Genomic DNA, 67,409 nt, shown 5'->3' with positions numbered 1-67,409 from the left:
TGGGTATCACCGTTTGAGAGGCGGCGGGGATCGAAAGAAAAAGGCAAGTGACCAAATTTGAGGTGCCAAAAAAAACTCCAAGAAAAGAAAGTTTTATAGTACATAGAGGATGACATGCGGGTCCCATTTAGCAGCAGCGGTATCACCGTTTGAGAGGCGGCAGGAGATCGAAAGAAAAAGGTAAGTGACCAAATATGAGGTGCCAAAAATAATTCAAGAAAAGAAAGTTTTATAGTACATAGAGGATGACATGCGGGTCCCAGTTAGCAGCAGCGGTATCACCGTTTGAGAGGCGGCAGGGGATCGAAAGAAAAAGGCAAGTGACCAAATTTGAGGTGCCAAAAAAAACTCCAAGAAAAGAAAGTTTTATAGTACATAGAGGATGACATGCGGGTCCCATTTAGCAGCAGGTGTATCACCGTTTGAGAGGCGGCAGGGGATCGAAAGAAAAAGGTAAGTGACCAAATATGAGGTGCCAAAAATAATTCAAGAAAAGAAAGTTTTATAGTGCATAGAGGATGACATGCGGGTCCCGAGTTAGCGAGCAGCGGTATCACCGTTTGAGAGGCGGCAGGGGATCGAAAGAAAAAGGCAAGTGACCAAATTTGAGGTGCCAAAAAAAACTCCAAGAAAAGAAAGTTGATTGCACATAGAGGATGACATGCGGGTCCCATTTAGCGACGGCGGTCTCAACGTTTCCAAGGCGGCAAGGGATCAAAAGAAAAAGGAAGTAGCCGGAAATCGGGGGTCAAAAAAATCCAAGAATAGAAAGAATTTTGGTTCATAGAGGATGACATGCGGGACCCATGATCCTGCATCGTAAACGGCTCGATCGGAGAACGTTGAACGAGATGGCGCGATCGAGAAAAAAAACAATGCCAGAGAGGCTGCCATCTGGGCCCTACATCCCTCGGCGGTGCGGATTTGCGTTGACTCGGCCGGCGAACCCGAGATTTCGAGATGCACCACGTCCCGGGCCACCATACGCGACGTTTTGGCCGCTTTCGTCGGGCTAGGTGGCCTCAAAAACGAGAAAAAAAACTTTTGACATGCACCACGGAGGGACCAAAAATCGTCGGCCATGGTACACCAGCAACCACGGCGCGACTTCAACTTCGTCGGCCATGGCAACTTTTCTTGTAGTGACAGCTTGCCTGAACCCACATGCGAGAAACTTGATCGCGTGTTGATGGATACCGAATGGGAAAATAAATACCCTATGGTGCCAGTCCATGCACTAGAACGTATTGAAAAACTGTCTGACCATGCTCCCATCATCCTAACTACTGGGAATCCCCGTCCTGTTTGTAAACGGCCGTTCAAATTTGAACTTGGCTGGCTACATCGAGAGGGATTTCATGATATGGTTAAGAAGGTTTGGGAGAGACCGGTCGGGGGCAGCACTCCAATTTTGAGATGGAATAATAAGATGCGGACAATGCGCAAACATCTCTCTGGTTGGGCTGCCCATACGGCCGGTATCCTTAAAAAAGAGAAGGCTCGCTTATCAAATGTAATTGATGAGCTTGAGGCTGCTGCGGAGGTTAGACCGTTGTCTACGCAAGAGATTGAAATTAAAAATCAATCAAATGCGCAGATGGCGAGTCTTCTTCGCGAGGAGGAACTCAAATGGTATCAACGTTCCAAAGCTCAATTCATATTGGAAGGAGATTCAAATACGAGATATTTCCATGGCTTAGCCAATGGGAGACATCGGAAAAAACGTATTCATTCTCTTATTCAAGATGAAGGGTTGATTGAAGGTCATGAGCAACTCAAATCTTACATTACTAATTATTATAAAGGTCTGTTTGGTCCTCCGGAGGAAAGCACCTTCTCTCTTAATGAGGACTTAACGGACGATATACCCCAAGTTTCTATGGAAGAAAATGGTCTACTAACCGTACCTTATACTGAGGAAGAGGTTCAGAAGGCAATTTTCCAAATGGAATGCAACAAAGCACCGGGTCCTGATGGTTTTCCAGCGGAGTTTTATCAAACTTTCTGGAATACGATTAAATCGGACCTTCTAGATTTGTTCAGTGACCTACACATTGGACAACTAGAATTATTTCCTCTAAATTTTGGTGAAGTAATCTTGTTACCGAAAGTTAATGAGGCAGAAAGGATTCAACAATATAGACCTATTTGCCTCTTAAATGTAAGTTTCAAGATTTTCACGAAAGTGGCCACCATTAGACTTAATACGGTTGCGGATCATGTTGTCCAGCCATCACGAGACAGCCTTTATGCAAGGAAGGAACATCCTTGATGGAGTGGCGGTCTTGCATGAGACGGTACATGAGATGCATTCTAAGAAATTACATGGGGTTATTTTAAAACTAGATTTTGAAAAGGCGTATGATAAAGTTAAGTGGTCTTTCCTACAACAGACACTCATGATGAAAGGTTTTTCTCCAGAGTGGCGCGCTCTAATAAATGATTTTGTGTATGGAGGTAGTGTCTCAATTCGGGTTAATGATGACACCGGTCACTATTTCCAAACACGAAAAGGGTTACGCCAAGGGGATCCGTTATCACCGATGTTGTTTAACATTGTAGCGGATATGCTGGCTATACTCATAGAGCGGGCCAAGGTTGATGGCCAGATTGAAGGAGTGATTCCACATCTGGTTGATGGTGGTTTATCTATACTTCAATATGCCGACGATACAATTCTGTTTATGGACCATGATCTTGAAAAAGCTCAAAATCTGAAATTACTTTTGGCGGCTTTTGAGCAGTTGTCAGGATTGAAAATAAATTTCCATAAAAGCGAATTTTTCTGTTTCGGTGATGCCCAAAACGATACGGCTCTGTATACAGAGTTGTTTGGTTGCGGGCAAGGCCAATTTCCGATTCGTTATTTGGGTATTCCGATTCATTATCGGAGACTTACCATCGCGGAATGGAAATTAGTGGAAGAAAGATTACAAAAACGCCTTAGTAGTTGGAAAGGTAAATTGTTGTCCCTGGGAGGAAGATTGGTACTCATTAATTTGGTACTCACAAATATGGTATTGTATATGTTATCATTCTTCATCCTACCGAAAGGAATTCTGCATAAACTCGATTACTATCGATCCAGATTCTTTTGGCAAGGGGACAACGAGAAAAAGAAATATCGATCGGTTAAGTGGAGTATAGTTTGTAGTCCCAAAGATCAAGGAGGGCTTGGAGTTCATGACCTGGAGGTCAAGAATTCAGCTTTCTGGGTAAATGGCTGTTTAAGCTACTTACTGAGGATGGGACTTGGCAAACTATTCTTCGGAGAAAGTATATCGGTTCGAAGATATTATCCCAAGTGGTTTGGAAACCTGGGGATTCTCACTTCTGGGCTGGTCTTATGGCGACAAAAAATGTATTTTTTCGCCATGGTACTTTCTCAATCAGGAATGGAGCACGGATACGGTTACGGGAAGATGCTTGGCTAGACAATGCACCCTTAAGTGAACAGTATCCTGCTCTGTATAGGATTGCTCGTCGCCAAGGTGATACCATTGCTACTGTAATGGCTACCTCACCTCCGAATGTGACGTTCAGACGGGTTTTACTTGGACAAAGACTTGTGGCATGGAATACCCTATTCAACGGCTCGGAGATATTCATTTATCACCTGAATCAGACGAATTTAGATGGAACCTTCATGTAGATGGTACCTTTTCCGTAAAATCTTTCTACAATGCGATCCTTCTTTCCGACTTACCAGTTGACAATAATAAGAATATTTGGAAGATGATGATACTATTAAAAATTAAATTTTTTGGATGGTATCTTCGTCGTGGGGTTATTCTCACCAAAGACAATCTTGTTAAGCGAAATTGGCATGGAAGTACACGGTGTGTTTTTTGTCATCAGGACGAAACAATCAAACACTTATTCTTCCTGTGCCAGTTCGCGAGATCTATATGATCTGTCATCCAAGTAGCGTCTACCTTGTATCCTCCGACTAGTGTCGCCAATGTCTTTGTCAATTGGCTTCATGGTATAGATTCAAGGTTTAAGTTGCTTCTTAGGGTGGGGGCGCTAGCAGTTATCTGGGCGCTTTGGCTATGTAGAAATGACAAGATCTTTAATGACAAAAATTGTTCTTTGTTGCAGGTCATCTACAGATGTACAGGTATTCTCCGTTCATGGTTACCTCTACAGCGAGTGGAGAACCGACAGCTATTTACGGAGGTCTGTACACGGTTGGAGGCTACGACGAGGGATACTTTTTCCCTACATGGGTGGCAGCATAGTCTACGGATAGATGCCCCACCTACACTTTAGGCGTTATATGATTCATCGTTCCGATATGTATCTCGCCTAGTTTTTATTATTTATCCTTTTAGACTTGAGACAACAAAACGGCTGTGTGCATCCTGGTTATGCAGAGGCTGGATGTAATTGCTTATTAAAGTAATAAAGCATCCTTTATCGAAAAAAAACATACAACCGAAGCAAGCGTTACACCTGAGTCTAACTTTAGAAATCCTCAGTCTTACATGGTAGTTCATTGACAGTCAATGCACAAGCAACAATACTCCAGACACAATTAGGCACGACACACTCGAAAGAAAACCGACTTTTGTTATCACCCTTCCAACCTCTCTTAACCAAACATGACGGCCAAAGGTTGTCACCGCCCACTTGGGTAAAATTATAAGTCTCAACATCGGACTCGAGACCTTCACGAATAAAAGCCATCTCTTGGAAATCCTCAATAGAGTTACACCCTTCATGTGGACTCCATGGTTTGGTTTCTGAATCGAGTTGGCAACCTCAAAACAGGATTAAGCTACTATTCTTCAGTTGTAATCGCTAGCGCCGTCTGGTGAAGTGGATTAGAGCATGTCTAATGGAACCCTTAAATCTGTATATAACCGTTTTTTTACGGATTTAAGGGTTCAAATGCCATTTAGTGGACCCCTAAACCCCTAAATCTGTAAAAAAAATTAGAGGTCGAGGCCCCAACCCGTGCTCCGACCTGTACATTTAAGGGTTGGAGGGGCCAACCCCTACCACAACCTGTACAAGTAACCGTTTTTTACGGGTTTAAGGGTTCCACTAAATGCCTCCTGTTTTTCACACCTCCAACCCCTCCAATTTTGCCAATTCTCGACCCTTATAGCTATAAGGGTTTAAAGGTTCCATTAGACATGCTCTTAGCTTTCCCAAAAGTTCCACCACAATAAGCGGGGATTCTCAATTTCAACGTAGACGACCAAGAAGACAGCATATGTGACATCATGGAGAAATAACAACAATCATCAAGGTAGATTTCAGCAACCCAACGACTCCAGTAAACACTAAAAATCTCCCTGCCATTGAAACTTTATATGGAACCCCCGAACCCCCCGCACCCCCCGAACCCTAGCTGCCTCCCGCCGCCGCCGGGCAAAGACCGCGGGGCGTGGCGGCGGCCTTTCCTCGCATCGCGCTGGGGACGGCGGCCGGGATCTTCCTCGATGCTGCGGCGGCGCCCCCGCCTCCCGTGTGGATGGTTGGGTGGCGGCGGCCGGAATTGATCTGTGTTGCGGCCCCCTCACCTCCCGTCGGCGGCACGCCGGTGGTGGCTGGTGGTGGGTGGCGGCCAGGTCATTGATCTGCGCCTCCCCCCCCCCCGCCTCTCGCTGGTGCGTGGTGATCTTGGGCTTCTCCAGCGGCACGAGGTCGCCCGGGGCAGCAGCCTTGGGTTCGATGGTGGAGGCGGCCTTATTCTTCGCCGGAGATGGTCGGCCTGCGGATGGTGGTGGTGGTTCTTTCGATCTGTCACCGCGTTCCGGCAACAAGGTAGAGAGGCATGGAAGCCGGCGTCGGCTGATGTCGTCGATGGGAGTTGGCGTTCGGCTGCGGCGGTGCCCAGGGCATGTGCGGTGTCTCTGGACAACGCAATGTGCGCTTGGTGTCTCCGGCGGCAGCTGTGGCCAGCCTAGGATGGTCGCCGGCATGGGCGCCTAACCTGAATAAAGGCGGCGGTCCTAGGGTCTCTCTTGGGCGAAGATGAAGACCGGCCTGTGGTTTGCGTTTCTCGATCTGGCAGGAGTGTTGAGTTCCGGAAGGCGCCGCCGGCAAATGTAACAGTGCTTTTTTTTGCCTGGAGTTTGCTGGATCGGTGGTATTCGGTCGTGCGCACCCATGCTTTTATTCCGACCGTTTGGTTCTGGAGGGAGCGGCGCGAAGCTCTAGTCTGTGTTAGCATCAAGAGACATTTTGGTCCATGATGCAGTCAAATGAAGGGAATAACAAGAAGGCCGGAACGGAGGGCTAGCTAAGGGAGGCTCAAGTCTCCACGTTGTTGAGTGACTTGCTTGGTGTCCCGGGATCCGCAGCAGTGGTATGGAAGTGGGGGTGGCAGCACATGTGAAGTTCAGAGTCCTACCTTTCAGGGTGAAAACCCAATATCTGGCCTTAACTGGTTGTGCCTGGCAATAATCTTGTTGGAGGCATTGTTTTAAGAGCAGGGACTATCTTCAGGATGAAAACCTAAGCTCTTCGGTCGGGCGACGACGGCACTGGTGCACCGTTTTCTTCTTAGAGGCATCATTTTTGGATATTCTGTATTTCAGGTGTTGTCTCGGTGGTGGTTGTATTGCTGGTACTAATGCCTATGATGCTATAGCGCGACTATTGTTTCTTAGTTTTTTTTGACTGTGTGCATCCGTACTGCCATTAGGGTGTTGTGTTGTTGGGTGTAATTGGTAACTTTTGATATTAATATATTTCCTTTATCGAAAAAATTGACACTTTATACCCATGCTATGGGAAAATTTATCCACAGCGGGGGCAACTATAACAACACACTAGACAAGAACACTGATTAATGAATTATTTGCTGATTAATGAATTATTTGCAGCAAAAACTATATTGTTCATCAACCTTCCAACCTATCTTATTTTCAAGCACATGCAAAAAAACAGAATTAATGTAAAAGAGATTACTACCTCCGTCCCTGTTTACAGGGTCTACGCGTATCCCAAGATCATTAGTTTATCTAATATGATATAAATTTTGCACTATGAAAATTATACCATTAGAAAGTATAAGATCTGAGCTTTCTAATAATATATATTTTATAGTACATATCTTATGTTACGTTGGTAAAATTAGCAACCTAGAGATACGTGCAAGACCTGTAAACCGGGACGGAGGGAGTACAAGGGTCAGAGTGCACTAAGATTGGAAAAATGAATTTGGGTAAAAGAGATTACAAGGGCCAGAGCCTCAACCACCAAAAAGAAATGAATAAGGACTACTCTTCGCACTCTTCTATTGTGTTATTATTAAGTGGTGGCAGAGGAGGGCTTGATAATCTGCAGGGCGGCCGTGGAGGGCTAGATATCCATGGGGGGGAGGGGTGGCGGAAGAGGATAAGCAAAGATGGCAGAGGCTAGGCATCAATGGCGGAGGGCTTGGTGTCATCGGGGTCGGTGGTGGAGGACTAGGACCACACTAGTAGAAAAATGGCTATAGGGGTGAACTTTCTGGTAGCGCCTCGCTATATGTGCAAGCCACCGCTTTTAGTGGTAGCGTGCCAATATAGCCTTATGGTAGGGTAGCTGTCCATCATCGCTAGCTATCCCTCACTCGCCTGGTTTGTGTGCCATTGACTTGCAACTGTCGTGGTTGGGCTTGGATGACGAGGAGGGGCGTGAAATCTTACTAAATTGATGGATTTCTATAGGGGACGTGAAAAGTAAGTTCAGTCAATTTTTTGTTCATATTTGAAAAATTAGATATTCAACCTTCTAGTAAGGTAAAACCATATTCCTACAATGAAGTAACTAATGTCGCATTGGTAGATAGTCTAGGCGCTGAGCCTACACATCGACTGTTCAATTCAATGTTATGCAATTGGTTTTCTATATAACTATTTAAACACCATAGTTTGAATTCGATTGAAATATACTGAATATTTTTTCAAAATTTGTTACATTTATTGAAATGAAAATCTTGGCAAGTGCGAAGGAAAATACGAAAATGAAATGTTGAACCTTATAGCTTGCCAAGACGATCCTGAGATCTATATTTCAAAGAACGACGAAGCAATGTTAATCGTGTTGTGGAGACAAACTGATGAACAGTTCCCCAGCTGAACATGCCTGCTTTCTATAAAAGAGCAAGGCCTTCTGGCCTTTCCTCTCAAGAAAACAAATTGATGAACCGAAAGTGGGGAGCACATTCGCTACACAGCTAAAACAGTTTCACTTCTTTGAAGTAGAATATAATGTAGGTGTAAGAGCATGTCTAATGGAACCCCTAAATCTGTATACAACCGTTTTTTTACAGATTTTAGGGTCCAAATGCCATTTAGTGGAACCCCTAAACCCCTAAATCTGTAAAAAAATTTAGAGGTCGAGGCCCCAACCCGTGCTCCGACCTGTACAGGTAAGGGTTGGAGGGGCCAACCCCTAGCACAACCTGTACACGTTCCGCGCGAGCGCGCGAAAATTTTCCCCATCTCCCACCTCCTCCTCCGGGCCGCGCCCTCCCCACCCGCGCCGCCGCCGCCAGCCGCCACCCGCGCGACCCGCGCCGCCCGCGCCCTCCCTCGCCGCCGGCGCGCCGTCGCGGCCTCCTCGAGCTCCCCCGCCCCCACCCGCCACCCCCTCGACCTCCCCCGTCCCGCGACCCGCGGCCATGGAGCCCGCCCCCGCGTCGGGTGGGGAGGGCGCGGCGTCCGGCGGCTCCGTCGCCGCCACGTCAAGCGCGCCCGCCTCCGCGCCTGCCCCCTCCTCCGCCCGCTCCACCTCGAGCTCCCCCGCCCCCGCCCCCGCGGCCATCCCGAGCTCGGCGCAGGTGGCGGCCACGATGGCGGCCACCCACGTCGGCGTGAAGCGGAAGCGCGCGGGGCAGCACCTCGTCGCTCCCACGCCCGTCGCCGCGCCCGTCGCCGCGCCGTCACCCGCGCCCGTTGCCGCGCCGTCACCCGCGCCCATCGCCGCACTTGGCCCGGCCCCCGTCGCGGCGCCCCGTGGTCGCTCTAAGAAGCCGGCGGGCGGGCCGAAGAACGTCGCGGCCGCGAAGCGCGCGTTGGCTCCACCCACGTCCGGGAAGAAGGTGGTCTCCCGGAAGAAGGCCGCGCCGACGCCTCCAACCGCCGAGCCCGTCGTGCACGACGTGTTTGAGAAAATCCCCGAAGGGACGTTATACATGGATCTTCTCCAAGATGCCGAGGTAGACATTGGGGCTCCTCCTCTCGACCCCTTTGAGTTTGGTGATGACTTGCATGGTGAGGAGGAGGAGGTGGGAGAAGGAGAAGAAGAGGAGGACGAGTTGACCGAGATTGGTGTGGAGGCCTTCGCCGCCGGCGGCCGTCGCAAGGCATCAAACTATACTGAGGCTGAGGATATCATCTTGGTTCGGGCTTGGGCCTCGGTGGGGATAGATGCTTGCACCGGTACCGACCAAACTGGCAAAAGGTATTGGCAACGTATAGAGGATGCCTATTGCAAGATGAAGCCGAAGCCTGTTGCATTTTTTTGGTGATGGTGCCGATGAGAGGGGGGAGATGATGATTTTGTGATGTAAACTATTAAACCATGCATCTATAATCTTCATTTCCTAGTTTGTTTGGAAGACAATTGTGATGAATTGTGATGATATTTGTGTTCATGTGCAATGATATTGTGATGAGAGTTTGAGGGTTTGAGGGTTGAGGCAAATAGTGGAACCCTCAAACCCTTAAATTATAAGGGTTTGAGGGTTCCACTATTTGCCTCAACCCTCAAAATTTAAGGGTTTAAGGGTTCCACTAAATGCCTCCTGTTTTTCACACCTCCAACCCCTCCAATTTTGCCAATTCTCGACCCTTATAGCTATAAGGGTTTAAGGGTTCCATTAGACATGCTCTAACCAATGTAGACTTCTTCAGACCTTTTCTAGTTTATGTCCTTAGTATAATCATGAACTAAACATTTATTTTTTCCATATAGGAGCTCATCGTTGCAGCCAAATTCATCTCATAGACCACAAAGCACACATAAGCTCACACGTACAGGGTTGCAGCAAAGAGAAATAAACGAGAGAAACTACCAGCTAATGTAACCAACGACATTAAGAGAAACAGTACGAAATGTATCACCACTACCAGCCAACCTAAAGAGCAGCAACTCTCTACATCATGTTACACTCAGGCCAAATAGGCATACTGAAGTTAAGAAAGGTTCTAAGGCTCCGCAAGTCACCAGCACATCCTCACACAGATCCTATTCGTTTGTCATCAGCCACCATCCTGTCTTGCTTAAGGCTTCTGTTGCCAATGCCAACAGTTATTTGCAGGTTACTCTTCTGCAAGGCAGACCAAGGAGACGGCATATGTTACTCACCAAAATTATAGCATTAGGTTCAGCAGAGTAATATATTTTTTAATCACGCATTACTCCTAACTTTACAAACAGTCCAAGCAACGCTGAAACTCCAGCAGAAACAAAAGGTCAACCTACCCCCTGAATTTAACATGGAGGCCCATTAATCCAAATTTTTAATAGGGTCATTCATCCACATTCAGATCAACAACAATGCTCTATACATAGCTAGGCACAACACACTGGGAAAAAGGATGAAACAACGATTCTTTGCGGCAGCAAAAACGACACTTCTCATCACCATGCAAACCATTCTTTCTCAGTTGTGGCATGGTCAGGCGATAACTGCAACATCGTACTTGAACTGAAGTGAGACCTAAGCGGGTAGAGACCAACTATTTATGTTTAATTCATGACACCTCCTAATCCCATGTGGCTCAGCTCACTGGTCTGTTGCTGTGTGATCTCTAGGCGAATGTTCATAATCGGTCTTCGCTTTCTAAAGGAACTGGAGCTCACAAGCCTCAGAAATAGATTCTTTACACTATCTGTGGTGACTTATAGTATATCTACTCTCGTTGCCAAGGTGAGCATGCTTACTTATTAGTTTCAAACTTTCAATGCACTAGGAAGATGCACAGATGTGCGCCGGACAAGTCATGTTGACATGAATGCAGTTCATTCACTGCCTTTCCTTTTTGGGTAGCTGGGTTAGAGCCCAGATTTGGTTGTTCTGTATGAGTTTTGATTCGCATGTACAAGTTGCGAGCATTATAGTTACTATATTAATAATAAAAAATCGTAGGTATAAAGAAGACACCACGCTGCCCATGCACACCCAATTTATCTATATTGCACTATTTCGTTTTGCTATGGTTCAAGCAAAATTGTGTCATGCGAAAAAAGTTTGCCCACGAAGCATAAAATATTGCCTCTCACAAAGATTCCCTCACTTGTCACTCCTCAAATCCCATATCTCAGTGATGTCAATAACATCACTGCCCCTATAGTCCTACACCATTAAGTCCCTACAGACCACACCGGGAATGGTGTTTTGGCACATGGGAGCATATGCTCCCTTTATTTTGAAATGCATGTTACATACATTTTGTAATTTCAAAAAATTGAAACGAAAAATTCGAACGTACATCTTCACGTGCTACGCGCTCACAAAGTTGTTTCATGAAAATCCGACTTGTCGTGTGACGTGTGTAAAAAAGACAAAATTCAATGCTGAAAATAAGGCTTTTCAGGAGATAAATTTTCTCTTTTTTACACAGACCACAAAACATATTGGTTCCTCGCGAAACTTGACGAACGTACATATATTGTGAAGATGTACAAGTAGAATTTTTTGTCAAAATTTTTCGACATTTCGAAATATAATTTTTTGATAGAGGGAGCATATGCACCCGGGAGCCGAATTGAATTTCCGGACCACACCCAACTACAAACTCTCGCACAATATCCCTCATTAGACACAGGCTGAAGGTACTATTACTTCACTGGCCCTAACATCCTTGGCCAATCGCATCTGCACATGTGATTGCCTTCAGGTTCGTCGGATCCACGGTACTATTAATCATGCACAGACAAACACCGTGAAAACGTTCCACCTAATCACACCATATACTAAACTTTTATAGATAGATAGAGACATGACAATTGCAAAGAGAGTAGGCAAGTTCATCATTTCGGTGCAAGTATCTAGGCCAGCATATTGATAATTTTGTCGACAAGACCAGGTGTATAAGGTAAATCCTAGATTTTTCTCACTGCAGGAGCAAAGGAAGCGCTGCACACCACCCAAGCCATGTTGGGCCAACCCAACAAGGCCGTCAATTATATCGCAATCTGGTTCTGCAATATGTTCTATTACCAAGTAATGGTCTCCGTTCATTCCCTACAAATCCACTCCACTAGTTGCTGATAGCCCAAGACTAATTTCTAGGTGGTTGTGTACAAGATGTGAACAAGATGTCAAATCAGATGCAAGTTCATACTTATTTGCGGCTAAAGAGTCACTTGAATATTTTGATTACGAAATACATAATGTAAAACTAAGCTATTAATGCTTGGAAGGACCCAAGCCAGTGGTAAGTAATCCTGCGTTAGTTCTTGCCTTAGGTAGTCGGCAACGCGTCTATGCCAAGATCCATCAACCAAACAGAACTCCCAAGTCTGCCCCAAGGACCAAGTGAAGTACATGCAGTCCCTTCGAACTACCACCGGATGATCTGGACCAAGGCAACCCGTAAACTGGTGTATATAAAAGAACAAGGTACAGCCACCAAGGCTAGTAGTTCTCCTCGCCCACTTCTTCTCGCCAGATGTCCACTGGAAAATATGGAATATCATTGGCCAGTTCTGCACAGTGACAACGAGCAATAGCTCACCGCGGCACTCTGCGAGGTGCGAGCCGGAACCGATAGCTACCCGGAAATGGCAGCGGAGTTGATTCATCTCCGAGAAAAGACATTGTGGGGGACGGGAATGAGCGGAGCCTGGAAGGCGAGGTTTGCATTAGACGCGGGGGGGGGGGGGGTAAGGACAGCCCGGTAGGTGCGGCAGGCGGCGCGGAGGGCGAAGAAATCCTTGAGGCTCGTCAGGCGACTTGCGATCAGCCGGATCAGCTCGGGCGGCAAGCACGGGGACGGCGAGGAGCGTACTGAGATGTCTGTGGAGGAAGAGGAGGATGAGGAGGCGAGGACGGTAGCCGACGGCGAAATACTCGTAGGGTGTTTCCCTGGTGTCGCCATTCCTCGCCGCTTCTGGCAGCCGAGGGCGGCGCTCAGATCGACTGGTGGTGGTCGTTCGTGAGTCGTGACTGACTAGTTTTTCGTTTTATTTTCTGAGGGTGGTTAACTCCAAGGTTTAGAGATTATTCATTCAGTGGGAGGCGACGTTCCCGTCGACAGCGAGGCGCCTGTGGTGACTTCGTCAATTTCAAGATCCAATCCGCCGGTTCAGTTTTCTGGAGGTGCTCATAGGGGTAGGATGTGCGTGTGTACGTTCATAGGGGTGAGTATATGCGCGTGTATATGAGCGCCTGCGTTTGTACTGTGTTTTTCAAAAAAAAAAAACGAGATTAGAGTATCGGGAGCCTTCTTGATTGCCTGGGCGTGGGCTGGGCCTACGTTTGTTGGGCTAAGCTCATATACTTTTGAGTGATTTCTTAACGAAGCTTAAGTTGGCCATATGTTGGGCATGAAAAGCGAGGCTTTACTAGAGGTGTTTACCTGTCCTCTCAGCAAAAGAAAAAAAAAACTGGGGCTATATTTGGTAGCAAAATACCCACGGTTTTCAGAAATATCACAGTTTCAAATATTTTGATGTGTTTGGGTACAACTAAACACTGCATTATTAATACTTTAGTATCCCTTAAACTGTTGTATTTTCGAAGTATTGAAAAAATAAATCCAGATCTTTTTTCTAAAACGGAGAAAGCGATATAAACACTCCCACCTCGCTCGCTACTTTGAGCTGCCATCGTCTCGTCTTCAGCCATGAGCAAAAACTTTGATATTTTTTCTCGAAGATTGGATCTTCTTCAGCCAGCAAAGGAGAAATACCACAGCCTAGCTACCAGAAAACCAAAATAGACACAACTCTCTTCATCATGTTAGTACGTTCAGACCACAATGCATACTAAAGCTAAGAAGGAGCTGACGCTCCGCGAGTAAAGTCCCACTTGTTTCGTTAAAGGCTTCCATCCTCTTGTGCCGAGGATTCCTGTTGCCACCGCCAACACGGAAAAATATCTAGTGATGCCAACCCCTAAATGATACCATGATATCATTTGTCAAAATTTTAAATTTCAGTTTTCCAAAAAGTTGAAAAAATATATTAGTGCTAACAACATGTGTGTTTATAATCCCTATAATTTTAAGAACAAAATTAAAACACATATTGAGAAAAAAAAAGACAAAAAATTGACATGTGAATAGGGTTATTTGTGGTTTTGTCTTTTTTGACACTATTCATATTGGATTTATCATTTTTGTTTCCCTGTTCGTGTTTCAAATTTGGTACTGAAAATTTCAGGGGTTATACAACACTCATATTATGAACACTCACAATTTTACGAAGGGCCGGCACACCACTGCAAATCCTTCGGTCGTAAGACATCTCCCTGCACCCAAAAAGTTCTACACCCAGGCACATGAATCCTTCATCTTGGGTGCTAGTTCATCATCCTCCAGAGCACCAGCAACAATTCTCCAAAAGTAACAATGACATTCCTCGTCACCATTCAACCTCTCTTGATCACTAGTGGCTAGGTTAACCGAGAACCTGGTCTGAGTACGTTCTCTTGTGAGAAAGTTAATGGCTCATACTCTGACTCAAATTAGAACCAAGAAATTGAATAAATGTTATAGTTTAATTTCCAATACCTCCTAACCCCATGTGGAACACATGTCTAGTTGCCGTGTGATCTCTATATATGCGGATATTCGTAATCTGTTGGTTAGTCAATATTATTTGCTCTAAAAGGAACTGGAGCTGATAAGCTTCAAAAATCGATGGTTTATGCTACACTCGGCGACTTATATATCTACTCTAGCTATCACTGTGCACATGCGTAGTTGGTTTCTATGCATTTTGCCGACGGTTGGTCATAATTGTCATATATATGCATGGATGTTTGATGGATAAGTCTTGTTCACATAAACGCAGTTCAATCACTGCCTGCCTTTGTGAGCCCAGATTTGGTGTCCCATGAATGTTTTGATTCCACTTTTACTTAGAGATTAGTACTCTCTCCATACCAGATTAATGGGCAAATTTGCATATGCAGCGGGACCAAGACAGCTGTTGATTGGCTCCAAATAGTTGCGTTAATTCTTCCGTTAGTTTAGAAACCAAGGTTTGTAACTGAACCGGCTAGGCCGAGGCCCACGCGTGAGTTACTGATCTTGCCCTGCATGCAAATGCGTTGGCCGAAAGCAATTCCCGCGTATCGTGGAAGATGACAGTACCGAGAAAACTCGGAGCAATTGTTCGAGGTACTTGGGCTAGCGGCTAGCTGTTCCTGGTGAACTGAGTTGAGCTTGGGTGAGAAGACGCTACTCTGCACATACGCACACTTATAGCTTGCCTCCAAGCTTTTTCTGATAAGCGCAATATATTAGTATGAAACCAACACTTTTTTTGGAAAATCTGGAGCAGCTCAATAACCAACTACACCCTTCGTCCATAAAAGATGTCTTAGATTTGTCTAGATTTAGACAAATCTAAAACATTATTTTATGGACAGAGTAGTATTTTTATTTTTCAGAATATTATCAACGGATTCGACTTCATCTCATAGAAGCTGATAAACACACAAAGGTGTGCTGCGAAAGAAACTACCAGATGCTTTAACCAACAACAGTCAGCAAAATACCACGGGCAGCTACATTATGAAGCGCCATATAGTTGTAGTCAACCAAAAACAGCCACAACTATCTTCAACATGTTACATACCATGAAGCATACTGAAGCTAAGGAAGTTTGTAGGGCTCCACAAATCACTACTTTTGCAACGCCTCCCCTAATCCTCTTGTAAAGTTTGTGTTCAAAACACCAACATCAACTTGGTCACGAGGTGATTTTCGCTTCACAGGTTTCTCCTGGGAAGCAGATCGAGAAGATAGCAGATGTGACATTGTGGAAATAACAACATTATGTTCAATAGGGTACATATTACTGAAACAAGCATTGTCCCTAATCATAACTTTAGAAAGAGCCCACAGCCCACAGCAACGCGCAACTCCACCAGAAATTAGACATGTCCGTCCCCCCTTAAAATCAAACACCTACGCACACAAAACACTTACATGGTTGTTCATCTACATCCAGAGCAACAGCAACAATACTTAAAATAGACCTAGGGACGACACACGGGGAGAAAAAAACCAACATTTCTCATCACCATTCCAACCTCTCTTCACCACCAGCACCTTGGGTAGCGTTGACGCTTGACGGTCAATCTGATCTGGGCACCTTTTCTTTCGAGAAAGTTGATGCCTCGGAATATGATTCAAATTACAGTATAGCAAATGAACAATGTTTGGGTTCAATTCCCGCTACCTCCTAGTCCTATGCAACTCAAAAGTATGTTGACGTGCGATTTCTATGCGAATATTCATAGTAGACAGTTGACCTTCATTCACTAAGGAAATGGAGCTTACAAGACTATGAAATCGACAATTTACACTATCTGACGCGACTTATATATATCTATTCTGGCTGCCAATGTGAATATGCGAAGTTAGTCTCAGTCCATTTGATGGATGGTTGGCCATCATCGTTATATGCACGGATGTGCGGTGGACAGGTCCTATTCAGATGAATGCAGTCCATTCACTGCCTTGCAGTGTGTGTAGCTGGCTTCAATCCCAGATTTGGTTGTTCCATGTCTGGTTTGATTCCCCTGTTATATAGAGCTAATGTACAAGTTAAAAGAATTATCTTCACTGTATTAAAAGCACCTCCCTCTTCAGTTAAAAGAGGACACAACACTGCCCATCACACCTAACTTATAGTACCGTGCATATATGCACATGGACACATGCAATGCTGTTACTAATGACGACAGGTGGTAACATGGAATTACTTACTACTCAACAGATCCTTTCTAATTTGCATTGAAATTATTGTAATTTCACATGTCATCGTTATATGCATACATTCGGTGGACATACCCAGTTCACCTAAATCAAGTAGGCAATCTCAAGAGCCAAGAGATGCTTAAGGTATTCTTACTCGACTAGCCCAAACATCTTGGCGAGAATAATTTCCACGGACATTCGATCAGGATGTCAATTTACCTTAAGTAAATGTAAAGGTAGGGAGCAAAAGTACCTTAAGAACTTCTAGACAAAAGTACCTTAGGTAATCGGTCCCTGCACCTTGGCCTCGGTAGTCAGCAATGTGTTCATGCCAAGATCCATCAACCAAAGAATACTCGCCCCAATTACCATGGGACCAGGTAAAGTACAAGCAGTCCCTTCAAACTGTCGGATGATATGGACCAAGGTAATCTGCAAACTGACATATATTAAAGAACAAGCTACAACCACCAAGGCTAGTAGTCCTGCCCTGGCAGTGACACGTCCATGGTCGGCTCGCCAGCTGCACCGATCTTTGCACAAGCTCAGGGCCGGGCCAAGCCTCGTTTTCCGGCTCGTGAGACAAACGAGTCAGCCTGAGCCGAGCCATTTGGCAGCAAGCTAAAGTGCGGCTCGCACCGAGCCCAGCCTGAGCTGGCTCGTGTCCAGGCTTACCAATTACCATGGGAGCAGGTGAAGTACAATCAGGTCCCTTCGAACTGCTTGATGATCTTGACCAAGGCAACCTGCAATCTGACTTATAAGAACAAGCTACAACCACCATGGCTAGTAGTCCTCGCACACTTCGTTTCTCCAGATTGCCACCGGAAAACATGATACTCCCGCGGAGTGCAATATTGCACATGAACGATGATCAATAGCTCACCGCGGCACGCCACTCTGCTGTAGAGCTCGAGACAGCAAGGCGGTAATCGCACATCAGGGCATAAAGGGTGCTTTTCACGAACATCAAATTGTAAAGAGGGCAGCCTTTGTCGGACCACGCCGCTCGCCAGTGAGCGTCTCCAATGCGGCAGTAGTAGAGGACACGACGTTGTAGGGTGAACGTGAGGACCAGGTTGCCACAAAAGATGATCCCGTGCAAGTCACCCGGGTGGCTGGGGAGGCGGCCTGTGAGGAGGTGGTACATGCGCAGGTCTCTGTGGTCGTCACTGGTGTTGCCGTCGTAGATGGCGACGCGGCAGCCAGAGGATTGGAAGGACAAAGGTATAGGATTGCAGCGGGGGAGGCGGAAGCGGAGTATTCGGCGGAGAGGGGCATGGTAGAGGACTTCCGAGCAAGAGGCCTGGTGGGGGACGAGGTGGAGCGGCCCTGGGACGCGAGGTTGGATGGCTACGGCGGGATCAGAGCCCCGTAGATGCGGCAGCCGGCGCGGAGGGCGAAGAAATCCTGGAGGCTCGTCAGGCGGCTAGCGGCCAACGGGATCAGCTCGGGTAGGAAGTACGGCGACGATGAGGCGGTCTCTATGGGGTTTGTGGACGAAGAGGAGCCGGCATCGGCGCCGGCTGTGTCGGTGGTAGTGGGGACGTGGACGGTAGCCGACGGCGAGATACATGTCCGGCGCGTCAGTGACGTCTCATCTCCATTCCACGCCGCTTCTGCCAGCCGATCCCGATTGCGGCGTTTGGGTTGGCGACCGACCTGGTAATTCTAGGGGGGCGCCTATTCCCCGCTTTAAGCAGAGCGGAAGGTTGCCTCCACTTAGGCCGGCGTGATGAAAGAGCACGTATGGGCTCGGCCCGTTTAAAGCCTTTCTTTTTTTTTTCGTTCAATTCAGATTTCAAAATCTGAACAAAATTCAAAACGGAACAAAATTCAAAATCGAACAAATTAAAAACCAAAAAAATTTAAAAACGAAGAATTTTTACGTCGAACAAAAATATATTTGATCAAAACTCATTTATGAACAAATTTTGAATTTGAACAAATTTCATATTCAAACGAATTTCAAACATGAACATTTGTTAACTCTGAACAAAAAACAAATCTGAACAAATTTTGGAATCAGTAAAACCAAAATAGCAAAAAACATAAAAGAAATCATCTAAAACTCAAAAAACCTGAGAAACCCTGAAAAAAACGAAAAAACAAAGGAAAACAGTACGCCCTAAGCGCTACTGGACCGGCCCACCCAATCCGTCGCTTGAGCGGGAGCGAATCACTCCCGCAATAAGCGGCGAATAGGTATTGCCTAATTCTAGTGCTAGGTTTAGAGGCTTAACAGGCCTGTTGATTGCCCGGCCGGACTGGGCCTAGATTGTGCTTGCCTTGGTTCTTCTAGTTATCTGATTTCATAATGTACGCTTAAAAGTTGCTCACAAAAAAAAGCCTATGCTTAAAATTTGACGAGGTTTGAAAGCTCAATTTTTAAAGCAAATAAGTTGACGAAGTATTTTGTAAAAGAGAATAGTTGAAGAATTGATGTATTTACTACTGAGTTGCGTTCAAAAGTTGTGTCCAGAAATTCACGGGTGGAATTGCGCTGAAAGTACATGGAATTGAGGTTTCACCAAGAAAGGTTGACAATCTCTCGCTGACACCAGTACTCACCAGTCACCATCAGCCAGCAAACAGCAAAATTTTCCAGCATGATAACGCTGTAATAATACAATACCACTTTCGCTGACACCATTACTCTCCACTACGGTGTACCGGCCACGGCTCTTCAAATACAGGAGCTTGAACGACCGGAGACACTATCTCGTGAGGGAAGCACACGAAAATGTCGGAGGCAGTGAAGGTGATCGGCACCCGGTTCAGCGCGTTCAGCCACCGCGCCGAGGTGGCCCTGCGGCTGAAGGGCGTCCCCTACGAGCTCATCGCCGAGGACCTCGACAACAAGAGCGAGCTGCTGCTCCGGAGCAACCCCGTCCACGGCGGCAAGGTGCCCGTGCTCCTCCACGGCGACCGCGCCATCCCGGAGTCCCTGGTCATCGTCGAGTACGTGGACGAGGCCTTCGCTGGGCCGCCGATCCTGCCGATGGACCCCCATGACCGCGCCGCCGCGCGCTTCTGGGCGGAATTCCTCGACCCGAAGCACTTGTGGAGGCAGCTGTGGCTGGCGCTCTGGGCGGCGGACGCCGACGCGCGTCGCCGGTTCTGGGAGGAGGCAAAAGCGAGCCTGACGCTGCTGGAGGCGGAGCTCGGGGACAAGAGGTTCTTCGCCGGCGACGGCATTGGCTACGTCGACGTGGCAGCAAGCGGGCTGGCATACTGGCTTGCGGCCATGGAGGAGGTCGCCGGGGTGAGCATCATGGCTGATGATGAGTTCCCGGGCCTGTGCCGGTGGGCGAAGGAGTACACGGCGAGTGAGACTGTGAAGGGGTGCCTGCCGGACTGGGACGAGCTCGTCGCCGGCTACGCAGCGAGCACAGAGAAGTTTAAGCTTGTAGCCCAGCAGGGATTATAGCTACGCATGTGTGTGTGCATCGCACGGTTGTGGGGTTCAGTTCACTCCATGTGTGTTTGGAACTGACTGATTCTATGAATAATAAACTGGCAGTGGAGTTTTAAAATTACGGTGCAGTTTGGAGTAAGCAAGATCGATGGATTTACACGCTCCACGTGATTTATAGCTGATACTCAGTACTCAGTACTAGCTAGATGGACAAATAGTAAAAGAAGCAAGAGGTTTGAGCGCACATAAACAACAAAGGATTTTTATGGGTGTGGCTAATTCTCAGTTGACTAAAAACTAAGTTAGTTTTGATATTATTGATTCTCAGTTGTAACTTATGCTACAACTTACCATTAGCAAGAATCACAAAGCAAATATAAGGGTCTTGAGTCATTTTTTCTAGTTGTAACCTCATTTGTAATTTAAAATTTTCATTTGCAATCTAACTTGCAACTCAATTTCAGGAATTACAATGAAAATTTAATGGTGTAGGACTAGACTGAGAACTAAGTTAACAAACTGTCTTTATAGGTGTAGTCATCTTCTTCTTCATGATCATTTTCTCTCTTCATGTTAAGCCGACAAAGATTAGGAAAACAATGAAGGAAGTAGCGGGAGATTGTGTCAAATATTAGGAAAACCACATTGATATACCTAGATATGCTCGTGTTAAGTGGCAGAGCTAGGGGACCAGCAGGGGCCTTGACCCCGTTGTCATAAGATGCAACAAGGGAGAAATGATGATTTAGATCCGATTATTTGGTCTAACACTGAATTATTTGCTTCACTGCCCCTTCTAATGGAAAATTTACCTTCACCAGGCCCCCTCGAGTGTATATCCTTCCTCCACCCCTTCTCGTGTCGATCTTCTAACCGAATGAATGTGTACATCGAGGGGTTGGGAATCATCTTGTGTAACCCAACTCAACGTCCAATATGGAGGTGGGTATGTGAGGGGAGGTGGAGCCGTAGAAGCGTGCATGTGAGGGGATGCCAGCTTGCAGGAGTAAGTTGCACCAAGTTACCACTTTTGAAAATTTACATGCGCAATCTACTTATTTTTTTTTACCTTTTTTATAACGATCACAAATACACATATTTAAGATTCGAACTCCATACATATATCTTCATTAAGCTACCTGTAGATATGTTTTTCCAAAATAGTTTGAACTCTAGAAATACTGTTTTTAAAAACCATAATCTGTCCTACCCCCCCCCCCCCCACGAAACTCCCCATTGGATGGTGGGTTAGGTTCAGCGGACCTTAGGTTCCATAAGTCCGCTCTCATCGAGTGGTGCAGAGAATACTTCCATTAATTTCAAAAATAGAAAACCATTTTTGTTTGAACGGAAAAGAGTCCTGAAGGACCCAAACACTATACTGAAATTCATAAGCGGTAACTGAAAATTTTACCAAAAGGACCTCAAAGTAAAAGAAAACATAACTTGGTCTATAATTATTGCACAAGGTACCCTACAAAGATTTGCAGAAAAGCAGTCCAGTCCTTCTTCTTTTCCATCACAGCACACGCTGGAGGACTGCGGAGCACGACAAACCATCTCCATGCAAAAGTTGCACCGGCGTGTAGAGTAGTCACCATCTCGGCTGAACGTCATAGCAGCCAAGCTTTGCCGCCATGTAAGAACTCCATGAAGCAGCTCGAACTTTCCCCGGAAATCTGGATCCATCGAATATCCACTAGAGTCCACGAGATTATTAGAGGAGAAGAAGAGGCAAATCTAACCTAATGGCCCAAACACATGCATCCTCCACGGATAACCACTCGAGGGATGAGAAGGTGAGGTTCATGTGCCGCTTGCAAGCACGAGGATGCAGCTCGAGATCGGCATCGCACCATACGCCATTAAGACAAACCCTAGACTCAAACTACCACTAGCTGCTCTCTACGAAGGACTTTCGAGCTTCACTCACTCCACCACGCTAGCTAGCATCGCAGCCGAAGAGGGAAGAGGGGGAACCGGGGGGTCGGAGTTGACTCTCAACTAAGGCGGATGGGCGAGATTGGTTTCGAGAGAGACCTGACCGGTCTCGGGAAAAAAAATTCTGGGCCAGAGCTTAACGCAATTCACCACGGCCAGGTCCACCACACTGGTCTGTGGATGGAAACAAATGGGCCTGGCCTAGTAGATACTTGTTTAATTACTCTGCTCGCTGCGAAGCAACACGGAAGTTTCGCACACACAGACAGGACTGTTTGACTATAGCTGGGGAAGCAAAAACAATCTGTTGTTCCCGGAGAGAATCAACAATGTACGAAAAAAATTGTTCTTGCCGGAGAAAACCAGTGATTATACATAAAGAACTGGTTCTTCCCGGAGAAGTTTCATTCAGTACCAACTCATGTATAAACTACACTATCATCGGCCTCGAGTCAATCAATCCCTCATGCTAGCTCAACTATAAAACACAACCAAGTCGCCGGCCATTACCTAGAGCTCTCACAGTCCCACAAACAACCACACTACACCTGATCTCGAGAGCTAGCTAGTTAGCGAAGATGAGCTCACCGGCGGCAGTGAAGGTGATCGGCGCATTCGACAGCCCGTTCAGCCACCGTGCCGAGGCCGCCCTGCGGCTCAAGGGGGTCCCCTACGAGCTCATCCTGGAGGACCTGCGCAACAAGAGTGAGCTGCTGCTCACCCACAACCCGGTCCACAAGAAGGTGCCCGTGCTCCTCCACGGCGACCGCGCCGTCTGCGAGTCCCTCCTCATCGTAGAGTACGTCGACGAGGTATTTGACGGCCCGGCGCTCCTCCCCGCCGACCCACACGAGAGGGCCATGGCTCGCTTCTGGTCTCGCTTTCTCGACGACAAGGTACGCACATGACCTGTTCGACCGTGTCATTCTGCTCAGTAGCAGTGAGCTGAAACTTCTTTCGTCTGCAGTGCTCGAAGCCGTTCTGGCTGGCGATGTGGACGGACGGCGAGGCGCAGAAGGGGTATATGAAGGAGATCAAGGAGAGCTTCGCGCTGCTGGAGGCGCAGCTGGAGGGGAAGAGGTTCTTCGGCGGCGACACCATCGGTCTCGTGGACATCGCGGCGTGCGGGTTCGCGCACTGGCTGGGCGTCTGCGAGGAGGTCTCCGGGGTGATCCTGGTGACCGACGACGAGTTCCCCCGCCTGCGCCGCTGGGCCGTGGAGTACGTCTCCGACGAGAAGATCCGCGCGTGCCTGCCGGACAGGGCCGTGCTGCTCGAGCACTTCTCTGCCAAGAAGGAGATGTTCATGGCCATGGCCAAGTCCATGCTGCCCAAGTGATGTTCGATCTTGTTGTGTGCGTGGCCATCGATGTGGATGTGGACGTCGCCATGTGGGTTGCATCGGCCATCATCGGTAAGTTTAATGTAGGCAGTCACCGCGCGGCCGGCGATCGATCGCGGCTACTATGTCATGGTGTGCTGGCCGGAATAATAAAATGAGCATTGAACACAGACAGAGACAGAGGTTGTGCTGCGCGATGCTCACAACTTTGACAAACTGTCTCACACGATTTCACCAAATTAACAGGCTCGCGCTAGTAGCTTTCAGCCGATAAAAACATGGCGTAATCCTTGGTGCGTTCCTGCGGAGCTACCAAGATTTTGTCCCAAATCACCCGCGTGCAATAGGAACTAACATTCGGTTTAAGATCAGGACGAATGCATCCAGGTGGAGGTAGCTCGGAGAACCCAACGCCAAAGATGTCTGAGCCGGTGAAGCTCATCGGCTCCCTGGGTAGCCCGTACGTGCACCGCGCCGAGGTGGCCCTGCGGCTCAAGGGAGTCCCCTACGAGCTCATCCTGGAACGGTAAATACAACGTCAGGACCTTATGGCGCCCGGACTCAATCGCGGGCGTCGGTTACGGCTGGAGATTCGCGCGCAGCATTTTTGCGAGAAAGGCCTTGGACTTTTTCGAAATCAAGAGATAGTCCCCGCCAGGACTATAAATTCCCCAAATCGGGTTGAAACCCTAAATCCCCCACCGAATCAGCCCCTGTGGCTCTGCCGCCGCACTCCTTCGCGCCGTCGTCGCCAACCGCCACCTACCGCCGGCCGCCACTGCCCTCTGCCGCTCTCCGCCGCGAGTTCCGGCGGGCAAAGCTCGGGCGGTGCCGGCGGCGGCGGGATCTCCTCTTCGCGTGCTAGGGCGGCCTCGCGGGGCGGTCGCATCTGGTGGCGTCGGTCTCCTCCGCTCCTCTGCTCGGCGGCGCAGTGAGGCTCGGCGGAGCCTCCTTGGCGAGCTTGGTGGCCTACGGGCGGCGCATCGGCGGGGGATGCGTCGTCGGAGGGCGTTTCGCCGGCGGCGCGCCGGCTCGGGCTCGATGCGGGCCTGCTGCGGGCCTGCGGGCACGGGGCGGGTTCGGCTGGGCCAAATCTTGGATCTTGCGGTGGTGTCGTGTCTGCATCGGTGGCGGGCGCCCCTCCAAGGCCTCGACGTTCGGCGGCTCGGCGGCGGGGGCGTGAGCCGGTTCTTCTCGCCGGCCGGCGTGGCGTCGGGCGGCGGCGGGTGCTGCTTGCGGTGTGCCGGCCTTTGGTGGTCGGTGCGTGGCTGCAGAGTCGTCTCCTCTTTACTCGGACATCGAGCTTGCGGGGGTTGCGCGTCGGGGCTGGCGAGTGCCATGGTTTCGCGGTGGCGGCCATGGTGGCGACGCGCTTCCCACCGGGGGCCGTCGTGGCCGGGTGTTGAGCCCCTCTGTCTTGCCATCGGTTGCGGGGGACGGCTCGCTTCCTTCCGTACCGGTGTGCCCTATGGTTCTGCAGATGGCGTCCATGGGTGCGGTCTCCTCTCCGATGCGAGGTGAGCCGTGGCGGCGGTGGTGGTGACTTCTTCTTGCCGGTTCTGTGAGCTCCGGTGTCGGGTCCTTGTCGGAGCTCGCGTGGCGCGTTGAGGGTGCTCTTTGCGAGAGTGCTCAATGGGTGTGTCTCCGCTTGGTGATGCCCTTCGACTCTGGGCGGCGGCACACGGGCGTCGTGGCGTCGTCTCGGCCGCGCGCGACCCTTCGGCAGCCCCCTCGACGCGGATGGTGTCGGTGCGTAGGGGTGGTCTCGGTTGCGCGCTTCCCTTCGATTACGTCGATGGTGCAGTGTCGTTGCTAAGTCTCGGCGATCCAATGCCGTTCGATTACTCCGGCGAGGACTAGAGCTGTAGTGCCCCTCTTGCGTATCCCTGGGCTCTTCCTTGTGATCGCTGTACTTGGGTTGCGATGAGTTCTCATCGGCCAACCGCCCCATAGGTTTGTGGGGTGGCCACTTTTCCTCCTCGGTCTTGTGTGTTGTGGGTGTGTGTTTTTTTCTTTTTATTCTCCATCCTTGTAACCCCTGTGTACTCTGGTCCATTTGGACCCATCTTGTAGAGGCTGAAAAGCTTCATAGGCAACTTGACTGAATATATGTTCAGGCTGGCTTATGCCCGCCGTAGTCACAGTCAAAAAAAAAAAGCATCTTCCCGCAGGCGCTACGCGTGGGCCGCCTGCTGGACGCGGGAGAGGGCCGCCTCCTCGTCGCCGAGCGGCACGGCGCCGCCGCCAGCTCCCCGCACCCTTCTCCGGCTGGAGAAGGCCACCGCCGTGGCCAGACACGGACGAGGCCCAGTGGCTCTCTCCGGCGAGATCCACAGAGATATATGTCTTTTTTTAGTGTTCTTTCTTTTTTTTTGTTAGGATTTTTGTTAGGATCTCGTGGATCTTTGTATGAATAAATGGATCCAGTGTTGTTTTTGAATGGATCTTCTGTCAATTTTTCCATGGATACTTTCTTCACTGTGTTGGATATTCATACGAAATCCATTTTTCTTATGAAGATCTGTGAAGAACTATACAAAGATTCATGTGGATCTTGTATTAATATATGTATCCAATGGTTCCTTTTTATTTTCTATGGATTTCTTGTTGTGGGGAAATGTTACTTGTACATGGATCTGTGGATACACACTGCATTTTTGTGGATCCATTTGTTCACTGTTAAATATCCATGTTCGATTTTTGAAGAACTTGAGATGACATCAATGGATACATATTGGAATTTATAAAGAACTTTATAAACTACAAGGACCGCTAGATATTGATCTGGTAGAACCTGAGGTCTTTTTTGCAAAAACGAGTTACTAATCTTTAAGGCAATGGACCGTGGGAGATAGGGTCCGGGCGCCATAAGGTTCTGACCAAATGCGCACCCATCCTGGAAGACCTCGACGACAAGAGCGAGCTTCTGTTCACGCACAACCCTGCCAATGAGAAGGTCCCGGTGCTGCTCCACGGGGACCGGCCTGCCATCTGTGAGTCGCTCGTCATCGTCGAGTACATCGACGAGACCTTTGATGGCGCGCCGCTCCTGCCGGCCGACTCACACGGCCGGGCAATGGCCCGTTTCTGGGCTCGATTTGTCGACGAGAAGGTGAATTTCTGCATGACTGACTGACTGACTTACGAAACTGGAAACTTTCACCAAGGATGTGCACTTAATTTTCTGTTGACTTTCGTGTACATACATATACAGTGCTCGATGTCTATGTGGGGGGCGCTGATCTGGATGATCGCCGGCCACGCGCATAGCGAGCCAGCGGAAACGGTGAAGGATAACCTAACACTCCTAGAAACACAGTTTCCGGAGGGGAAGAGGTTCTTTGGAGGCGACACCATCGGCTACCTCGACATAGCCATCGGTGGGATCACTCTATGGTTGGGAGTGTTCGAGGAGGTTGCCGGTGTGCCCCTGCTCACCGAGGAGAAGCACCCGGCGTTGTGCCGGTGGGTAAGGGACTACATGGTAGATGAGACCGTGAGGCGGTGCCTGCCAGAGAGGGGCCACCTCGTTGCCACCCTCACGTCGAGGAAGGAGCTATACGTAGGCCTAGCCAAACCTGCGGTGCCACACACGCAAGAGTAGCTAGTGTCGTGCTAGTGCATAATTGTGTACTGCTTAAGTAAAAAAATAAGATTGTGTACTGCTACATCTTGCAATATAGGAGGATCCTCGAACCTACGAAAACTTGTTGGTGGCAGTTTCTTTTTTCTACCTCCTCTAAAAAAACCTGCTTATTCCGGTTACCAATAAAAAAGCTTTTTACGGACGGAATTTGACGGTATTTATATAAGTTGCTCAAATTTTTAAAGATTTTCTGATAAATTGTAGATGAATTTATAAATGGCCGGTTGGCATCAGGTGGTATCACGGCCGGTCGCCATGGTATTTCGAAAACCGGTAATACCATTTCCCAATTGTTTCAAGCAAAGCCTAGTTACTGGTAAAATACAACTTAATTAAAATGAAAAACTATTTGAACCATGTGTTCTTGTTGTAGCTCTTTTATCAAGAAAATACACATAAAAAACCAAGATGCCACAATTACGACACAAATAATATGGTTAGTCCCACACGATTTAGCGAACAGTCACTACGTGGGTTGGCGATGGGCCGTCCCAACACATACACCTCGCTGTGAAAGGGTACCCCAAATCGTCTGTGATCGTCAAGAGCTTTGCAACGTCATGTGGGACCTATCTGTTTATTGATGATCTCAAACGATTAGTAATGATTGTTCATGTGAGTTAAACTCTTTTCGCACACGCTTAGTTTAACGCAATAGTCTGTGTTATGCCAAACATTGCACGATATGAGAAATTGTGGAAGAGTGTTTTGTGAATTCCAACTTGGTGGGGTAAGGGGTGATGTGTTTAGGAGGTTCTAAATCGATGCAGAGGCCTGGCAATTCGCCTTTTCCAAAAAAAAAAAGGTTCTAATAAATTGGGGATTGGGTCATTCTGCTAGACCTCGTTTTTTTTGGACCTTACAGAGAGTGGCCGCATTTATCGGGATTGGGGTCAATATACATAGGGTGTGATTAGTTCTCAGTTGACTAAGAACTAACTTAGTTTCACCCAGATGATGTCATTGAATTTCATTTGCAACCCACAATTAGTACGAAGTAAATCTAATGGTCTAGAGACATTCTTGTAGTTGCGACCTCACTTATAACTAAAAAAAATCTCAGTTACAACCAAACTTACAACTCAAGTGCACAAATCACTATGCAAATCTAATGATGTAAAACTCAACTAAGAACTAAGAATAAGTCTATTGAACAGAATAATTTTTTTCTTTTTTACATAGGCCACAAAAAATATTGGTTTTTCATGAAATTTGGCAAACTCACATGTATTATGGAGATGTACATGTAGAATGTTTTGAAAAAAAAATTCAGCACTTCCAAATATTTTTTTTGGTAGATGTCGCATATGCACCCGGGAGCCGAATTGAATTTTCCCTAAGTTAAACCCATATAGATATTATGTTGTAGATGCCCTCAAGTAAGAAAAGAGGGCAGGAATTTAAAGTGGTGGTACCAAAATAAAGTAACAGGAAGCGGAAAATGGATACTTACATTTTCGTGTTTCCCAAGTTCGCAAGCGAAGAAAGAGAAAAAAAAACGTCCATCGCCCATCAATGCTTTGAACGACTGTTTTCTATAGCTGGTAGAGCGAGACGCATGCATATCACGTCATCACTTGCTAACGAAGGAACTATTGTTTTCTGGAGCTGCCAAAAAGTCAAAAACCCCGGTAGCTTTCAGCCATGGATGAACTTGTCCTAGTTGATAGTATAATATTATATAATCAGCCGTAAACCTTGACCAGGAAGGAGCCGTGAATTTTCTTGCAAACGTACAGACGACTGCGGACTGCCTGAGTACACGATCGAGCCATATATTCAGTGCGTTGTTCTTTGGCGTGCTGATTATGGCGGCAGGAGCCATATATAGGTAGGACATTTCGGGCGGACACCGAAGCAAGCACACCGTACCGGGGATGATGGCTGAGCCAGTGAAGCTCATCGGTTGCTTTGGCAGCCCGTTCGTGCACCGCGTCGAGGTGGCTCTGAGGCTCAAGGGAGTCCCCTACGAACTCATCGAAGAAGATCTCAACAATAAAAGTGACTTGTTGCTGAAGCACAATCCTTTCCACCAGAAGGTCCCCGTGCTCCTCCATGGCGACCGTCCGGCCGTCTGCGAGTCCCTCAACATCATTGAGTACGTCGATGAGGCCTTTCAGGGCCCGTCGCTCCTCCCCTCGGACCCCTACGAAAGGGCCATGGCACGCTTCTGGGCCGCCTTCATGTACAAGGAGGTGAAGTGCTACACATACTTGCAGGAATAAGCTCTGTAACCAACTCTAAATATTCGCCGTATGTATCCAGTGCAAGGATTCCATGTGGATTTCGTTGTGGACGGACGGCGAGGTGCAGGCGGCGTCAGGAAGGGAGATGAAGGCGAACCTAACGCTCATCGAGAGGCAGCTACCGGAGGGGAAGAAGTTCTTCGGAGGCGACACCATCGGGTTCCTCGACATAGCCGTAGGAGGGATCGCGCACTGGATGGGAGTGTTCGAAGAGGTCACAGGGGTGCGTCTTCTCATCGATGAGGAGCACCCGGCGCTATGCCGGTGGGCGAGGGACTACACAGTGGACGAGACTGTGCGGCAGTGCCTTCCGGACAGGGACCGCGTGGTTGCTGCTGTAACTCCGAGGAAGGAGCTGTATGTAAGCATAGCTAAGGCAATGGCCGCACAGAAGTAGCGCGTGGTTGCTGCTGTAACTCCGAGGAAGGAGCTGTATGTAAGCATAGCTAAGGCAATGGCCGCACAGAAGTAGTCCTCTCATTGTTGGACCTTTAGATGCAAGTGCTCTCTTTGTTTTGAGTAAAACACATGTACTTCCCTTGTAATTGTATTTTTATTATGGCCTATTTTAAAATAAAAGACATTTTGATAGTAGGTCGTTTTAGCGAAGGTTTTGGCTCCTGGCGAAAAGAATTCACGAGGATGTGCAGGATTCCCGGTTACCACGGTAACCGAGAAATCTCGACCAGTTCCCGAGCAAATTAAAAAAATTGATATGCATCCTAAATAGGGAAAGAGAGAGTATGTTTTTTGGATGTGCCTTAGCAGTTGAGTTAAGTACCTAAGCTTAATGTATTAGTTGCATGTATACCAGGTTTCAGAGGTCGGTAGGTAACCACTTCTTGAAACAAATTTATTTTTACTTTTACGATAAAGGAAATATATTAATATCAAAAGATACCAATTACATCCAACCTCTGCAACAACATCCCACCCTAGTGGCAGCACGGATGCACACAGCCAAAAAAGAGTAAAGAAAACTAAGAAATAAAAGTCCCGCTATAGCATTCCAAACCTAGCAACAACAATACAACCACCACCGTGACAACACCTGAAATACCGACTCTCTAAAAAAGATGTCTCCAAGAAGGAAACAATGCACCAGCGCCGTTGTCGCCCGACCAAAGATCTTAGGTTTGCACCCTGAAGATAGTCTCCACTCTCAAAACAATGCCTCCAACACGGTTATTGCCAAGCAAAACCAGTTAAGGCCAGAACTTGGGTTTTCACCCTGAGAGGTAAGACTCTGAACTTCACCTGTGCTGCCGCCCAACATGCGTACCACTGCTGCAGAGCCTGGAACGCCAAGCAAATCCCTCAAGCATCACGGATACTCGAACCTCATTTAGCCAGTCCACCAATCCGGCATTTATGATATTCCTTCTTCTGATTTCACCATGGACCAAAAAGTCACCTAATATCAACGTAGAATAGAGCTTCGCGCCGCTCGCTCCGGAACCAAACGGTCAGAATACAAACATTGGTGCACGCGACCGAATAACACCCGATCCAGCAAACTCCAGGCAAAAGATGCACTGTTCCATTCGCCGGTGGAGCTTTCCAGAACTCATATCTCCAGCTAGATCAAGGCAAATTGGCCTCCGGTAGATCTTCATCTTCGCTTGCAAGAAACCCAAGGACCGCCACCAAAAACAAAGCAAGACCAGCAGCCCCCACGCTGCCAGTCCCTCCTGCCGGATCACCAGAGAACAGGATGGCGGCGCGGATCATGCAACCGTCAAACCGTCATTGGGGGCGGAGGCCACCACCGCTCCACCGAATCCTCCATGGCTACCGACGGAGAGCATCAGGCTCCGGCCAAGTAGACGTGCCGCCCGGCTTCCTCCACCGGCGCTTCATCACCTCCCATGGAATGCTGCAGCGGAAACCCTCTCCTCCTCTTCGTCGTTCGACGGAAGGGGCACCGCCGGAGCCGGAGCCGGGGCCGAGGCCGGCAACAGCTGCAGCTGTGGGGCGGCGGTCGGGGGGCGGCTACGCGGGGCGGGCGGATCCTCCGCCACCGCTCGGGAGGAGGGCGGGAGAGGAGGAGGTAGGGTTTCGCGTTTAGGGTTTTCCCGATAGATTTTTTCTACATAGAGGAGGAGGTAGGGTTTCGCGTTTAGGGTCTTCTCGATAGATACTGGTAACCGTCAAGTTTTCTTCTCTAGGTGCCAGCGCGCAGGGGCACGGCAGGGGAGTAATCAAAATTTATTTTTACTGTTTCAACATTCTAGGACTCGTGCATGATAATTGATTTGTTGGCAATTCTACCTTTAGGATCTCTCTGCTTTGGGTGCAATTGAAGATGATCCTCTGACGTGTAGCACTCTATCATGGAGATGGAGGCACTGATAGGTGGGCCCCACATCAGGTGAACTAACATGTCAGCGACCCAACATGAGTAATCATTGAAAACACACGGTAAAACAATGACAGGTGGGTTCCGCTGTCAGAACTATCGTTAACGTCTTGATGTCGTTTCCTCGATTGTTTGCTGGGAGCTAAAGCAAGACTCACGGAAAATTGTTTCCTGTGTGCCCGATTGTTTGCTCTCCGCAAATATCTGATTTACCGGTTGTAATTTGCCATGATTGTTTACGGTGAGCAAACACAAGGTAAATTATTTACCATGTGGAAAGGGGCTTTCACCGGTCTTCACGGTAAACCCCCGATTTCTTGTAGTGAGTTCAGAAGATTTGTTGCAGATTCAGATACCTTAGAATTCTAGAGGGACTTCAAAACTCGTAAACATGAAGGCAGATGGTCTTCTCTTTTTTTTGAAACACAAATATATTAACCTAGCAAGCCGCCTCATTAAAAACCTTCCAGTCCCCTTCGGTACCCTGGTAAGGAAAAGAGTGCGTCTGAAACTTGCTGCTGAAATCAATGTTCAATTACATCATTGCTCAAAAGAGCTACATCATTAAGAGCATCTACTAACACATGACTAGGTGGATCTCCCTCCCACTGAATAATACTATCTGACTAAAAACACCGTTTTGCAAGATTATGAGCTACCTTGTTTACTTCTTTTGGACAATGTTGAATCTTGAGTAGCCCTAAGCGCTTTCCAATTTGAAAACAATCGGCCAGAATTGGTGTATATGGCCCCCAAAGTTTAGCACCATTGCAAGCTTCAACCAATTCAAGACAATCTTATTCAATAATAACAGGTAAGCAGCCTAGCCTTTCACACAACAGTAAACCATGGCGGAGCGCTTCAGCTTCCGCTACTTTAGCATCCAACAAATTAAGCTTTGGTCATGCCCCACCCGAGATCACCTCACCTAGATGGTTACGGATAATCACAGCTGCAGCTCCCCTGCCATTAGGATAATATGATGCATCTATATTTACTTTATAATTGTTCCGAGGAGGTTTAATCCATTGCACCTGCTTTGGTACAGTGGGTTTAGCCGCAATACCAAAATTGCGTGTCAAAGCTTGAATAGAAAACGCCGTTCGGGCTGGTGGCGCTACCTTTTCCCCCTTAACAAATTCTCTTCGTTGCCACCAAATATACCATGATGCCACTAAAATAGTTTCCTGTAGCCCAAGTTGACCTAAGACAGGTGACATCTTCACAGGATTTCTTAATATCTCCTCTAGAATAACAGACCCAGATCTATCCAAACAGATGGATTCATTGATCACTCCTTCTAACCCCAGGGCTTTCCAGATTTTCTTCGCTCTCAGACAAGTAAACATAAGATGTCGGATGTCCTCGGAACCCTGCATACAGACTGGGCATTGGGCTGAAACCTTGATGTGGCGGTTAGCCAGAACCCCAACGCCAGGAATTAATCCGTGTAGAGCCCACCATCCAAAAAAAATTAATTTTCGATGGCAGATTTAGTTTCCAGAGAATATCCCAAACAGGATTTTTCATAGATGTTCCTTGTCCATCATTTCTTCCAATTTTTATACGATACTGATGTTCCCATTCGGTGTAGTAAGCAGATCTGACCGAGAAGATATGAGTCTTTGTTTTATGCCATGCGATAAAATCATCCTCTAGATTTGGACTTATAGGTATTCTCAGGATTTTTGAGCCTCTAACGGATGAAAGGTGTCCCTCACCATTTCTTCGTCCCATAACCCAGTAAAGGGATCAATCAGCTCATCAACAGTGCGGAGCGGGTTATGTCCTCTTTCTGTCTTAATTTTCCTTGATAGATTACCAGGGATCCAGTGGTCCTTCCAAATATTAATATTCTGACCATTCCCTACTCACCAGATATGTCCTCTTTTAAAAGTTTGAATACCTTTTATAATACTTTGCTAGGTGAAAGATGATCCCCCTTTTGGACCAGCATTAAGGAGATCACTTGAGGGATAGTACTTTGCTCTGAGATGGTCTTCTCTAGTGATGCTACCAAAGTATAGAAAGAAAATGGAAAAAAAAACGAATATAACATACAGAAAAAAATCGCCTATACTAAATTTCCAAGTAAAGAAAGAGAAAAGAAATACTTTGTAGCTTTCAACCGGTTTGTAAAGTAAACCACACATCACATTATCGCTTGCTAAGGATTGTTTTCAAGAGCCGCCAAAGAATCCTGTAGCTTTCATCCGTGGAAAAACAGAACATGTCAGACATATATAGATATATAAATCACCGCTAAAGTTTGACCCGAAGTTGCTGTGAATTTTATTGCAAACGTAGTGATCAAGGCAGCCGGAGTTATATATATCCCAGCTAAATAAGTGGTGACCGAAGCAAGCAAGCAAGCACTGACGATGCCGATGATGGCAAAGCCGGTGAAGCTCATCGGCTGCTTCGGCAGCCCAGTGGTGCACCGCGCCGAGGTGGCCCTGCGTCTGAAGGGAGTCTCCTACGAGCTCATCACTGAAGATCTCAACAACAAGAGCGAGTTGCTGCTGAGGCACAACCCCGTCCACCAGAAGGTGCCCGTGCTCCTTCACGGCGACCGGCCGGGCATCTGTGAGTCACTCGTCATCGTCGAGTACGTTGACGAGGTCTTTCAAGGGCCGCTGCTCATGCCGGCGGACCCTCTCGCTCGCGCCACCGCCCTGTTCTGGGCCAGCTTCATGGATAAAGAGGTGAACACTGACACACGCATATCGACATATGTATGGCTTTCATGAGAATTTCAGTTTTGTCATATGAACTTCTTTACTTCATCAACTCACTTCTAATCTTCACTCTGGTTTGCTACATAAGCAGTGCGGGGAGTCCATGTGGATGGCACTCTGGACGGACGGCGAGGCGCAGGCGGCGGCAGCAAGGGAGACGAAAACGAACCTGACGCTCATCGAAGGCCAGCTGCCAGAGGGGAGGAGGTTTTTCGGGGGCGACGCCATTGGCTACCTTGACATAGCACTCGGGTGGATCGCCCACTGGATGGGCGTGTTCGAAGAGATTTCCGGAGCACGGCTGCTGACAGAGGAGGAGCACCCCGTGCTGTGCCGGTGGGCGAGGGAGTACACGGCCGACGAGACAGTGAGGCAGTGCCTTCCGGACAGGGACCGCACGATTGCCGCCTTAACACCGAGGAAGGAGTTGTATATAAGCATAGCTAAGGCAATGGCCGCGCAGAGGTAGTTCTCTGTCTGTTTGACCTGTAGCAGTGGTTATGTAATTTAAAGCAATCGTCTGCATTTGGAATAAAAAGTGCTAGTACTCCCGGGGTAATCAGAATTCTTACGTTTCACGACAATGAAAGAGAGGTTTACGCTAGTATATGTAGAGTCATGCGGAAGCGGATATGATATAGAATGAAAAAAGCATTACCTTCATACCTTGAGATCCCAGCTTAGAGATGTTTCTGATCTTGGGCAATGGTGGATGGAGCAACTATTGGGCTGAACCAAGATGGATACTTGTTCTCTGAATTCACCTGTCACTTTTCTTTGGTCTATCTGGAAAGAAAGAGATACACGAGTTTTAAATAATCTTCACTCCACATCGGCAGCTTTGTTCAACAAAATTGTCAATGGGGCGGCAGTTTGGTTGTTTGCAGAAAGATCACTTGCAGGCCAGCTTGCTCATCGACCAAGGGAGCCAGACTAGTCTTGCCATTGCCTGTTCATACTGTCTTGTTTCTTCGCGGATTTCTCTCTAAACCACAGTCTGTTGTACAGTAGATGTTTGGTTTGCTCAGCAGTTTCATCCTATTGTGGTTGTCGTAACTCAGCCTTGGTACCCCTTTTCCCTTCTAATCAAATGAAAGCAGTGCCGACTATTTTTTGTTAATAAAAATAATGAAAAAGCAATTTAATAGTATTGTACTCGAACTGAAGTGTATTTTGACTTTGTGACAACAACTTATCGAGTATCACCGACTTCTTCCTATTCGGTTCCCAAAGTGACCATCAGAGGCATGCCATACTAGGTTTTACAATTTATGGTTCAAGGGTGGCTCATGTTGCTTCATTTTTTGACCAGCAATGCCACATCTTTGCTCGATTTGTTGACAAGCAACAGTGGCAGCTCGTGTGGAATGGGGCTACAATCAAAGTTTTTAGCATAGACATACTAGACAGTATCTTTTTTTTGTTAATCGTATCGTATTGTAGGATCGTATCGTAGTATCACGATATTATGAGATTTTTATTTTTTTAAATATAATCAATTTATGTGTTGCAGAAACTCAATTTGGCTCTCAGGTGCGTATGATCCCTCTACCATAAAAACATATTTTCAAGTGTTAAAAAAATTTCACAAAAAAATTACATGTACAACTCGATAATATAATATATGTGTGTTCGTCAAGTTTCACGAAAAAAATGATATTTTTTGTAGTCTACGTGAAAAAGAGAACATTTATCTTGTGACAAGTCTTTGTTTTAGCACCGAATTTTGTCCTTTTTACACACGCCACATGATAAGTCAATTTTTCATGAAACGATTTTGTGAACGCGTAGCACATGAAGATGTACGTGCGGAATTTTTGTTTCAAATTTTTTAATATTTCAAAATGTGTCTAACATGCATTTCAAAATAAAGGAAGCATACGCTCCCATGTGCTAAAACATCACTCCCAGTTAACTAGCATATATTTCTGTAAAAACATAGTATCATGTCATATTGCTCTAGTAAGGGAGTAATATATTAATCTAGACTTGGAGCATGGAGCCTAACATCACATGAGGGATATAGAGGTGGAAAATAGTGTGTTTAGTCCACAACAGAAAACCAATAAAATGATTACCTACTTATAAGGCTCGATGATGTTAGCAAGTTAATTAATTCTTTGATTAGTTTTGACTGGCGTGTGGTGTCACCTGTCATAGAAGTATCAGGATATTAATGATTCAAGGCATGGTATCACGTCTATTATATACTAAAAGCAGAATACGAGGAATTAAAATAGAGACACCACGTTAATCCACATCATCCTAAATATTTTTAACTCTTAGATCTGTAATTTACGGTTAGGATTTACCGATAGATTACGTAAATTTTATGTTCGCCCGGACAAACTTATTGAGACTTACGGTTTACGTGTCAAAGAAAAAATATACAAAGCGTGTATACTTTTGGAACTAATGTTTTACATGTGAACGAGAGAATATACAACGTGTAGAGTTTGTTTTCCTCTAGACGTGCTACACCAGGATTCGTAAAAACAAAAAACATGCTGCCACAGGATAGACCACACATACATCTGGCCGGCAAATATGCAAAAAAAAAAAAAAAAAAAAAACATGCGCGATGGCACTGCCATGCAAAGAATTGCATAGTACAAAGTTTTGCGATCAGCCTAATCCATAAATTTGATCGCTATATGTTTACCTACTGACATTAATATGTTGAGTTGTCCACATAATTATTTTTCCAAAGCGTCGATGATGTTGTGCCAACATAAGCCTATTTCAAAAATTAACAATGGAGGACTGAAATCTTAGTCTGTATATAAAAGTAATTAGATAATAACGATGTGATCTCCTCTGATTGATATTTTCTATAAAGAGAGAACATGCGGTTAATACTCCCTCTGTCTTGAAATTGTCAAACATTTATGTAAATTCAGATGTGCCTAAACAATATTAAGTGTACAGATGCATCAATATTAAGACACATATATATACATCCTTTTCGGAACGAAAGAAGCACATAAAATTGCCACACATTTTAGGCACGAACTTGCATTTTGTCAAAAAAAAAAGGTGATCATTGGTCATCTCATGAAGGCGCGCGATCCTTAGTTCGTTGATCGTGGCTGAATTTTTTAAAGAAAATCAGCCAGAAGATCCAAAAAAAGAGACAAAACATATCGCATGCACTTTTTTAGAAATAATATTTTATAACTGCTAGATTTTTATGATTTTTATTAGACCGATTATATCTTTTAATCCCTATCACGTTCGTTTTAGCGCCATCCAAGCATCTGGTCTGGCCTAGCCCTAGCACATTGTATTGCGATTACCACCCAAAGAAAATCAGCTAGGGAACTATCCATCATTATTTGTCCCGCTATCATGGGCAAATCAGACTACCACCGATAGAAAATCAGCAAACAACATCACCCACACAATGATTCATGCATCGGTATTCACCCCGCTATCATGGGCAAATCAACCAAACAAAGAATTCTGTATGAGCCATGGATCGATGCATCGCATCAGTCAAGCATGCTTTGACCTTCGACTCAGCAACAAAAGTTCATTGATTTTCGTCTTTCAGAATGCTAATCATAAGGCACTGTTGATGTTTTCCGCCAAGGAAATTGAAATGTGATGGTTTGATTAAGCTATTGGTGGATGATTAAGCTACTAGCAGAAGAATCACTAATCACATCTCACTAATCGTGAGGAGGCAACTCAATAGGCACATTGATAGGGTTCCACTGCAAAATCTTATGCAACGTTGATGCCTCCACACATTACATGGTTGCGAAGAGCTGATGTTCGGCTCATCTAAAAATTATAAATTATGGTGAGAAAATTAAGGTGAATGTCTGGCTAGATGGAAAGTTTATGCGTACAAGGAATGCAAGTCTTTATGGAATATTAAGGTCCATGTTTCAACTAGATACACGAGGTTAATATAGTTTTCATGTTTAGGTATTTGAAACATGGAAGCAACCAATGGATATGTCATGTTAGTTAATTTTTCGTGCTCAGGTTTTTTAAGCCACATTTTTCTTACCGGTTGTAAAAAATACTTTTATTGCATATACATACAAATCTTGATTCCAATAATTAGGAATTTAACCCTCGAAGTAACGACCGGAAGACCTTCACATGGGGTAATGTATGTCAGTTAGTTATATGCCTTAGTGATTTGTTTGATCACACTCTAATATTTGTTTGAATTGGCTTCCACTTCATGTCTTTCGGTTATATCTTTTATATATACTTAATATCTGAAATATCGTTAAATATTTAATGAAGAGGTCCTTGATTTCTTGGGTCATGAGTGAGAAATAATTTGATTGAATATTGAATATAGCTCTACATACATAGACACTTTGATTTTATTACTTATGTTCCAAAATACGAACCTAAAAGATGTGACGTTGAACATATCTATTTGTACTGCTAATTCAAAGATTTTCAAATTTGTTCAATAAAAAGTATACATTATGAAGAGTTGAAATTGTTCAAAATCTAAATGTCACATATTTTGGAATGGGTGAAGTAGTTACATTAAGAAATTTTCCATTGAAAATATTGAAGTTACGATAGAAAGAATGCAAGATGGTGAGGTCACCGCCTTATCTCTACTGTGACATCGAGAGTATCAGAACAATAAGAAATAGAGATTCAATATAATGAGATTTTCTTTTTTGAGCAATGGATATCACAATATTTTTCATTCAAATGATTGATAAATTTATTGTTTAATTTTTACTATATAATCAGAATTTAAAAATAAAAAATAAATATTATTATACTACAGATGATGCCCTCGCATTTGCAAGGGCCACCTTGCTAGTTCTGACAATGATAACACCCGGTTAAGATACAAAGTGTGATAAGTATCGTCTTAGTCCATTAGGATCTTTGTATCGTAACATACTTAGATCTGTATCGCGACACTGACAACCATGGATATAATCACTAGCTAACCATTTTGTTTAGAGCTGCGAAGCTTCCAGTGGCTTTCAGCCGTGCAAAAAATGCCATATGGTTTGACCAGAAGCTGCTCTGAATTTTCTTGCAAACGTGCACACGACTGCACGAGGACGAAACATATATTCAGTTTACTTTTTTCGCGTGGTGATCAAGGCAGCCGGAGCATTATTTCTCAGAGAAATTAATGAGACACCAAAGCAAGCAAGCACTGGTGATGATGTCCGAGCCGGTGAAGCTCATCGGCTGCTTCGGCAGCCCGGTGGTGCACCGCGCCGAGCTGGCGCTGCGGCTGAAGGGGGTTCCCTACGAGCTCATCACTGAAGACCTCAACAACAAGAGCGAGCTGCCACTGGTGGAAAAAGGGGCTTTGGTCGCGGTTGGCAACTGCCATTAGTCGCGGTGGCGCAACCGCGACCAAAGTAGCGCGACTAAAGGCCCCCCCTTTAGTCGCGGTTCCTTACGAACCGCGACTAAAGGCCCGTCCACGTGGGCCGCAGGCGAGCGCCAGGGCGGAGGACCTTTAGTCGCGGTTCTTCCGGCCAACCGCGACTAAAGGCCTCCGCAGGGTTTAGGGTTTAGCCCCTCCCCTAAATCTGGTTTCTTTTTAATTTGTATTATTTTATTTCTTTTGGGTTTTAATTTTGAAGGAGTTTCACATATTCTACGGTACTCGTATACATACATGCATATGAATGTACAATTTCAAACAAATTTGAAATTAGAACCAAAAAGAATTCAAGAGGAATATACAATATATATTCAATATCGGATGACCATATATAATATATATTCAATATCGGATGACCATATACAATTTTGAACAAGTTAGTTACAAATTCTGGTGCATATAAAGTTCTACGTCATCGTAATAGTATTCTCCTCTAGGATCGATGACTTCCCTCGCCAACCATCCAGCTAGTTCCTCTTGAATTGGTCGGAAGCGAGCTTCTGGATTAAGCGTCTTCCGGAGGTTATTCCTCATGATGTTGTTCTCACACTTCTGGTCCCGCTCATTGCAGTATCTCCGGATCCTCTCACAAACATAGTATCCACATAGATTGGTCCCCGGTGGCTGAATATCCCCGACCGTCCGCACTGCCATTTTAAAATGTAGCTCTTTTTTGAATTCACCGACCTTGGTATCTACGAACCGTCTCCAAACCCTACGAGGCAAAGAAAATTAAATAAACAAGAGAGTTATTAATTAGTTACTTGATATTAGGAAATGATGAACGAAATAGGCCGATCGATATAGAGCGCAAATGAATGAAAATAATTACTTTTGCATCATTTTTCTCATGTCGCCCAAAGCGTCGGATCCATATTCAGAGAGTCGTGGACGAGAACCGAGGAGGTCTGAACTTTAATTACCATAAGAATCCGAGTGGAACCTGCGGACACGATACATGCACAATCATGCATAACTCATCGATTAGCCACATACCATGCATGGAGTAAACAAAAGAGAATGTGCTCAAGACAGAAACACTCACCCAAAATGGTAAGGAAATAGAATATCACTTTTCCGTTGTTGTTTTCTAATAAACCGCCACAGGTCATCCTCCACGTTGGCGGGGTGGTGTTCTAACACATATGAATTAACGATGTGTGGGTCAATGAACCCAACATCATGGATGTTCCTTATTCGCATTTCCCGCTTCTTCATTCTCGCATAATAGCGTACACAACAAGATAGTTAGGACAATATATATATATATATATATATAGTGCAGGCAATGAACGAGATGGGGTAGAAATTAATAAATCACTTACGTAACGTAGCAACTGATGATAGATTTGTCGAGGTCGCGCAGATTGAACAGCTGGAACAATTCACCCAGATGAATTTGTACCGAGTAACGTTTGAAGTGATGCTCATATCTAACTTCCGCATAGATATAGTCTTTGGCGTTTTTATGTTTTATGTAACCCTTGTACCAATTTAGCGGACCTTTCATTTGTCGAGGTAGATCCTCTTCTCGCGCAGGCTCGATGAGAGGGCCATTCTTCACATATGTAAATACTACGTCCTTCATTGGCGCCTCATCAAGGCCTAACAGGTGCACGAAGAGTGATACCTAAGTCGGCCGCTTGTTCTCCGGCACTCGTTACGGTCAATCCATATGCTGCCGCAGCTGCTATGATATCGGGGGCATCCGGACCGGCGGCTTGCACTATGAGCGGGGCGATCGATTGTTTACTTTGTTCCCCGAGCTGGGCAACTTCTTTCCCCCTTTCTAATTTTGTCTCGGCCTCGTCCTCCAAGGCTTTCTTCTCCGCCAACTCTTGGTTCCTCTTGAACGCGAGTGCTTGCCTACGAAGTTCACGTAAATAGTCGTCAGGCAGATTCTTCGCGGCTTGGGACGGTGTGTTCAAAAATGACTTAGCCCACTCGCTTTTGCTTGTCGAATATACTCGGCTTGGGCTCGCCCTCTCTTTTCTTCTTGCACTCCTCCTTCCATTTCTCATGCCGAGCAGCCACGGCCGCTGCATTTTCCTCGACACTAAGTTCCCAAGGCCTCGGGATGAGAGGCTTCGGTGATGGCTCGGTATCTTTGTGGTTCTAGGTACATAAGGGTCCGGGTTAATAACCCAGGACCGCTTCTGCTTCTTCGCCGGAGGTGGATTGGGGGCGGTACCGGTGTCTGATCACCCGCCGGACGAGGACTGGGGGGCGGCGTCGGCTGACGTGAATGAGGTGTATTAGGTGAAGCACCACCGCCACCGTCACCGCCACCGCCACCGCCACCGCCACCGCCACTGCCACCGCCACCACCGTACGGGGGTGGACTTGTTGGCGCCTCGCCTGGAAACTTGATAAATTTCTTCTGCCATAGAATGAACTGGCGCTTGACATCTCCAAGTCTTTTCACCCCTTCAGGTGTAGCAATGTCAATGTCCAGGTCCTCAAACCCTTGGACTATCTCCTCCACCGTGACACGAGCATAGCCATCTTGAATGGGGTTGTTGTGGTGGAGTGCTCCGGTGGTAAAGCACCGCCGATGGCTACCTTCATGGACATGTTCCCGATAGGATAATACAGATGACATGCTTTCATCTCCTTTATATCGTCCACGGGGTAGCGAGGAGGCTCCGGTGCAGTAATTTCGACCACCGGAGGCTCCGGTGCAAGAATTTCTATCGTCGGTGCACCAGCCGGTGAGGCCTCCGTGGAAGCCACGCTGCTTCTTCTCCGCTGCCGGCTTCCGAGATCCATTGGATGATCTTCATGCTCGCGCCCGAGCTGCCTCTCTTTCGGCTACTAGTACACTCACGGTTTTCTTCATCACATCCATTTCCGTTACCAACTGCGCCACAACATCTTTTTCCGGATCCATCTTTCTCTTACGGCTTCGTAACCGTACGGGTCATCGTTCCGGGGAACCCTACTTTCCACGGAATGGGCCCCATGCCTCGTATACGTCCTCCGTGTTCAGGATTCCCGAGGGCTTTTGTCAGGGCGTCGTTCTCTCTGTTGAACTTGATCTTCCCTCTTGAGCATCCCTCATTGCCTCAATAAGCTTTTTGGGTGGGTGTAATTATTTTGCCCCGGTAAACACACTCCCTGTCTCCGGGTTCAGCCGATCCCCCATGCCCGTACCACCAGCCTTTTGGCCCTTGGGTCCCATCCCTCCGTACCGGACGGATTCCTCGCGCCCTCGCCTCGTTCTCCATCTTCTCCCACCTAGGCTGCCAAAAGCGATACCCTCCCGGCCCCATTTTATGATTGTACTCCTTCTTGGCCGCATTTTCCTTATTTTTTTTCGATAGTTCAAGGAACTCGCTCCGATTTCTTTTGCTTCACAAAATCTGGCCAATCATGTTGCAGCTTCTCATATTGTCCTTTAAAATCCGGAGTCTTGCCCCGGTTGACAAAGTCATGGGCTATATTTTGCTTGTATTTCCGAATGCGTTGGCCATCCTAGAAAGAGCGAATCGTTTGACTAGCTTGCGCCTCTTCTTGTTTTCCGCAATCTTGTTACCCTCCTCATCGTATTTGCGGTATTCCGGAGGTAGAACGAAATGTTCCATAAGCTTTTTGAAGCAATCTTTTTTTGTTCTCTTATCGACAAAAGTGAAACCAACACGTGCCTTCTTTGGCTCATTCCACTCCCGGAGGGTGATCGAGACGTTGTCTCTAACAACGGCTCCGCATTGGCCGACAAACTTGGTGGCGTTCTTGCTGGGCTCCAGCGGCCTGCCGGTTGCTTCGTCGACAACATCGATGGTGCATGTTTCTCCTGCTTTCATCGTCTTGGTTGCGCCACGCTTTGACGACGACGTACTCGATTTTTCGACGATCCGGCCGAGGGCTAAAATAAGAAAGAGAGTCGCGCGCGTTAGTACACACACATTTATTCAAATCGCTTAGTTGTATCACCGCACGCTCAATATGTATATATATATACCTCGGCGCACGGAGGTGGTTGCTACTTCCAATTGAAGATCGTCGTTTATCGACGTTTCTTCGGCATCATCTTGCCGACGGCGCCCTTCATCTTCACCCTCAAGGTTCGGATAAGAAGAGATATCATCTTCTTCTTCTCCGGTCGGCACATATGGAATATCGCCTTTTATGATGCCGAACATATGGTCTTCGCCGTCCGGATCATAGTTGTCCAGAATCGGGTCAGCTCTATCGTCCGCCATATGTCGATCCCGAAAACATGTAGTCAAAACAAATTAATTAAGTGAAGAAGGGGCGGTGGCGGTGGCGAAAGGGCGGTGGCAAAAGGAGGGGGCGAGGAAAGGGTGGGAGAGGGGGGGGCGGAAGGTGGGCGCGCGGTGGCGGTGGCGAAAGGGGGGCGGCGGTGGCGGTGGCGCCGCCCCTCTCGCCGCGAACAAAAAAAACCCGCATATACGTAGGGGCGGCGAGGGGGGCGGCGCATTTTTTGAGTTCTTTTAAAAGTGATAAAATACAAAAGTGAAAATTCCACGAGTCTCAAATTTTAAGTTAAATTTTAATTAGTTCCTTTTTAAGTCAAATTTTAAGTCTTCTTTTAGTTTTTTAAGTCTCAAATTTTAAGTCAAATTTTAATTAGTTCATTTTTAAGTGATATTTTAGTGAAATTTTACAAGAAAAAAAAACTAAAAAAGAAAAAAAAACGGCCGGGCGGCGCCCCGCCCCTTCTCTCTCTCTCTCGATCTCCTCTCTCTCTCTCACCGCGGGTCGCCCCGGCCCCCTTCTCTCCGGCCGGTGGCTCCGGATCGACGGCGGCGGCGGCGGCTGCCGGGCACGGCGACGGCGACGAGCGCGCGGCGACGCTTCGAGGGCGCGGCGCGCGGCGGTTTGTTTGACTACGCGCGCGCGCGGCGGCCGGCTTTGCGCACGGCGGAGACGACAAGGGCGCGGCGACGCATCGCGTGGGCGACGACGAGGGCGCGACGACGTCCGACGAGGGCGACGACGAGGGCGCGGCGACGAGGGCGACGACGGCGATGGCGCGCGCGCGGCTGCAGGGGTTTCGGCGGAGAAGACGAGTGGCGCGGCCGTTCGCGCGCTGGAGAATTTATAGGGACAGCCCTTTAGTCGCGGTTGGGGTCGCCAACCGCGACTAAAGGCTACTTTAGTCGCGGCTGGCGACCCCAACCGCGACTAAAGGGTTTTTCGCCGGGTTTTTAATTTCCCACGCGCAAGGACTTTAGTCGCGGTTGGCCAGGCCAACCGCGACTAAAGGTCTTTTTTGAAAATACTTTTCTTTTTTGAAAATCATATAATACATATAATATATCAATAAATACAGAAAAAATAAAACTAATTCAATTCAAAATGTTAAAAATACAAATAATATATCAAAAAATTCAGAAAAATAAAACTAATTCAATTCAAAATGTTAAAAATACAAATAATATATCAAAAAAATTAGAAAAATAAAACTAATTCAATTCAAATTCTTAAAAATACAAATAATATATCAAAAAAATCAGAAAAATAAAACTAATTCAATTCATATTCTTAAAAATACAAATAATATATCCAAAAAATCAGAAAAATAAAACTAATTCAATTCATATTCTTAAAAATACAAATAATATATCCAAAAAATCAGAAAAATAAAAATAATTCAATTCAAATTCTTAAAAATACAAATAATATATCCAAAAAAATCAGAAAAATAAAACTAATTCAATTCAAATTCTTAAAAATACAAATAATATATCAAAAAATCAAAAAAATAAAAATAATTCAATTCAAATTCTTAAAAATTCTTCCCGCCACTTTCTTCCCGCCTCTTTCTTCCCGCCACTTTCTTCCCGCCACTTTCTTCCCGCCTCTTTCTTCCCGCCACTTTCTTCCCGCCACTTTCTTCCCGCCTCTTTCTTCCCGCCACTTTCTTCCCGCCTCTTTCTTCCCGCCTCCCTGTCTTCCCGCTCCCAATTTTCCCGCCATTTGTCACTACATATAGGTAGCCCGGCTTGGCCAACATTATCACATCTCTACAATCTCTCATCACTCTCTCATGGCTTCCACCGCACCCACTCTAACCTACCAGCGAGTGGAGGAGCTTTGCGCATCGAACTACCCTTGCCCACCGGGCTACCGCGTCCTCGCCGGGCCGGAGCCTAAGCGCCGGCGGCGTGCCGGTCCCTCCCGTCCCTCGTGGTACTGCGCGCCGGCGGCCATCACGAACCACTACTACCTCGACCTCACACCGGAGCGAGCGGATGAATCCCCGCGGCATCCCGATAACCAAGCATACTTGGGACGCCTTCTTCATCAATCGGCGTGAGAGGGCGCTCGCCGTGGTATGAGGAGGACGGTCCGCCTCCCGGAAACTTCCACGAGGCCGGCCGTCGGCTATGGTGGTACGGCCGGAATCCGCAGAGCGTCATGGACTACATCACGGCCGGCGATATCCCCCGCTTGCGCTACCCTCGCTTCGAGCCACGAGCGCCGCCCGACGACAGCCGACGACAAGCAGCGACGACGACGCCGGCAACTTAGAAGGCGACGACTACCAGCACAACGGCGGCGGCTATGAAGACTACGAGTATGCATATTATACGCCTAGGCAGGAGTATGACTAAATCACTCCAAATTTCATGTATGCAGGAGTATGACTTAGTCACTCCAAATTTCCTATATGCAGGAGTATGACTTAGTCACTCCAAATTTCATGTATGCAGGAGTATGACTTAGTCACTCCAAATTTCATGTATCATCGATGCTATCTCGAGTCAATTGAATCATTCGAAAATGGACACCAAACACATCACGGGTAATATAATTCACATGATTCATTCAACAAAGTTTGGTACAATAAATTATTACACATCATTTCTTCCCTTGTGTCCCCGCTTGCTTACGATTGTGCCGTATCCATGGAGCATCCTCATCATTTAACTTAATGCTTGGGTCGGTGTTCACTTTGAAGGGCGGAATTTCAGCAAACATATTATAATCTTCCGACATGTCCTGTCTTGTCCTCCACTCCCACGATGTTTCTTTTCCCCGAAAGAACAATGTGGCGCTTTGGATCATCGCATGATGTACTGATCGTTTTCTTATCTTTCCGTTTCCTCGGTTTTCTACTCATGTCCTTCACATAGAAAACCTGAGCGACATCTTTCGCTAGGACGAATGGTTCGTCAAGATAACCAAGATTGTTGAAATCCACCATTGTCATTCCGTATTGCTGGTCCACCTTTACCCCACCTCCCGTTAGCTTGAACCATTTGCACCGGAACAAAGGGACCCTAAAGGAGGGTCCATAGTCAAGTTCCCATATCTCCTCTATGTAACCATAATATGTGACCTTTTGCCCATTCTCGGTTGTCGCATCAAAGCGGACACCACTGTTTTGGTTGGTGCTCTTTTTATCTTGGGCGATCGTGTAAAATGTATTCTCATTTATCTCGTACCCTTGGAAAGTCGTTATAGTCGAAGATGGTGTCTTGGCCAACATGTACAGCTGATCTACAACATCTTCGTCACTCATTAAATGTTTTCTCAACCAACTGCCGAAAGTCTCCATGTGGGCCTTCCTAATCCAGGATTCAGGCTTCCCAGGGTTGTCCGAGCGTAAAATATTCTTGTGTTTCTCAAAGTACGGAGCCACCAAGCTGGAATTGGTCAGAACTGTGTGGTGTGCTTCAGTCAGAGAATGGCCGTCCATACATATCGTTGATTTCCTTCCGATCGTGCCTTTTCCACTTAGTCTCCCCTCGTGCCGCGATCGAGGAAGACCAATCGGCTTAAGGTCAGGAACAAAGTCAACACAAAACTCAATTACCTCCTCATTTCCATAGCCCTTGGCGATGCTACCTTCTGGCCTAGCACGGTTACGAACATATTTCTTTAATATTCCCATGAACCTCTCGAAGGGGAACATATTGTGTAGAAATACAGGACCGAGAATGGAAATCTCATCGACTAGGTGAACCAGGAGGTGCGTCATAATATTGAAGAAGGATGGCGGGAACACCAACTCGAAACCGACAAGACTTTGGATCACATCGTTCGTAACCGTGGTAGAACTTCTGGATTGATTACCTTCTCGAGAGATTGCATTGAGGAATGCACATAGCTTCACAATGGCTACTCGAACATTTTCCGGCAGAGCCCCCTCAAAGCAATCGGAAGCAATTGCGTCATAATCACGTGGCGGTCGTGAGACTTCAGGTTTTGGAACTTTTTCTCCGCCATGTTTATTATTCCCTTTATATTGGACGAGAATCCCGACGGGACCTTCATACTCGCTCGGGCATTCAAAAAAGATGACCTTCTCTTCTTTGGTCGAGCGTAGCTGGCACGACCTTGAAACCGTTCCGGATGCAGGTCATCGTGGTCTTTCAAACTTTGCTCGGTCCCGCCGTGCTTCCTTTGTATCATTTGACTTCCCATACACGCCCAAGAAGCTTAGGAGGTTCACGCAAATATTCTTCGTAACGTGCATCACGTCGATTGCAGAGCGGACTTCTAGGACTTTCCAATATTCTAGCTCCCAGAATATAGATTTCTTCTTCCACATGGCTACGTGCCCGTCAGCTCCCTTCGGAACTGATTGTCCGCCAGACCCTTTCCAAAGATGACTTTCAAATCCTTGACCATATCAAATACCTCAGCACCAAGTGTGTTCCGCAGTGCTTCGGCCGGTGATCTGCCTTGTCGTTGTAATGCTTGCCTTTCTTTCTTATCGGATGACCTTTCTGAAGAAATCGACGATGCCCAAGGTACACGTTCTTCTTACAATTTGGCAAATGTACACTTTCAGTCTCATGTAAGCAAGTGCGTGCATGCATTGTATCCCTTATTTGACAGTCCCGAAAGGTTACTAAGAGCAGGCCAATCGTTGATGGTTACGAAAAGCAACGCTCGTAGGTCAAATTCCTCTTCTTTGTGCTCATCCCACACACGGACACCAGGTCTGCCCCACAGCTGTAAAAGTTCATCAACTAATGGCCTTAGGTACACATCAATGTCGTTGCCGGGTTGCTTCGGACCTTGGATGAGCACTGGCATCATAATGAACTTCCGCTTCATGCACAACCAAGGAGGAAGGTTGTAGATGCATAGAGTCACGGGCCAGGTACTATGGCTGGAGCTCGCTCGCCAAAAGGATTCATGCCATCCGTACTTAGACCAAATCTTATGTTCCTTGCGTCAGCTGCAAAATCTTTGAACTCTCTGTCGATCTTTCTCCATTGCGTTCCATCCGCGGGGTGTCTCAACTCCCGTCCGACTTACGGTCCTCTTTGTGCCATCGCAACAACTTGGCATGCTCTTTGTTCCCGAACAGACGTTTCAACCGTGGTATTATAGGAGCATACCACATCACCTTGGCGGGAACCCTCTTCCTGGGTTTCTGGCCCTCAACATCGTCACCAGGGTCATCGCCTCGGATCTTATAACGCAATGCAGTGCATACCGGGCATTCATTCAAATTCTCGTATTCACCGCGGTAGAGGATGCAACCGTTGATGCATGCATGTATCTTCGTAACCTCTAAACCTAGAGGGCGGACAACCTTCTTTGCTTCGTACGTATCGGCGGGCAACTCGTTATTCTTTGGAAACATATTCTTCAACATTTTCAGCAAGTTTTCAAATGCCGAGTCAGCCTACACCTGCCCGTGCCTTCCATTTCAGCAAATCCAAGTGTGCAGCCCAGCTTTTTCAGACCATCATCGCATCCGGGTACAGCGCCTTCCCGTGATCCTCTAACATGCGATCCAAATTCTCCCTCTCCTTTTCGGTCTCAGTGACGTCTCCGTGCATCAAGCAATGGTCCGACCAAGATCATCAACCGGATCCTCTTCTTCACCTTCCCTTCACCTTCCCCTTCACCTTCAGCATCCTCCATGAAAGTATCACCGAAATGAGAAAGATAGCTTTCATCGATGAAATCATCCCCTTCTTCATCTTCTTCCATTATAACCCCTCTTTCTCCATGCTTGGTCCAACAATTATAGCTTGGCATGAAACCGTGCCGAAGCAGGTGCATGTGAACATCTCTTGAGGAAGAGTAACCCTTCTGATTCTTACACTTAACACATGGACAGATAACAAAACCCCCTGCTTGTTCGCATTAGCCACTACGAGGAAATCTTTCAAACCCGTACCGAACTCGCCGGAGAGTCGGTTACCGTACATCCATTGCCGATTCATCTCGCATTATTATAATATAAAATATATAATTAACCATCATGCATTTGTTAAACTAACTAGCTACAAACAATATAAATTAAACAATGAACTACACACACATGCATATTGTATCAATGACGACACATCAAAGGTTCAAGTTGCTAACCGCGATCGAGGAGGAAAAAATAAATGAGAAAGCTCAAGTGTGGCTCCAACACTTCATATCATGTTTGTTTCATGCTCTTGGGGCATTTCATCAAACACCTTATGTGCATAAGAGGAACCAAAAGCAAACCTAACACTCACTTGTGAAGTTTGTGAAGAGAATGGCTCCAAATGGCTAAGTGTTGGCTGCTGGATGGGTATATATAGGGAGGGGCTTTAGTCCCGGTTGGCCTGGCCAACCGCGACTAAAGGCCTTCGGGCACCTTTAGTCGCGGTTGGCCCGGCCAACCGCGACTAAAGCCCCCACGTGCACCGGCTGGCCACCGAGCGCCCTGGGCCCAGGCCTTTGGTCGCGGTTCGCCTCCCGAACCGCGACTAAAGGTACCATTAGTCGCGATTCCTTTACCTTCGCGACTTATGGGGCTTCCCGGAAGCCTGTTTTTCTACCAGTGTGCTCCTGAAGCACAACCCCGTCCACCAGAAGATGCCCGTGCTCCTCCACGGCGACCGGCCGGCCATCTGCGAGTCGCTCGTCATCGTCGAGTACGTTGACGAGGCATTTGATGGGCCGCCGCTCATGCCGGCCGACCCTCTCGCTCGAGCAGCTGTCCGGTTCTGGGCCAGCTTCATGGACAAGGAGGTAGGTGAACTGACACATATATCTTGCAGGAGTTGGATTAGTTCGATCAGTAACCAAATTTCAGATTTTCACTCTGCTCTGCTGTGCCTACACAGTGCCGGGAGTCCATGTGGATGGCGCTGTGGACGGACGGCGAGTCGCAGGCGGCAGCCATCAGTGCGACGAAGGCGAACCTGACGCTCATCGAGGGGCAGCTGCCAGATGGGAAGATGTTCTTCGGAGGCGATACCATCGGCTTCCTCGACATTGCCGTTAGCGGGATTGCGCACTGGATGGAGATCTTCGAAGAGATTGCTGGAGTGCGGCTGCTGACGGAGGAGGAGCACCCGACACTGTACCGGTGGTCGAGGGAGTACACGGCGAACCAGACCGTGAGGCAGTGCCTGCCGGAAAGGGGCCGCCTGCTTGCTGCCTTGGCGCCAAGCAGGGACATCTTCGTAGGGATGCAAGCGGACGCCTGCCAAACCATGGATTCTTGTCCGCCTCGTAACTTCGTTCTATAATCACCTAGTCACTTTAGCCAATTTCCACCACACACCTAATCCAGCGGGCTGTCCGCCAGGCCCACCGGACGGTCCACTTGCATGCCTGCATCTTCGTGTCCATTGCCAAGACGATGTCCGCACAGAAATAGTATGTTGGAACTGCAACACTGCATATGTAAATTGCAGGTGATCATTCTGCGCATAAAAAAATAAAAAATTTGCAGGTAATCTCTGTATTTGGAACAAAGCTCATATACTACACTGTAATAGGGGTGTAAGCATGATCTCACTAACGTTGTCTAACAAATCATTTAGTTCAAAATTTTATTTAAAGCATAACATCTAGACAAAAAAAGGATGACTTAGACGTTAAATTACGCTGTCAAACTCTTTCCGTCAGTTTGGAATTTTGGTCGAGGTGCTCTCAGAGCCACAAGGCAACGGGATCAAAATCCTGCAAAATGCACCATTAATGTAAAATAGTTACGATCTATCATCGATCTCGCGTCTAAGTGTTAAAATAAGTTGCCAAGCGATGTTGCCTAAACCTTTCCATCGGTTATTCGACAAAAACTTGTCCGCATCGGCACTTCATCTTTCACAATTTTTTTTACCAAAATATGGTCCAAGACTTAGTCTTCAAGGATGATGTATACCGATACCCAACTTTGCTCGATTGGCTGGACAACTTTGAAAAATTTGGAGATGCATTCAAGTATAAAAATATATATACTATACGCCATTTCCAATAAAATTACTCTGCCCCCTTTCTCCGAAATATCGATCACTTCAGTTGACAAAACATATATGTAAATATTTATCTTCCAAGAATAGATGTATGTGCTGAGCCATTGTTTCCAAGAGAATAAAAATGTTCATACCAATATGAATAATAATAATAATCACATAATTGAAAAAAGAACACTGCCAAATTGCTGAAATAGATAAAATATAGAGAAGAATATGTACAATAGGAACTAATACGAACAATTTTGTGAAAATAATTTCAAAACACTATTGAGAAATGAATCAAAAATATATTAAAAGTCCAAAGACACGGATGGAATTTCTAATATGTAACTCTTTATATAAGAAACCTTCAAGACTATGCATATTGCCAATTTTATATAAAAAAAATAAGAATTACTCCCTCCGATCCATAATTATATGGATGGGTGGGAGTAGATTAAAGGAGTATAGTCTAATGTAAAAAAAAAAACTAGGCTATTCAATTTATTTTACCTTTTTAGATTCCTTGTTTTCTCTTAATTCTCAAGATTTGAACTGAATGATAAGGTTTTTTTTCCTTGTTTTTCAAAGTTGCATTTATTTTCTCCATCTCCATTTCATCAAAATGATAATACATGTGTCTGATATAGTAACTATATCTGTTTAACCGATTTTTGTGTTTGAACATTCCATGACTTTTATTCATTTCGTTGGCCCACCCTGCCTTTCTGAACCTGCTGCCGTGCCATGGCGTTCAAGATAATGTCATGGACGAGGACGTGAGACGACCAGTACACTGACGATGCGAATTTTTTTTTTCACTGGTACAGTGAGACACAATATTCTCGAGCTAATAACTGGTTCAATCTGCAAGAGACTCCCGTAGCTATCATCCGTGGAAGATCATGTCACAAATCGAGACAAAACTTTGACGCGAAGTTGCCATGAAGTTTCTCTTGGCCATACTTGTATGGAGTACTAGCAAGTCTAGTATTCAGTTTTTGGTTTAACCTGACGATCAAATTGGGCAGACCAACATATACCCCGGATAAATCAGGCAGAATCGGAAGCACCGGCCACGATGTCTGAACCGGCGGTGAAGCTCATCGGCTGCTTCGCCAGCCCGTTCGTGCACCGTGCCGAGGTGGCCCTGCGTCTCAAGGGAGTCCCCTACGAGCTCATCGAAGAAGACCTCAGCAACAAGAGCGACTTCTTGCTGAAGCACAACCCGGTACACCAGAAGGTGCCCGTGCTCCTCCACGGCGACCGGCCGGCCATCTGCGAGTCGCTGGTAATCGTGGAGTACGTCGACGAGGTCTTTGATGGGCAACAGCTCCTCCCTTCTGAACCCCTCGCCCGCGCCGCCGCCCGGTTCTGGGCCACCTTCGTGGACAAGCAGGTGAGCTGCATCACTGACGCATATACAGAATTCCAGACACAATCTTTCACTGATGTTTTGCTGCCTCCATGCATATGTACGCGCGCAGTTCAGGGAGTCCTGGATCGCTATGTTTTCGTCGGACGGCGAGGCTCAGGTGGTGGCTGCGAGGGATGTGAAGGCGAACCTGACTCTCATCGAGGGGCAGCTGCCGGAGGGGAAAAGGTTCTTCGGAGGCGACTCCGTCGGCTACCTCGACATAGTCCTCGGCGGGATCGCGCACTGGATGGAGATGTTCGAGGAGATCGCCGGGGTGCCGCTGCTGGCAGAGGAAGAGCACCCGGCGCTGTGCCGGTGGGCGAGGGCGTACACTGCGGACGAGATCGTGAGGCAGTGCCTGCCGGACAGGGACCGCCTACTTGCTGCCTTGACGCCGAAGAGAGACACGTTCGTGTCCATTGCCAAGGCAATGGCTACACAAAAGTAGTGTGCGTGGCTGACAGGGAGGACCTGCTCCCACATTTCACGAGAGGGAGGAGATTTGCTGTGACTGACAAAGTCAATGTTTCCAGAAAGAAATGTTACCTATCCGGGGTTGGATGTGATGGAATAAAAGGTTGCCTTTTTAGGAAGAAGTGCATTTTAAACCCGAGCACTAGAAGTTCGGCGAAATGAACCTCAAACTTCAAATTCACGTCGTTTATACCCTGAACTAGTCAATCTCAGTTAAAATTGAACCCTAGAGGAGTTCGGCGCACCGGAAAAGGAAATAATCCCGGACAGGGATAACTATTGTGTCACTAACTACAGAGGCCCACATATCAGATTCATCTTCTACAGAGGTACAGCAAAGCAAAAGAGATTCAAAACAACATTCTGTAGTTACTGACCTAACAACAGGCAACCGATTCAAAATCAGAACCTAGCTGAACTTTGAAAGCAGTACATAACGCCTCCGAAAATCAGAATCAACGGACAACTGATCAGGACTGTTTTCTGAAATCGGCTCCGCGCCATGGCAGTCAAGTGTATGATCCCCTTCGAACAGATGAGTGGCCTGAGAAAAACCCTAGCTCCTGGCGTCGCCCACGCGGGCAACCTGGGAGCTCCTTCGCGGCGCCCCACCCTAGCACCTCCCCACCATTCCCCCTCCTCCTCGCCGCCGCCAGAGGGCGTCGCCGGGCAAAGCCTGCGCGGCGTCAGCGGCGGCGGGGCTCCTCTGCTCCCTCACGCGGTGGTGGCGGCGCGGGTCTTCGCGGCCGGTGAGGGCGCCGTGCTGGTAGGGCGCGGCGGCAAGGTTGCTCCGCAACAGCGTGGCGACTACGCGGTCCCGGCGTGCCCGCGGCGGCTACGGTTCACCGGAGCGGCCTGCAGTGGGTGGCGCGAGCTCGGAGGTGCGGCAGGCATGTGGAGGTCGTGGGCGCCGCGGAAGAGGCCAGGTGCGACAGGGCGCGGCTGGCGGCAGTGGTCGTCCACCCCGTCACGGAGGTTCCCGGCGAGGTGCTAGGTAGTGCGGCCTGGATCTCGATCTAACTGCCTCGAGTCGGGCCAAGGAAGGGGCCCGCGTCCCTATTCGAGCCCATCCACCTCCGCCCCAGATCTGCGGGCACACGCAGCCTTGGGAGCTGCTGGTCGCCGATCTGGCTGGTGGTGCTCTCCCGATGTGGCGGCGGTGCGGCGATGTTCCGGCTCTGGTTTGGATGGGCTCTCTGGCCACCGCGCTTGCGGGGCAGGGCAGGGGCCCCGGGCTTTGGCCCAATCCGTCTCCAGATATGGCGTGCCCGGCAGCCACGAGGGCTATCAGTTTGCAGCTCATGTTCCTCGTGAGGTGGTGCTTGTCTTCTTCGGTCTCACAACATGAAGAGTTTGGACGTCGGGGCGGCGGCCCTGGAAGGTGGAGTCATGTTGGTTGGAGGGCGAGCCAATGACTCTGGTGCTGGCTGGTGACCACGGCCGTGAGGACGGCGTGGTGGTCGGCGAGTTGAGTGTTGTGGGGTGTAGTTGGCGGTGACTTTGCCAAAGGGAAACCTTTGCCCCTTGGGCCACGGTGGCGACGTCCGCGGACGGCATTCCCTTGTTGAAGGCGTCGTGAGGCTAATCTCTGTCCTCTACTTCCTCCGGGTGAAAATCCAAGATCTTCGGATCGGGCGGTGGCGGCACTCCGGTGTCGTACTCTTCTTGAAGACACCGTCTTGGAATCCACAGCACGAGACTCTCTGATGGTTGTGACGGAGGTGACTCTTCGGCGATCTTCGTCAAGGCTTGCTCCGTGCCCTTCCCTTGTCGAGCTTCCTTGGTGTTGTTGTTCGGTCTATGAGCAACGTGGGTTGGTCCCCGGTGGTGGTCGGCCTCCGGTGGCGTTTTTGCGACGGAGGGGTGCTGTCGACGGCACGCGTGAAAAATGACTCACTCTCGAGTGAGCTCCGGCCCGACACTGTAGCTTCCAGCTCTGCTCCGAGTCCTCGTAGGCATTTTGGTTGAGCATGTTGGTCGCTCTTCTGGCTATAGCTTCTTTGGAAGTTCGTGTGGGTGTGTGGTTTCGATCTGTAAGCTAGATTCAGCACTTTGTATCGTTTTTGTCATTGGTGGCTTTGTTAATTTAAATTGGGCGCTTGCCTGCCTTTTATCTAAAAAAAGATCCCCTTCGTGTCCAAATACATGGACGCGGACAGATAGTCCTCTGCTTTGACTAGTGTCACATTTGACACGAGGACGTGATAACGCGAAAGCTTTTTCTTCCTCTTTGGTACAGCGTGATACAGCATCACTACTCACAAGCTAACAGCTGGTTAGAGCTGCGAGAGACTTCGGTGGAATATCATGTATTCATGTCCTAAATCGCGACTAAACTTTGATGCCAAGTTGATGTAAACTCTGATATACTTTAAGGAGGGAGTACTCAGTTTGGTTTTAACCTGACGATCGAACTGGCAGAGCTATATATATACCCGGCACACCGGAAAGCAAATAAAGCACCGGCGACGATGTCTGAGACGGTGAAGCTAATCGGCTGCTTCGGCAGCACGGCCGTGCACCGCGCCGAGGTAGCCTCAAGGGTGTCCCCTTCGAGCTCGTCGTAGAAGATCTCACCAGCAAGAGCGACCTCCTGCACACGCACAACCCCAACTACAAAACCGTCCCCGTCCTCCTCCACGGCGACCGGCCAGCCGTCTGCGAGTCGCTCATCATCGTGGAGTACGTTGACGAGGCCTTTGATGGCCCGCCCATCCTGCCCTCGGATCCCCTCGACCGCGCCGCCGCCCGCTTCTGGGCTCGCTTCCTCGACGACAAGGTAAATCAAGATCCTGGCTAACAGGAAAAATTCAGCTTCAGTGATTGCAAATTAGAGTGTACAAGAATTCATTCCATACATATGCAGTGCTGGAAGGCTATGTGGGTGGCACTCTGGACTGCGCCCGGCGAGACGCAGGCGGCGTGGGCGAGGGAGGCGAAGGAGAACATGACGCTGCTGGAGGCGCAGCTGCCGGAGGGGAAGAAGTTCTTCGGAGGCGACGCCATCGGTTTTCTTGACATCGCCGTCGGCGGGATCGCCCACTTGCTGGGAGTGTTCGAGGAGATCGCCGGGGCGCGGCTGCTCGCCGAGGAGGACCACCCGGCGCTGCGCCGGTGGGCGAGGGAGTACTTGTCGGATGAGACCGTGAGGCAGTGCGTTCCAGATAGAGACAGCGTGATGGTCGCCTTGGCCGCGAGGAAGGAGCTGTATGTGTCCACAGCCAAGGCAATGGCTGCACAGAAGTAGTGCTATGTGTGCTTGCCGGACAGGGAGGAGCTGCTCCCACATTTCACGACGAGGAAGGAGATCGACGTGTTTAAATCGACAGATTAGCAATCAGTTTAAATTTATGTATTTCTCTGAATGATATCTTACCTAATCTTTACAAAGTTTACTTCACAAAATTCGAAATTTCAATGTTGAAACACATTCAAACATGATTTCTGTTACCGGACTATGGCGGCTTACGCCGGCCTAAACATTTCAAATATGATGGTGCACAATAAAAATAAAAACTCGTTAAAGCTAGAGACAAAATCGTCTCTCCAAACTAAACTCTTAGACAATTACCAATTTTTTTCTAACTTTGATAAACCAAGTTTAGAACAAGTACATAATTGCTTCAAAGAAAAAAATTTAACAAGTTTCGTCATGTTTAAATGAGTTTTGAAAATCATTTTTTTGAAATTATCAAAAAAATATTGATCTTATTCTGTAGCTCCCTTGAATAAGAACTCAAATATTTGGACGGTTCAAACTTATGGTTTAAAAGCTATACAAATTGCATGTTTTAAGACTAGCATAAAATTTATAGACTATAAAATAGGAAGGAGAGGCAATTATGTCAAAGTCGCATGACCTGTCTAGGCTAACGCTCGTTCCTCTCGCCCGCTCCCAAGGGGCGACGACAGCGGGACCCTACTAAAAGCGGCCGCCGCAAGCACCTCCCATCCTCCTCTTCCCACCCCTCGCTCGAAGGAGTCGGCCTGGGACGGTGCCCTAGGGCTAGGGCGTGGCGCAGCCTCCGGCGTCATGGTGTCGTCGTTCTGCGGTAGCACGGTGAGAGTAGTGGTGGTTCTTCTCCATGCGAATCAATGATGAATGGCGTGAACAACACACCACTTTCTCTCATTTTATACATGAGGCCTCTTGGCCCCGCTTTATATATAAAGCCCTCGTAATCTCATAGAAACACCAACACACTCACACCAGATAAATCCCTAGAACAAGTTCACCAATAGCAATGTGCGTACCAAGCGTAAAGAGAAGCTAAAGCACATGAGAGCTAAGATGGATAAGACATATAATACATAGTAGGCCCTAAAGTGGGTCGAATAAAGAAGCTCGGCTCAGGCTCTAGGCCGTGCATGCAACCTCCTGACCTTGTCTAGTAGCTTCTACTCCTTCTGTTCAAACAGAACCCTCCAACACAGCATATGAATTGATATTTGGAAAAAAGCATCAGTCGGGTTACCAATCAGCTGCTTTCCTTCTATAGTCTGTTTATTATGGATCTTTCAAAGGGTTCAGCAAAGGGCCACAAAGTTAAACCAGACTTAGTCTACAAAGGGAGCCTGAAAGGCCTTTGGAGGTAGCAATAAACTAACCAGCCCCATCTGGAGAGAACGTATCCTATGGAACAAGCAAATCTATGCACCGGCTGCACCCTTAGATTTTGGGTCTATGGATGGAAAATTGAGGGGCCAATCTGATCACAAAGTGAACTGCAGGAATATTTACATGGTGGACCTTGTAGCGTCGTCGACTTTCCACGAACGGTCCTTTCAAATTTTCACAGCACCAGATCCTACGCATGGTCTGCACCAGAACCATTGTTGAGCACCTGATCCATCTTTATTCTTCACAGCCACCATTATTTCGATTATTCCAGCAGACGGAAAAGGGACGACGCAAATTTGATTGTTGCAGCCGTTCCACACACCCTTTTGTGCGGCGTTTCTTCCCTCGTCAGATCTGTTCCAGCCATGTATCTCTCTTTTGAAGAAACAATGTTATTAGGATTCGGGGAAGGCGATGGTTTGGGTGTTAGTTTGACCCTCCAAAATGCCTCATAACCCAACTGGGTAAGGGCCATTTGTATTCGGAATTTCGGATTGGGAATCAGATCATTGATTTTGTAGCAGCAGAGGAATAATAACGGTTAATAAAATCTTCCTATTATTCCTGATTGCGGTGTATATGGTTGAACAGCCTTCAAACATCAATTCTTGTGCATTGGCTCATGCTAAAAATAGAAGGCAAAGCACTATCGGTAAATTTTTATTTCCCCATCCCAGATGCTAGTTCGACGATGTATCTTGAATTTTGTGTAGACCTATTACTCAACAACAATTCGCTGGATTCAGGGAGACTACAAGGTTCGTTGTACAAATGAGCCACCCGCCCATCTTCTAGCTGGATCAGCTCCCTACAATTGTCATCCAAAGGACCACATTCCTTCGGTGCAGCTGGTGCATGAATTTTGGCGTTTCACAGGATACGTTCTCCCCATCCGGGCTCCAATTGCACCGTAGAAGTTGCCTAACTCCAGCCCACATGTATCCCGCCAAGTGGCAGGTGAAGAAGATATGATTGCAATCCTTTGGTTCACCGCATAAAGAAAAAATCCAATTGGAGGGGCCTCGCTACTTGGCCACGTGCTCACAAGACGGTAGTTTACATCGAATGAGTTGCCAAAGAGGAAGACCTTAGTTTTGGGCGGTAACCTAGTCCGCCATACTTCCTTCAAGTGTGTGAGAGCCGCCCCTCGCTATAGGCTAAGGTAAACATACCATGTGGTCAAGCCCCCTAAGGAGTCTAATGACCAAGACATCTCGTCGCTCTTGTCCACCGTGGGAAGAGATCTCATGGACCCCACCAGGCCAAAACATCCGCGGAAGCTAATACGTCATTCTCCCAAAATTTCCCCGCCACTCTAATTCCAAGCACAAAGATAAAGGGTTCATCGCAACAACTAAAGACGCATGGGAATCTTTCTTGCGGAGGCGTCGACCCCGACCACCAATCCAACCAGAAAAAGATCAATTCACCATTATGAACCCTATGCTTGGCCCTCAATTGGAAATACCATTTCATTTTCCGTAAGGCATTCTAGGGTTGGGAGCCGTGCGCCGGCACTTACTTGTATAATATGTCGCACACCTCTAGGTACTTCGCAATATGCACTAATAAGATCAGCTCACAGTCCCTCTGTGTTCTGATACAACTTCCATATCCATTCAGTGCTACATTCATAGTTTTGCTATTGAGGATCCCCAAACCCCCGAGTTCCTTGGGCTTACAAAGCGTAGCCCAATCCACCATGTGGTATTTCTTCTTGTTCCCAACTCCTTCCCAACATAAGCGGAATCTCGAGTTGTCCATGGTGTAGTATGTCTAATTGAGCAGGAGATAGACTCCCATTGCAAACATGGGGAGACCGTACATTCACGAATTTGTCAGCTTGAGTCACCTTTTCGAGGCGAGGAAGAGGCCCTGCTAGGGGTCGGCCCTATGCCTAACCTTTTTAGGAAGAAATACCCAGTCCTCTACCCTAAGCGGACCATCACTCACTAGTAAAGCCACATACTTCTTGGGCAGCATGACTAATTTGCAGTTGAGCATATTTGCCACCCTGCGTTTATCCATTGTCGAAACCCCAGTTATGACAACTCCGCTTTTGTCAAAATTTACTGATATGTTCTCGAAGCAAAGTAGAAGGAGCTTGAGGTTCACGATTCTCAAATTGGTAGGATCAATCAGAATCATCGTGACATCTATGTATTGCTGGTGACTCCCCATGGAATGAGATGAGATACCACCCTCTTCATGTAGCCGACATCATTGGCTCTAGATAGCATTGCAGCCAGACCGTCAACCATAAAGTCAAAGAGGATGGGGGCTATTGGACCTCTTGGACGCACTCCCCTCACGTTTCAAAAGAAGGACCCCATTCTCCATTGACATTGTTAGCAATCTGGCCTCCCATGACTAGCTGCCTCAAACGATGTACCAGCATGGCCGTGAAACCTTTACGTAGCAAAATTTCTCGAAGGAACTCTTAGTTCACTCAACCATATGCTTTATCGAAATCAAGCTTGAGCATCAAGCCCCCTAGCTCATGTGCAATGTGATGCAAGGAAAGAACCCCCTCATGTAGACCACAATCCTTTATAAAAGCACTTTGGCTACGGTCTATAGTCCTATGTTCAAGCGGTGCAAGACGGATCACATAAGCCTTGGCCATAAATTTTAAGATGATGTTGATGAGTGGAAGTGGTTGCATCGACGACGATGCACACCAAGTGGTTGCATAGCCGATGGTCCGGAAGGCGCCGAAACCTGGCGGCCGAGCAGTTGCAGCGGTCAAGACCAAGGACCCGATTGCATGCTGTATTTCTTTGTAGGGTCTTGTTCCTTAATTTTGATGGTTATGATGTACTTTTCCTTCCTTACAGTCCTCAGTATAACTTTGTACCACCTGAAAGAACATCTCTCGGTTTATGTTTTGAATGTTTGATATCAATATATGTGATACTCTAATGTTTGATGAGGTGGTGCAGTGAATATATATGTATATGCATATGGCTGTTTTCGTGTGGAAAAACAAGATAAATGGGAGCGGGAATACATTCTCCAGGCCGGATTTTCCGGGCCGGATATTTGCCAAATATCCGGCGCCCAAAATCGTCTAAGGACTTTTGGACGTGTGGCTCAGTAACCCCCTGGATTAGGGTCGTACATTTGCCCGGAAATTCCCAGAGGCCGTATTTTCCGGGGGGGGTGGATTTTTCGGCCCTCACTTGCACCGGACAATCCGGCCCTCGAAATGTCCCAATGGATAGATTTTGGAAGGGGGTATTTATACCCCCCTTCTTCCTCCTCCCCAAGCTGCTCAATCATTGCACAAGTTCATCACCATTAGAGCCAACTCAAGAAACACAAGAATCACAAGATCTCCTCCTCCACCCAACCAAAGCTCTTGATCTTTGGAGAGATTCGAAAGAGAAGACCCAGATCTACATCTTCACCGAAGCAATTTTCATTTCATCCTCATATGCTTGAGGGCCCATTTGCTAGTGTTCCTCTTTTGAGAAACCCTAATTGTTTGTAGTTGATATTGTTATTTGTGTTGTTGTTGTTACAGATTTGGGAGCCTCCAATTTGGTTGTGGATGTGTGCCCCAAGAACCTTGTAAAGGCCCGGTTTCCGCCTCGAGGAAATCCCTTAGTGGAAGTGGGCTAGGCCTTCGTGGCGGTGCTCACTGGAGACCTGAGTGAAGCCTTCGTGGCGTTGGTTTGGCTTTCATAGCAACCACACTCCTCCAAACGTAGACGTACCTTCTTGCAAAGGAAGGGAACTACGGGAATCAACTCCGTGTCTCCGCGTGCTCCACTCTCGGTTACCTCTATCCTATTATCTCTCCTATATTGTGTAGCTATAGCTTGATTAGTTGTTAACCTTGTCATATAGGTAAATTCACATAGTTGCATATCTAGAGAATTTACCTTTGTCTCAAGCCTAAATTGAAAAAGAACTAAAAATTGGTTAGCACGTATTCACCCCCCTCTAGGTGCGGCATACGATCCTTTTAATTGGTATCAGAGCCTCGTCTCTTATTTCGGGCTTAACCGCCTAAGAGTATGCCGGAAGATGAGGGAACGGAAGGGGCCGCAAAGCCGGTCTCCATGGATGATCTCAAGTCGATGGAAACATCTTTGAGGTCCGCCATGGAAGCTCAAATGGAAAGCTTGATGAAAATGATTTCCGACCGCTTGCCATCGGCTCCCTCCCTGGCTCCCGTCATAGAGGAAAAGGACAAGGGTGCGTTAGAAGAGGGAGGTGCTTCGGCATTACCCTCCTCTACCAATCCCTTGAATGGTGATCACTTAAACACAATTAAAACCCCCATTTCTTCTCCTAGGGGAACTAGTGGAGTTGCGAGCTACAATAATGTGGCTCCACCTTTCCGCTCTCCCGATATCCCGGTTCCCCATCCTCATATAAATACTAGGAGTGATCCACCCAAATTTAATGATAAGGATTTTAGTACATGGAAATTTGAGTTTAAATCTTATGTGTGCAGTGCCTCCAATGAACTTTGGAGAATTATCGTGGAAGGTTACAAGCCTTACAACCCTGAAAGGTTGACTAAAAGAGAAGAGGTTGATAACCAACTCAACTCGATTGCCTTGCACGTGATTCAAACTAGTGTGGGGACACAAGACTTGTCTCTCATTCGGAACTTCACAACCGCCAAGGAAGCATGGGAGGGTTTGGACACAAGCTTCATGGGAAGTGAAAGCATGAAGAGAAACAAGTATAGTGCTCTCTAGAATCAAGCCGAAGGATTCATGAGGTTGCCGGATGAAGATCATCTCAAGTCATGTATAGAAGACTTATCACAGTTGCCGATGCTTTTCGGAATGTGGGTGCCAAACACATTGATGATTTTTGGATCAAGGATAAGTATATTGATTGCATGATGTCGTTTGAACCCATTGATGTCAAGAGTCTCGTTGGGAGAGAAAGCTTTCCTTCCCTCACCACACAACAAGTGGTGCACGAGTTGCAAGCTCTCAAGGTGCTCGAACAAAACTCTCAAGATTCTCGCAATCGTGCCATTGGGATGTCAAGAGGGGCCAACCTTGCCTTGACGGTCAATTCCATGGAAGAAGTGAACCCTCAAGAACCATATAGGACATCTTGGAGTATGTCCTATTCGGATGATTTGGAATACCACTACAATCACCACATGGCATTCCATGCAAAAAAAACCTTTTGGGTTGATCCATCCAAGGCCAAGGAAGACAATATCAAGAGAAACAACTCAAGTGGGTTCAAGAGTTTGGGCCCAAAAACAAGATTGTGCTACAATTGTGGTGACAAGAACCATTTCATCGCCCAATGCCCCTATGAGCATAGGGAAACTCGCGGTGGAAGGCTCATTCCCAAGGTAAAGAGCAAAGATTCAAAGGCTCCCAACAAGAAGTTCTACAACAAGAGTAAGAAGGACAAGGGGCCTTCAAGTATTGTGCTAATGACCAAGGAAGAGTATTCTTCTGATGAAGTTGAAATTAGTAGTGATGAAGAAGAAACCTCAAAGGAAGTGACCGCCATTGCCACCACCAATATTCCCTCTTCATCTCTATTTGAATCCTCCAATGAGAACCCTCACATCAAGAATGCACATTGCTTCATGGCAAGGTCCTCCTTGGACACATCTATTGTGCTATGAACTCAAGAAGAATACACATCCGGTGATGATGATGATGATGAAGAAGATGAAACTTCTAATGGATTGATGGCTCTTGCTTCCCTCTCCAACAACTCTTCACCACCAATTGAATCCCCCAATGAGGATATTCATATGAAGGAAGAAAGTTGTCTCATGGCTAAATCTTTCGAGGTATCATCCCCTAACCCCTCTATGCCTATCATATCAAATGATCTAGGGGTTGACCATGCTAGTTTAAAAGTGCAACAAGAAATGCTTGACTTTGATGAGTTTATTCTTAACTTGAAAGGTGACACTAAAAAGCATGTTTCAAATATCATGGTTCATCTAGCACAACTAGATGATGCTCTTGATAAAAAATGTCAAATAGAAAGAGAGGACTCTCTTGAAATAGCCGCTCTTAAAAATGCCCTTGAGGAAGGACAAGAAACTATAGCTTCTCTTGACGAGAGGCTATAAACTCTTGAAGAGCCTCAAGATGAAATTAATAAACTTACTAAAGCAAGAGATCTTGCTAGGGCTAAAACAAAAGTGCTTAAAAAGGAAAAAAGCCCAATTTGGTGTTGATCATGAGAAACTTTTGAAGGATCTAGATGAACTAGACAAGGCTCACAAAGCTTTGAAGATTGAATACTCACTCCTCTCCAAGTCTAATGAGCAACCTCAAATTAGGCTTGCTAAATATGATGTGCCTAGCTCCTCCACCTCTACTTGTGAGCATGCAAACATTATTGAGGAAAGTGCTAGGTTAAAGGATGAACTTGCTAAGGCCTCCTCTCCCCAAAGTAAGTTGTCTTTGGATGATCTTTTGAGTAAACAAAGATCAAACAATGTGAAGGAGGGCATTGGTTTTATTGCCAAGGCAAAGAAGGCTAACAAGAAGAAGGCAAAGCCCGCACAAGAAAAGAAGAAGGTTATCACTAATGATGAAGCCCCTAAGGCCAAAATCATTAATGATGATGATGCGGGAATTGCTAACCCTCACTATGTTTTATTTAAAGATTATTATTGTGAGGTTTATGCAAAATATGTTGGCCCATATGATGGTTATGTTGCTTGGTCTATTTGGGTCCCAAAGACCCTTGTTTCTAACAAAAGAGGACCCATTGAAAAATGGGTACCTAAATCCAAGAATTGATCTCATGTAGGACTATGCCGCCGGAGGGTCAAAATGGGTGCTTGATAGTGGATGCACAAGTCATATGACCGGCGGCAAGAACCTCGTCAAGGAGTTGAGGCCCAACATAAATGATGTCACCGTATCCTTTGGCGATAATTCTACATCCGAGGTATTGGGTTTTGACAAGGTTGTGGTTGCACAAAACATTACACTTGTGGATGTCATGCTTGTCAAAACCCTTAGTTACAATTTATTATCCGTTTCCACCCTTGGCAAGATGGGTTTCGCCGTCTTTATTGATAATGATATTGTGGTCTCTTGTGGAGCAAGACTCTAAAAGTCGCTTTCGTTGGGTATCGCGAACATAACTTGTATGTGGTGGACTTCTCGGGGACCACCACGACAAGTGCTATGTGCCTATTCGGAAAGGTGGATGTGGGTTGGTTGTGGCATCGCTGCTTGGCCCATGTCAACATGAGAACTTTGGAAAGTCTTCACAAGGGGAACCATGTTGTGGGTCTAATGGAAAATGTGTCGTTTGCCAAAGATCGTGTTTGTATGGCTTGTGTTGAAGGCAAAATGCATGACTCTCCGCACCCAAGCAAGACTATTATCTCTTCCAAGAGGATCATGGAGCTCCTTCATGTGGATCTCTTTGGTCCCACCACTCATGCAAATCTTGGTGCGAAGAAACATTGCTTGGTGATTGTTGATGACTACTCAAGATACACTTGGGTCTACTTTCTCAAAACTAAAGATGAGACTCAACAAATCTTAATTGACTTTGCCACCGAGGTGCAACGCCAACACAACCTCCTTATAATGGCAATAAGAAGTGACAACGGCTCCGAGTTCAAGAACTATACACTCAATGATTTTCTTAGTGATGAGGGGATAAGACATCAATATTCCGCTGCATACACCCCTCAACAAAATGGTGTTGCCACTACAAGGAAACATGCTACTGCCGACGAAGTAAAATGAGCCATTCCCGGCGCACTACGGCCCGCCAGTGGGAAAACGCCGGTGATACCTAGCTACTCCCGGTGCACACGCTCATCGCCAGAGTTATATAAAAAGTTACAGGCGCACAACGTTTGGTTCGCCGGCGCTATGGCCTTTTAAGAATTTAAAAAGACTGCACATGCCCACAGGGGCACAGGCTGTCCACAGCAGGGAAATTACAGAGACCACCCTAAAAAGAAAATAAAAACGCAATCGGGTCCCAAACGTCTTCCTTCACCGCCGGCCGGAGCTCCGTACGCCGCCCTTGCCGCGTCGGCGGCCGCCGCCCTTGCCCTTGGCGGCGAGCTCGCTCTCCCTGAGCAGCGCAAACGCGCCCGCTGCACTCTGGAAGGCGCCGCACACGGTCCTGATGCCGAAATCGGTGACGCGATCCGCGGCGAGCGCGATCTGCGAGTGGACGGCGGCGAGGTTGAAGAGCACGGCGGCCCTCTCGAGGTGGAGGGAGAGCAGACTGGCCTTCTTGCTGGTCTTGAAGGCGTCGTGCTAGGTGAAGGAGAGGGAGTGGACGTGCGCACGATCGGGGGAGACGGGGAAGCGGGGCTCGACGAGGGCGAGCGCCCGCGCGTAGGCCAAGGGCGCGGCGCTGGTCGAGGGAGGATAGGTCCGGGAGGGCGGAGGCCTCGACGGCGGCGGCGCGGAGGTCGCGCACGGCGCAGAGGTCATCGTCGATCGTGGCCGCGTCGCGGTCCGAGTAGGCGGAGGCGATGTACTGGCGGAGCGGGCGGTAGAGGTCGACAGCTGGGCGACCTACAGCAACAGCGGCGCCGCTCGCTGCAGCACGTTGAGGAGGCGAGAGAGGGAGGGATTGGGGCGGCGCCGCTCACAACAGCTTCTTGAGGAGGCAGGAGAGGAATGGATTGGGGAGGCGCGCCCGAGGAGGAACAGCGCCGGTGTGTTGGGTAATCAGAAGTACTAGCGCTAGGTACAAGAGAGTGAACGACGAGATAAGGCTTGGGTTGGGTGATACGTCCAAAACGTATCTATAATTTTTGATTGTTTCATGTTAAT

General features: G+C 47.2%; 8 protein-coding genes and 1 pseudogene across 8 annotated transcripts; 8 read left to right on the top strand and 1 right to left on the bottom strand.

Annotated features, from left to right (window-relative positions):
* Positions 1–17,757: 17,757 nt before the first annotated feature.
* Positions 17,758–19,536, bottom strand: LOC124662338. The gene is given in 3 exon segments (XM_047200187.1): positions 17,758–18,218; positions 18,221–18,502; positions 19,455–19,536. Coding segments are annotated over 3 exon segments (825 nt in total).
* A 90-nt stretch (positions 19,537–19,626) lies between these two features.
* Positions 19,627–20,313, top strand: LOC124662337 (probable glutathione S-transferase). Its single transcript, XM_047200186.1, has one exon. It carries the CDS (start codon positions 19,627–19,629, stop codon positions 20,311–20,313), a length of 687 nt encoding a protein of 228 aa, XP_047056142.1.
* Positions 20,314–22,820: 2,507 nt separating this feature from the next.
* On the top strand, positions 22,821–23,754 carry LOC124667205 (probable glutathione S-transferase). The gene is made up of 2 exons (XM_047204519.1): positions 22,821–23,138; positions 23,210–23,754. The coding sequence occupies exons 1-2, from the start codon at positions 22,821–22,823 to the stop codon at positions 23,579–23,581; spliced, it is 690 nt and encodes a 229-aa protein (XP_047060475.1). The 3' UTR covers positions 23,582–23,754.
* A 249-nt stretch (positions 23,755–24,003) lies between these two features.
* On the top strand, positions 24,004–27,188 carry LOC124662335 (glutathione transferase GST 23-like). Its single transcript, XM_047200185.1, has 3 exons — positions 24,004–24,098; positions 26,477–26,696; positions 26,799–27,188. The coding sequence occupies exons 1-3, from the start codon at positions 24,004–24,006 to the stop codon at positions 27,186–27,188; spliced, it is 705 nt and encodes a 234-aa protein (XP_047056141.1).
* A 1,919-nt stretch (positions 27,189–29,107) lies between these two features.
* LOC124667204 (glutathione transferase GST 23-like) lies at positions 29,108–30,013 on the top strand. Its single transcript, XM_047204518.1, has 2 exons — positions 29,108–29,425; positions 29,496–30,013. Exons 1-2 carry the CDS (start codon positions 29,108–29,110, stop codon positions 29,871–29,873), a joined length of 696 nt encoding a protein of 231 aa, XP_047060474.1. The 3' UTR covers positions 29,874–30,013.
* A 4,209-nt stretch (positions 30,014–34,222) lies between these two features.
* On the top strand, positions 34,223–35,120 carry LOC124668278 (glutathione transferase GST 23-like). The gene is made up of 2 exons (XM_047205448.1): positions 34,223–34,540; positions 34,665–35,120. Exons 1-2 carry the CDS (start codon positions 34,223–34,225, stop codon positions 35,040–35,042), a joined length of 696 nt encoding a protein of 231 aa, XP_047061404.1. The 3' UTR covers positions 35,043–35,120.
* Positions 35,121–39,734: 4,614 nt separating this feature from the next.
* LOC124662334 (glutathione transferase GST 23-like) lies at positions 39,735–51,415 on the top strand. Its single transcript, XM_047200184.1, has 3 exons — positions 39,735–39,864; positions 50,725–50,912; positions 51,008–51,415. Exons 1-3 carry the CDS (start codon positions 39,735–39,737, stop codon positions 51,413–51,415), a joined length of 726 nt encoding a protein of 241 aa, XP_047056140.1.
* A 1,677-nt stretch (positions 51,416–53,092) lies between these two features.
* LOC124667953 (glutathione transferase GST 23-like) lies at positions 53,093–54,011 on the top strand. The gene is made up of 2 exons (XM_047205174.1): positions 53,093–53,525; positions 53,614–54,011. The coding sequence occupies exons 1-2, from the start codon at positions 53,208–53,210 to the stop codon at positions 53,989–53,991; spliced, it is 696 nt and encodes a 231-aa protein (XP_047061130.1). The 5' UTR covers positions 53,093–53,207; the 3' UTR covers positions 53,992–54,011.
* Positions 54,012–56,488: 2,477 nt separating this feature from the next.
* On the top strand, positions 56,489–57,264 carry LOC124662333 (annotated as a pseudogene).
* Positions 57,265–67,409: the final 10,145 nt, after the last annotated feature.

This window comes from Lolium rigidum, chromosome 6, assembly GCF_022539505.1.
Source record: "Lolium rigidum isolate FL_2022 chromosome 6, APGP_CSIRO_Lrig_0.1, whole genome shotgun sequence".
NCBI lineage: Eukaryota > Viridiplantae > Streptophyta > Magnoliopsida > Poales > Poaceae > Lolium > Lolium rigidum.
Note: the sequence above shows the minus strand (reverse complement) of the source record. Positions and strands in the feature narration are given on the sequence as shown.

What these genes read in the sequence shown, in the direction of transcription:
- LOC124662337 (XM_047200186.1), top strand. Translation starts at nt 19,627, where the DNA reads ATGTCGGAGGCAGTGAAGGTGATCGGCACCCGGTTCAGCGCGTTCAGC.
- LOC124667205 (XM_047204519.1), top strand. Translation starts at nt 22,821, where the DNA reads ATGAGCTCACCGGCGGCAGTGAAGGTGATCGGCGCATTCGACAGCCCG. An exon ending in CTCGCTTTCTCGACGACAAG is followed by an intron (nt 23,139 to 23,209) that starts GTACGCACATGA and finishes TTTCGTCTGCAG; the next exon opens with TGCTCGAAGCCGTTCTGGCT.
- LOC124662335 (XM_047200185.1), top strand. Translation starts at nt 24,004, where the DNA reads ATGTCTGAGCCGGTGAAGCTCATCGGCTCCCTGGGTAGCCCGTACGTG. An exon ending in AAGGGAGTCCCCTACGAGCT is followed by an intron (nt 24,099 to 26,476) that starts CATCCTGGAACG and finishes CAAATGCGCACC; the next exon opens with CATCCTGGAAGACCTCGACG. An exon ending in CTCGATTTGTCGACGAGAAG is followed by an intron (nt 26,697 to 26,798) that starts GTGAATTTCTGC and finishes ATACATATACAG; the next exon opens with TGCTCGATGTCTATGTGGGG.
- LOC124667204 (XM_047204518.1), top strand. Translation starts at nt 29,108, where the DNA reads ATGATGGCTGAGCCAGTGAAGCTCATCGGTTGCTTTGGCAGCCCGTTC. An exon ending in CCGCCTTCATGTACAAGGAG is followed by an intron (nt 29,426 to 29,495) that starts GTGAAGTGCTAC and finishes GTATGTATCCAG; the next exon opens with TGCAAGGATTCCATGTGGAT.
- LOC124668278 (XM_047205448.1), top strand. Translation starts at nt 34,223, where the DNA reads ATGATGGCAAAGCCGGTGAAGCTCATCGGCTGCTTCGGCAGCCCAGTG. An exon ending in CCAGCTTCATGGATAAAGAG is followed by an intron (nt 34,541 to 34,664) that starts GTGAACACTGAC and finishes CTACATAAGCAG; the next exon opens with TGCGGGGAGTCCATGTGGAT.
- LOC124662334 (XM_047200184.1), top strand. Translation starts at nt 39,735, where the DNA reads ATGATGTCCGAGCCGGTGAAGCTCATCGGCTGCTTCGGCAGCCCGGTG. An exon ending in CCTCAACAACAAGAGCGAGC is followed by an intron (nt 39,865 to 50,724) that starts TGCCACTGGTGG and finishes TTTCTACCAGTG; the next exon opens with TGCTCCTGAAGCACAACCCC. An exon ending in CCAGCTTCATGGACAAGGAG is followed by an intron (nt 50,913 to 51,007) that starts GTAGGTGAACTG and finishes GTGCCTACACAG; the next exon opens with TGCCGGGAGTCCATGTGGAT.
- LOC124667953 (XM_047205174.1), top strand. Translation starts at nt 53,208, where the DNA reads ATGTCTGAACCGGCGGTGAAGCTCATCGGCTGCTTCGCCAGCCCGTTC. An exon ending in CCACCTTCGTGGACAAGCAG is followed by an intron (nt 53,526 to 53,613) that starts GTGAGCTGCATC and finishes GTACGCGCGCAG; the next exon opens with TTCAGGGAGTCCTGGATCGC.